The 71,099-nt window shown below is 42.4% G+C and overlaps 3 protein-coding genes across 5 annotated transcripts in view; 2 read left to right on the forward strand and 1 right to left on the reverse strand.

The window, feature by feature from the left end:
• Positions 1 to 9,531: 9,531 nt before the first annotated feature.
• On the reverse strand, positions 9,532 to 39,672 carry HSF2BP (heat shock transcription factor 2 binding protein). 3 transcript variants are annotated; one of them, XM_018084084.1, is made up of 8 exons: positions 39,607 to 39,672; positions 37,448 to 37,598; positions 32,963 to 33,066; positions 28,813 to 28,962; positions 24,819 to 24,957; positions 23,074 to 23,191; positions 18,884 to 18,987; positions 9,532 to 10,266 (listed from the first exon to the last, which is right to left on the reverse strand). In XM_018084084.1, exons 1-8 carry the CDS (start codon positions 39,640 to 39,642, stop codon positions 10,058 to 10,060), a joined length of 1,011 nt encoding a protein of 336 aa, XP_017939573.1. In that variant the 5' UTR covers positions 39,643 to 39,672; the 3' UTR covers positions 9,532 to 10,057. The 3 variants fall into 3 exon arrangements, with proteins under 3 accessions (XP_017939573.1, XP_017939574.1, XP_017939577.1); XM_018084085.1 differs by lacking the exon at positions 39,607 to 39,672 and adding an exon at positions 39,168 to 39,268; XM_018084088.2 differs by lacking the exon at positions 39,607 to 39,672 and adding an exon at positions 39,168 to 39,259 and having other exon boundaries at positions 37,448 to 37,595.
• Positions 39,673 to 41,080: 1,408 nt separating this feature from the next.
• On the forward strand, positions 41,081 to 65,559 carry RRP1B (ribosomal RNA processing 1B). The gene is made up of 16 exons (XM_018083913.2): positions 41,081 to 41,245; positions 46,038 to 46,121; positions 46,590 to 46,647; positions 47,699 to 47,784; positions 48,833 to 48,894; positions 51,399 to 51,528; positions 52,924 to 52,988; positions 53,513 to 53,679; positions 53,892 to 53,983; positions 54,759 to 54,856; positions 55,344 to 55,363; positions 55,788 to 55,916; positions 56,688 to 57,430; positions 60,136 to 60,282; positions 61,010 to 61,076; positions 62,177 to 65,559. The coding sequence occupies exons 1-16, from the start codon at positions 41,096 to 41,098 to the stop codon at positions 62,365 to 62,367; spliced, it is 2,289 nt and encodes a 762-aa protein (XP_017939402.2). The 5' UTR covers positions 41,081 to 41,095; the 3' UTR covers positions 62,368 to 65,559.
• A 4,702-nt stretch (positions 65,560 to 70,261) lies between these two features.
• PDXK (pyridoxal kinase) overlaps positions 70,262 to 71,099 on the forward strand; it is a 53,830-nt gene continuing 52,992 nt past the window's right edge. Inside the window, exon 1 of the mRNA XM_018083914.2 lies at positions 70,262 to 70,454. Coding sequence (XP_017939403.1) covers positions 70,262 to 70,454 — 193 coding nt within the window. The remainder of the gene's footprint in view (positions 70,455 to 71,099) is intronic.

Below are 71,099 nucleotides of genomic sequence, written 5' to 3' on the forward strand. Positions count from 1 at the left end.
TTTGGTGCTGTTAGTTTTGCTCTATATCATAAGTCTTAGCCCACAAAGGACAACAAAGAATAAAACCTAATCTGACTTTTTTTTCCACCCCAAACTTTCCACGTTGCTTTTCTCAAGAGAAAACCTGGGATGTTCAAAGAAACTCTCACCCTGTTGAGCACATACATTCAGTTAGCTGTCCAAATATTTTTGTAAGATAGAAAAGCCAAGCAGGAGGCAGAAAAGACCAGACCTGAGGGCACACATGCTTAGCAAGCTGAGTCACCCCCGAAACCCAGCCAGCTGCCTGCACACAGCTCCTCTGCTGCCCAACTGCAAATTAGTTCTGGCCTTGTGCAGAAAATTTGCTAAACAAGACATAATAGGTGCTAATTCTGTAGCATTTTATTGTCAGTGCTGTTGTCCCCATCTCCTGCCACTGTGGCACAGGAGCTGAAGCCCTGCAGTTGACAGTGTTATCTGCGTGATGCTGAGGGTGCTCTCTGCATGCCCATCACACAAGTCCAAATCAGATCAGCATCAGGTCTAGCACTGCTGACAAGAGACATCTCTATCCCAGCCAACACAGCAGTTTCCAGACTTTTTTCAATACAAAGGCCCAAACACATTTTCTAGTGCTTAATGGCCAGGAGAGGAAAGAGCAGAACAGAGGGAGGTGCCTGTCTTCACAGAAAGGAGTGAAAAGGGCAAGAAATGGAAAAAGATTCCCATCATCAGACAACTATGAGAACTTCTTCCCCATCCCTGTTGTTGCATCCTTGGCCTTGGCTGCTATTCTGAATTCAAGGACAGTGAGATTTTCAAGATAAAAAAACCCAAAGCATCCCCTGCAGGGCAGAGGAAGGAAGGGAACCACTGCGAACCCTCGGGACAGGGTCTGGATAAACAGAAACTCGCAGCACCTACCTGTCTGCCTGCCTTCCTCTCTGCAGGCTGTGGCCATGGGGCAGACAGAAGGCATCCTGCCACAGCTGGGCAGCTCCTGGTGCCCTGGCTCTGCTGCTCTAGACAGGCCAGGTAATTTTATGCAGCACTCGGGTCACTGCTGCTGCTGTTCTCCCTTCTCAGTTCTGCTCTATCCCCTGCTGCAATCCCACACTCACTGCTGATGTAGAGAAGCTGAAATATCAGTCTAGTGGGTTAAGACAGGATTTGCAGCCCCTGCAGTAGAGGGGAACATCACTGAAATTCCCCTGCTGTCAGTTTATCAGAAATACTGCCCAAAGGGACCAGCAGCTCAGAGGGATGGGGAGGCTGCTCCAAGACCTTGTGAAAGGAAGGAAGGGATTTTTTGAGACCCGACAGGGAGATGAGGGCTGCAGGGGTAGCACTAAAACATGCTGTGTTTGAAGGCTGCCTGGGAGATGTGCTGATCCAGAGGCAGAACAATACTGCAGACTCCAGCAGCTTCTCCAGGCTCCTGCAAGCAGCAGGAAGAAAATACATGGGACATTTTCCAGTTTCTAAGACACACTCCAAGTCTTAGGTTGCCTGCTCCCTGACCATACCTTTTGCTTTCCAAGGAAGTTGAGCTCCTCAAGAATGAACAGATTCAATATTCCAAAAGCATCCTGCCCTGACCCCTCCAAGCGAGGGAAGGGAGTCAGGTCTGCCTGTGCTGTGGTACAATCAAGTGGACACAAGGGCCTCCCCAAAGCCTGGCCCACAAATAGCAGGCAGTGCAGCCACAAACAGTGCTTCTGCTCTGGGAGAGAGCTCCCCAGGGAACAGACCAACCTCTTTGCCCTGCTCCAAAGGATGAGCTTTCCTTGACGAACTCCTGCTTCCTCCCCCCCTCACTTCCTTTCTCTCTTCCTCTGTAAATGGAATCTCCTTCTTTCTACGTCACTGTGCTTAAGGGTTGAATCCTTGAAGCAAGTTTCTTTTTTTCTCTTCCTCTTGGTGCCAGAATGCCCTTTGTCCTTTTGTCTTCCCTCAAGATATCCAGAAAGGATTGCTTCATGCTCATTTAGCATTTTACCTTCTCATTTAGGATCTTAAGATCCAATTCAATTTATGTGAGCTCTCCCAGGCTCACTCTCCTTTTGGCATCCACATAATGCTTTCATAGCGTGAGCCCAAGAGAGTTTACACAAATTCAGACTGCTGTGTGCAAGCTGGGCTGCAGATGGGCAGGAACAGCATGCCCAGGGCCTTCTTTTCCACTGAGTTCTCTGTAACCTGGCAGGAGCAACATCTCCTGGGCTGGAAAGGACTTGCAGAACCTTGCAAAGATGGGTCCTCTTGGAAGCTTTCACGGTTTTCCCTCAGTACCACGGGTGGACTATCAGGTCAGTACAGGCCATGTCACAGCTACACAACCAAATTCAGAGCCAGTGGGAGGCTGGGAGCAGGAGCTTAGGGATCCTCAATACCTCTGGCTCCTTCTTCTCCTTCCCTCTGACACCTAGTACTTGGAAAGCAGTTCTAGCCAAGCAAGATGAGAGCCTCCTCCTCTCTGCCAGACACTTTAGTCACTGATCACAAAGACTTTTGCAATCCAAATAAAAGCGGTCAGACTAAGGCAGGAAGGAGGAGAGTTATCAGGAAAAGAGAACCAAAGCAAAAATCTAATTTGGAGGACTGAACCTTCCAGCATACTCCCTCTGAAATCAGGAATGCTCCAACAGAAACTCAGCCCCTGAGTTCATGTGGCTTACCAGGGTACACAGGGAGTCTGTGACTACACAGGGAACTGAATCCACATCCCCTGAGTCCCAGACAAGCCCAGCAGCTATACCCTCATCCTGCGGGGCTGTATCTCCAGCCCCAGCAGGAACCATGGAGACAACATCTCCTGGCCACCAGTGGAGCACAAGCTGTATGATCCTGTGCCCACAGAAACTGAAAGGCAGGTCTAAGAAACTAAAATTTAGTAGCAGCAGAGTACTTCAGTGGAAATGCTTAGTTTGTGTAGTAATCATTGCTTTTTTGTGGCATTACAGCAGTGCCTTAGAAACATTTTCCTGCCCTTTCCTCTGTGCTTTTCTTGTGGCAGCGAAAACCTTTCATCAGTGAGAAGGTTGCCGGTGGGCCACCCCCTGCTGCAGACAGCCGGTACAGTAGCAGCTTCCTATCACTTCAGAACCCTCCATTATAATTAAAAATTAATGGCAAATGCACTTTCTCCCTTTCTCAGTCCTGAAAAATGTGAATCATTCCGGGGACAAAAGCTTGTGGGATACCAAACGCTTTCCGTTAGAGGCTCAGTGTGTCGCTCCGCGGCAGCTCCCACATCAGCGTCGCTGTGCTCTCATGCCTGTAATGTGCCCTTGAAACCTCCCCTCTCCCCACGCCACTGACAGCAGCACTATTGTTTTTAGCAGCCCAGCTTTTCAGCTGACTGCAGGATCCCCAGAGGCCATCCCCTTTTTCCTGACTGTGCTCCAGGTTGCCGTCTGTGCCGTTTGGTCCCTCGGCATTTACAGCCAAGAGGGCACCTCCTTTCCCTTGGCTTCCTCCCCTGAGATCTGTCTGCTGCCAGATGAGCTGCCTGGGCACTGGAGACGCTGGCTGTGCCTGACAAGCAATCTCTGAAGGTTTCCAGGGCAGTATTACACGCTGTCAGCTTTGTTAGAGCTGAAAGCTCGGCAGTGAATCAGGACTGCACAGGACACCATTGCTAGAGAGGCTTCCTGAAGGGGCTTCCTTACTGGAACACGGGTGAGTCACCACACTCAGCTGCTCTTGTCTCCAAGAAATTAAGCTGCTGCTGCACCAGGGTACTGGGGATGTTCATGAAAATCATCCTGAAGGAAAAAAAACAGTTACTGCAACACAAAGAAGAGAAAGGATGTTTGGGAAGAAGAGCCATTGCTGTCGGTGGCTTCTTGCTGCTGAACAATTTCAGAGTGCATGCAGAGCTCTGTGTCTCTTTGTGTCAGGCATGGGAAGTGTCCACTGCCTTTTCCAAAATCCTAGCACCACTTTCTGGCACAGGCAAGGCCCTGGTGCTTTTGGTCATCTCTCCAAAGTAAGGCAGCTCCGGACACTCATTCAGGTCTTGTATCCCAGTGCCCCCCAGCTGAGCAGAAACATGCTGCCCCACGGCTGAGCACTGCCCAAATCCCAACCATGTCTGTCCCCAGCCCTCCAGTCACATCCTCAGAGACTTCACTCCCTCTCACCACTGGCTCCCAGCCCACTCTCAGTCAGCAGGGGCCAGCCACAGCCTGGGGTCAGGAGTGCCTGGCTGCTGGCTGGGGCTTCCCAGGGCTCTGCTGGGTGATTATGGCTTGTCTAACCCTCTTCCATGGCCACTCATGCTGTGGAAGCAAGAGATGTTTGCCTTGAAAAGCTCCAGACAGCCCACACACGACACGGCCCTTTTGCCAGAAAACCTCCCTGATGTTTCCTCCCAGTGCCATCATCAGCTGCGTGGAGGAGCTGCCCCTGGTGTGCCAAAGCTGTCTGGCACCTGCTCAGCCCAGCCCTGGGGCACCTGCCCAGCCCAGTCACGTTTAAAAGCAGCTGAGGAGGCAGAAGAAGACAGAGTGAAGTCCTGTGGGTCCTTGAAGGCACACGTGACAGTTCCTTGCTGTCATCCCACAGCTCCCTCCAGGCCCAGCCTGCTGGGGCTCCCTCCCCCTCCACCAGTTCTGTGGAAACTCCCCTTTCAGCAGAAGCTGCCTTTCCACCCACCCAAAATCAGTCCCTTCCCCATTCACTGCACTCCTCATGCCAGGAAGCCCCACTGGGAGCTCCACAGCCCTGTGGGCAGGAAAGGCACTGCCTCGAGGGGCCCCAGTCCTGCCTGCCCTCAGCGCCCCAGAGCTCTGCTCCCTGCTTGGACTGGCCTGGGGACCCAGCTCCCATGTCTCTCTTCCCTTGCCATCACCATGGCATCACCTCATAGTTCTTCCTCCTCTAATCCAATGTTCTGGTACATGCCTTGGAGTACTGACACAGATCCAGACTCCCACCACGGGGACTTGGAGGACTTCTCACCCCATCAGGATGCCCAGACTCTCCCTGGGCTTTGGACGCCCACCATCCGCTCTTCCCCAAGCCAGCAGGTACCAGAAACCTACAGTCTGAAAAAGTGCTCCTGAAGACCTTGTGCTGCACTGAAGGCCCCACCCAGCCCTACAACAGCTGTGAAAACACCAGGAGCCACAACAGCATGTCCTCTGGTAATGCTGCAGCACACCGCTGAGCAGCCAGGGGCTGGTTGCATTCACTGGCTTTCACACACACCATGGCTAAGCCAAAATGCCCTTGTGGTTGCCCCATCCCTGGAAGTGTTCAAGACCAGGCTGGATGGGGCTCTGAGAAACCTGGTCTAGTGGAAAGTGTCCCTACCCATAGAAAGGGGCTTGGAACAAGATGATCTTTGAGGTCCCTTCCAACCCAAGCCATTCTGTTAACCTATGAAATTTATTCTGGACACCATAGACCCTGCTCAGGAGGAAGGGGTGCAGATCCAAGAACTGGGCTTTTTTTCCTACATTCTTCATTTCCTGTTCTATGCTAGCACAGGGTGGCTGCTGCACTTTATTTGACCCTGGCGGTGATACAACCACAGAATCAAGGAGGTATTATTTCTGCAGAGAGCTTCAAGCAGCTCACTTGCTCTCCCAACACCCAACCCATTCTCCTGCCTCAGTTCAAAGCAAGACTCAGGTGGCATGAAAGCTTCTTAGGCAGCTCAGTCAGACCTGACCTGCTCCATCCACCTGGCAGAACCCCTCCTCCAGGTCACTCAACACCTCACCCCACGCTGAGGCTCACACCAGCCTTGTCCTCAGGGATTGCTGCCTCTCCTGACTGCAGCCCAACAGCACAGAAAGTGAAAACCATGTGCATTCAGAGGAACTCAGCACCTGGCATTTGGAGTGCTTTAACTGCTGTCGCGCCCACAGTAAAAATTATAGTCCCATAAATTACACGTGTAACTACAGTTTGGTCAAAGTCTTTTCAAGGTTTCCGACCGAGCAAGTTATAGGTTGTAAAGGTCATCATAAAGCACTGGAGAAGTTAAAATCTGTATTACCACAGGAGTTCTCTAATGACTTTTTATCAGCTGTAACTTGTAGCTCACGTATACGAGAAGCAACCTGCAGTTGCCGAAGTTCCTGCACACAAACTAGGAAAATTACAGAACAACACAGGCATGGCCAGATGGAGCTGCAAATGAGATACTGTGAAGAGAAAGAAAAGGGGCAGCTGTGCTTTGCATATCTCTTAACTTGTAGTACAAGCCTTGGGCAGGGGTAACAGAGGAAACAGAGGTTCCCAGTAAAATTCCTTTCTCCTGCATCCTTGCAGGACTGGAGGCTGTAGGGGAGATGAATCATACAATATTGCAAGACTTGTAAAATCTTATCAATTCTGAAGTCCAATTTGTGCTAATCAGCGCATATCACAAGTGCAAATGATAACTCAAAGGAGCAGTTGAATGGTGCCACCAGCTGAAATTGAATCATCTGAAAAGTTCACTTGTGGCCACAGGACCAAATCACCACCGCTTTCCATTATTCCTCCCATTTTTCCTTAAGAGGGACTTACTTCCCTCTCTTCAACAACCATAACTGGGCAGCTGGTTGCTGTTCCCATCCAAAATCTCACAGTGCTCTTTGGAGATGCCAGGCCACTCATGCACAGGGCACAGAGCCACAGGGGGAGCTCTGCCTTCACACTGGGCCTTACTTTCTTCTGCTGAGCTTTTCCAGTTTCTTTTCAGCCGGCCAAACATTGACCTGAGACACCACACAAAGAACTGGTGGGGCAAAACATTACATAGTTAAATTTCTTAAGTTACAGGAAAAAAGTTTAGGGGATCCTAATTTATTTTCCTTTTGCATCTGATTTATTGCCAGCATCAAATGTGAAGAGCCAGGAGCATCAGCATGGACATCATTTCAGTGCTTTGTATATAGACTGAAAGGAGCCAAGGTCAATTTTAATCATGCAGATAAAACTGTGAGTAAACCCTTTCTTCTAAGAGTTTACAAAACAGGTTTTTCATCTTTTGAGATAGCTCAGCATGAGAGTCAAACTTTACTTTCAGTTATATGGGTATAAATCTGGAGTAACTCTGATAATCTCAAAGGAACACCAAACTCACGTTTTCTCCTTCACTGAAGGTCTGAGATTGTGCAACAGAGGAAACAGTAATGCTAGACTAACTCTGGACTTTGAACACAGCTACTGAAACCAGAGCTTTGCCAGTGTGAACCCCCTTCACTCCTATGAGATAGTAATGCAGTTAATCAATTACTACACAGAAGAATCCCAACTTTTCAACAGGATCTAGAAAAAGCAACACTCCAAAGCCGGTATTTCCCAAAGCACAGGCTGAAATCTTGATTTCAAATGGGTAAAACTTCCTAATGGTCCATAGTTTCAGACTGGAGCAAAGTAAAAGCTGAGATTTACACTGCATGTGTCGACCAGTCTTTAACTGCAGCAGCCCTTTGTAGTGTCATATTGTGTCCTGTGTGCCACCCATTGTTCAACTTCATACATAAAGCTTTGACATGCTCTGAGTTTTCAGAGCTTCTGTATCTAGAGACTTTCTTTTATTCATAACCTGTCAAAAAAAATTATGTCTTTCAGGGGAGAGGAAGATTCAAAGGAGATCCACAGCTATTTAACAGCCTAATTTCTAGCACTAACCACATGAAGACAAATTAAGCCTTTAAATACTCTTCTCCTCTGAACAGGGATTTCTTGAGCTTATCAGCACACAAGATAATGGCTCATGGTACAATCTGCCACTAGTAATATCCATCTTATTTCACTAAAACATTTAAATATGAGACACTTTGATGATATTTCAACATTCTGAAATGTTAAGGGTTAATTAAGGCTTATCCCTGACTTCTATCCACTCACCTTCAGCATAGTTTGACTCCAGTGACACTTTTCTTCTCCAACCCAAAAACTATTATGAATTTGCTTCCTTGTAATAACAAGTTGTCCTCCCCAAATGTTGTCTTTTTTCTTTTCCATAAACCCACATAAAGAATAAAAACTATAACATTAATTGTGAACTTTTTCTTATTTATCAGTCTTGCATAAGGATACACTTGGTACAGAAAAAAAGACTTTCTCAAGGTCAGTGGATCGTTTGACTCTGAAGAAAAAGTCCTGGCAAGCTACACCTGAAAATAAATTCACCTGGGAGACACTGAAAGACTCATCATCAGACCTCAGCAGCTTGCTGGGGAAAAACTGTGGTGTCTGAAATCACCTATTTCAGCACAGCTTTAAGTGCTGACCATGCAGTGGGCACACAATTAAAATGAACAGTCGTGATGGTTCTGTTTCCTGGTTTCACATGGAAATGAGGTGCAATTGCACTGCCAGTCCCTCTCATAACATTGGATTTGTCAGTGGCCCATCACCCCAGTTTACTAATCTGGCCATCCACACTGACCCTTGTGTGGACTTGGTTTCAGGTTGGGAAGGGCAGGGAAATTTTCAAGAAATATCTCAAGGCCACAGGACAAAAGGCTTCATCAGCTCTTCTGTTCACAGAATTACTTTTTTCTTTTTCTGTTATTTACTGGCTTCCAAAAGTTTGATGAAAGACCTTTGTGAGCAGATAGCAATTAAATGGAAAGTGGATGCCCTTCAGTGTTTCTTAAAATTGAACACTTTCATGAGTTGATATTCCAGGAAATTACCAATTATCATTTTGATCCCTTTAGGATTAAACTCTAGGAGGATTAACTAGGATAGCAAGATAAGAAAACAAATCCAAAGAAATCATGCTTTACAGAAGATTTAAAGCCTTCCAAAAACCTGCACTTGGTAAGTTCAATGTAGTGTTTAATCAGACACAGCAGAACCCCAAGCAACTCGCTCATGTGTGTGAGATCTCTATCTTAATCTTCATCTTACAGCCCCAAATCAGACTGCTACCATCTGTAGCATTTGAGCCAAGTAATTTTAAGCTGATTTGTTACATTTCTAACTCTGAACACTCATCATTCTGCAAACAGTCTAATAGGAGATGCCCTATACTTTAACTTACACATTTTACATTGGTCTTCCTCCAAAGCTGTCTGTCAGTCACAATATTTAAATCCTAAGTGTTTTCTGTGTACTTGAACTACACATTGTATTTTGTTAATACATTTGTTCCCAGTTGAGGTGCAATAACTTTAGTGTGGAAAAAGGTGCTACCTCAGCATTGCACTTCTCATTTGCTGTTCCCTTGAACAGCCTCACCTAACTGGTCCTCTTTTTGTCATCACAGAAATGGATGCTATTTTTTTCTTAAAAAATTGTGAATTCCACCAATGCCAAGTACACAAGTGTTTGCCTTTACCCCTGAGGCAAGAAAGCTCTACTCAGAGGCTCTAACAAACACCACGGTTGAGAGAGGAAGTGATGCTGCTCACAACAGAGCAGCAGTTCATTTCAGTCTCTTCTCAAAACACAACTACCATGGGCAACAGCAACTTATTTCCTTTCTCAGGACTTTTCTAAAAACAACAGCTCAGTTTCTAGCATGCCTGGCAGCCACAGACCTGGGCAACTTGCAGGTAAGAGTGGATCTGAATACAAATTTTGAAACCAGAATCCATTACATGCTACAGAATTTCAGTTTTCTTTTATTAGAATAGCAAAAGAGAGGTGAGAAATAACAACAATAAAACTGGAAGTGGGGCCCATTCTGACACAGAAGAGTTATGAAAGGCAGCAAAGTTTTCCTCCCAGTACAATAATTCTTCAGGATGGACTAAAAGGATTTTTATCACTGCCATAAACTATGTATTATCAGTGAATGAGAAGACTCTTTTACTCCCTCCAGACAGCAAATTGACAACATAACCTAGACCATTTTGGAAACCCATTATCAACAAAATCCTACTCAAAGAAATTAAGTCTGTCCCATCTCTACCAGATCCCCTAAGATTATATTTGGGCAGCTAAAACCCAACATGTTTTCTCAAGTGTTATTTCAGTTGGGTTACCTAATTTCCAAAAAGGATTTTGTCAGAGGAACTACAGGCAGTGGTCTCTTTTTCAGTCAAGCCCATCTCCAACAACTCTTGCAGCACAAAAATATAGGAGAGACGTTAGCAGTTGGTGTCACAAAGCCCTTCTACGCTTCGTACTCAAATATTTTAAGATCTTCAAGTAGTTCTTTTGCAAGTGCTTGCAGATCTGCATTGCGGCTCTTTGACAGGGCCAGGATGCGCTGGAATGGCAGAGTATCCCTCATCTCGGGAGCTGTCCTGGCCAAGACTTCTGGCTCCAGGATCACCGACTGCAGGAGCCTCAGAGCATGAAGGCAAACTTCTGTGTCCGGGTCTAAAAGCAGGAAACAAAAACATCCAGGGTTTGTTACGAGTCCAAAAAGGCAGCATTAAAGGTCTACAGTGCCATTCCTCGTGACCCACCAGGCGGACAGGGAATAACCCAAGGGTCATAATTCCCAGCTGGCATTTGGTGCTGGCTGGTTGGCTCTGAGAGCAACCTGAAAACAACATCTTGATCCTCTCTCAGCAGCCTCTGCTCAGCACTGTTTGGGAGGGAGAGATAACCAGGAACCTTTCCCTTGTTTTTCAAATGTTGAAAATACTATAAAGCAGGGAATTTATCTACTTGGATTTATCCAATCAGTACCCAGGATGTACTGTTGGATGGAATCCAATTTAAGAGCAGAACAAGCTACATCCCATGATTATTCAAACTTAAAAAACAAACAGACCAAGGAATCAAATCTGCAGTAAATCATCAGGCTTTTCTTTCATTCCTTTTTCTGCGAGCCTTCGGATTTCTTCAAAGCTCAATAAAATATTAATCTTCATAAAACTTTTTAGTAACCATGTATCAACCTTCCAAGTGTTTAATTCAGTCTACACAAAACTGAAATGGGTACTGGAGCTAAGCACTGCTGCTCAGGAATGCAAGCAAAGACCTTTGACTGACTTAAGCCAGGAAGACGTGCAATAACTCCACTGCTAAGAACACAGGATGCATTTTTAATTAACTGAAACATTAGGAGCATTATATTTTAATCATTCACAACAGTCCATTTGCATTTAGTGGTTTACAGCTTTATCAAAAGCACGTGGGAGAAAGACTTCTCTATTCTGTGTATTCCAAATGAAAATGCCTAATATATTTTTATGGCTGAAGTAGTTATTTGCCCCATGTGCCCTGCATTTTTAATGTGTTTTTCATTAGCATACCTAGTCTTCAGCACACTTTAGATAAAGCATTGTGCAGAAACACTGAGAAAATTAATTCAGATCCCTTTGTGCACAAAATCACCAGAGAGGCCAAAATCTCACTGAAGGAGCACAAATGCAGTACAGTGATAAACCACTCTGCACTGAGGGTGAAGGAAGCATTTGTTGGGCTGAGGTGAGTTCTTTCCTTTCCTGGCTTATTTAATACCTAACACTGGTGACCTGAAAAAGGACTGAGGAGAATTATTCATTAAAGCACAAGGGTTGAAAGCACCCAGGGGGCAGAGAACAGAATGTGATGGACAGTGAAGAAGACTATGGCTTTAAGCATGACTGCTAAGATGGGGATTTTTAAGTAATTCCCAGTAGCACGTGGCTGAAGTACAATATTAAAGATTGTGACATCTGATCTACACCCACAAGCCAGGCATTCTCTCTCTCTTCCCCCATTTTCCATCATAAACGCAAAAAAACAACCCCCTAAGAAAGGAATTCTACTTTCTTTTGGAAAACCATCAATAAAACCCCAATGATTAGTGCTGCACACCCCACAGAAGTGAGCACACCCATGGTACAGCCACTCCTATTGCTGACACCCAGGCTGAAGGCTCCAAGGAGTCTCTTTCCATCATCATCTCCAGCATGATGTGACTTTCTGAGTGATAAGCAGCCACAGCCCAGGGAGAAATGCTGCAGCTCAGCCTCAGAGACAGCAACACTTTATGTCCAATTTTCTGGGCAGCAACACTTCAGTGAATCCTTTTAAAAAAACACTTGGGTGTAAGTTTTGGCTTTCAGACTTATTCTGAACTAATCAAAATATGACTAAAAGCCTCAAATTCATTCTCTCATTCCTTCCATTTTTGTCTCCATACCTGTCACAGTTTTTTTCAGTTTTTAATGCCTATTTTTTTGCCACATATAATGTTCAAACTCTGCACACATTCACCTGCCCCCTTTTTCTGTACTTAGAATTCTAAGTTTATTCACCAGGAATAGCAGCCACAAACTAAAGTCCCAGAAGAAAGAAGCTTTGGGGAGTGAAATTTATGTAGTTCATTACAATGTTACTCCTTGTGACATTATTCCTCCACAAAATAAAGCCATTAATACTTGTAATGGTTTGCAGTACTGCTGGGAAGCTTCATATATGTAAGATGAAAAGAGCTTTTTTATTAATACTGTTACAGGCATCGATGTTACTGTAGAAAGTAAAGAATTGATCAGGGAAGAAGCGTTAGAAGGGGAGCCAACAAAAGTGAGGATTTGTAGGAGATCAGGAAATGATTTCCAGCTTGACAAGCAAGGACATTTTCCAGTAAGAGCAAAGAGGTTCTAGGAAGAACCTCCAGCAGCAGCCAGGGAAGCTCAATGGCTTGAGTCACTCAAATGAAGAACAGATCAGGCACGTGGGCACACAGCAAAGGAAGGAAATGATCGTGCACCAGAGGATGACTTAATACACATTTAACCTCAGATTGCCATTGTTTTGAATGTATTCTGAGATGTTCCCAGTTAAATAAATACATATGCCTTAAAATACACTCCCTTAGGATTACATGTGGTTTTGAGAATACTACTTATTACGGATAATCATGTTTCCTAAGAGGATTTTTTTAAAAAAAAAAAAAAAGCAAACCATAGAATCCTTTCGTTTGTCTCCAATATCATTAGGGACTTTTTCTAAAAGCCCTGTCTACAGAGCACTCAGGAAAATGCAAGGAATCTTCATTATTCAGCATTATATTTATCTCAATAGCTTCCAGATTTAGTCATTTCTACACTAGCTGAGTAACATTTTGTTTGTACAAGATCAAAAAAAAAAAAAATCCTTTTAGCTGTAATCACATCACTGCATCACATCCTCCCAACAACCAGCACACGCATCTCCAGTTAAAATTTCAAAACTATAGCCGTTATTTCTGGGGAAGAGGGGGAGAAATCAAGCTGCTTGCCTCAGCCAGGGATCACAAGCGTAGCACAAACCTGCCACCACCACAAGATGCTGATGTAATTTTACCAAGGTGTTGAAACTGCTGGAGTTTGCTGACGTCCTGCCAGCTCTACCCTTTGATGTCACTGGCTGTCACTCACTGACAAAAGTACCCGATGGCGTGGACAGATTTTAGTCACATCTGTCATTAGCGCCAAGCTCTCAGATGAACCGTTCCCCGCAGCAGGGTTTAGGTAATGGCATTACATCAGTGCTGAACAGCTTAACCACAGTTGCCTCTGAGCTGTGTGAACTCAATTTACACGTGGCCACACCACTCCCTGGCCACCTGAATGCAAGGTTTATTGCCAGCAGGCTGTTTACAGCTGTATCTGTGCACAAGAGCAGAGGAGTTCACAAGGCCAAGTGCAAGGTTCTGCACACGGGTCAGGGCAATTCCAGGCACAAATACAAGCAGGGGGATGAATGGATTGAGAGCAGCCCCGAGGAAAAGGACTTGGGGGTGCTGGTGGATGAGAGACTGGAAATGCCCCAGGCATGTGCACCAGCAGCCCAGAAACCAATGGTGTCCTGGGCTGCATCCAAAGCAGTGTGGGCAGCAGGTGAAGGGGGGATTCTGCCCCTCTGCTCTGTCCTCTGTCCTCGTGAGACCCCATCTGCAGCGCTGCATCCAGCTCTGGGATCCCCAAAATAAGGAGGACGTGGACCTGTTGAAGTGAGACCAGAGTAGGGACAAAAAGATGATCAGAAGGCTGGAGCACCTCTGCTATGAAGACAGGTTGAGCTGGAGCTGTTGAACCTGGAGAAGAAAAGGCTCTGTGGAGACCTCAGAGCCCCTTCCAGCACCTAAAGGGGCTACAAGAGAGCTGGACAAGGACCTTGTACAAGGGCATGTAGTGATAGGACAAGGGGCAATGGCTTTAAACTGGAAGAGGGTAGGGTTAGATTTAATATTAGGAAGAAATTCTTTGTGTGTGTTGTAAGGCACTGGCACAGTTTGCCCAGAGAAGTTGTGGCTGCCCCATCTCTGGAAGTGCTCAAAGCCAGGCTGGATGGGGCTCTGAGCAACCTGGTGTAGGTGGAAGGCGTCCCTGCCCATAGGAGGGGGGTTGGAACTGGATGTTAAGGTCCCTTCCAATTCAAACCATTCTCTGATTTTACAATTTCAAAAGCTTCCCACCACTGCTGTAGGTGTCATTCAACTCATTTACTGTCTGATTCCAGCAGGAAGGGGGGATCTGCCATTCAGCCTTTCTTTTTTATGAGCCTGTCACACTTATCTGTGTTCACAGAATATATCTAACACAGACAGCCAGGGCCACAGCTTCCCCCAGGTGAGATCCCTTTGCTTTGCCAATGCTGAAGCAGCACCTGCAGCAGCAGAGAGTTTCCCAGGCATTTTTGTACTGCTGATAGTTCTGAAGAGATAAGAAATGTTGCAGTAAAGATGCTCTGTGGGGAAGGAGCAGGGAGAAAAATAACAGGCTGAAACGTGGCAGAAAAATAACAGACTGAGCTTTGCTGCTGCGATTCCTACAGACACAAATGCCCTTTCTCTCTGCAAAATATTTGCCCCAGCTCCTGTGTGACAGCTGGGTTTCCTTCAGTCTCCTCCCTGGCCAGGTGCCTGCTCTCACGTGGAGCTCAGCTAACAAGAATTCCCCACTCTCCTGTAAGGACAGCCACGCTGCACCCAGCTGGAGTTCCATCCAGGCAAGTAGCAGAGTATGGAAAAGGACAAGCATTCAGCAAGACTCCCCCTGGCCTCTCCTCCAGCCTCTCAGCTCACTGTGGCTCGGGGCCTTCCTGCGTCAGAGCTGACATCTTCACATTTACAAAAAGGGATGTGATTTAAAGGGCAAGAAGGCAATCCCCTTCTTAAGATTCATTGCATAGTCCGAAGGGTATGAGAGTGTTGAGCACTTGAAAGACTGGAAACCTGAGGTTTTGATTTATGAAGGAAAATTTGTTTTAATACGGACATCAGTTTATAAATATGAGGGTTCTGTTTGTCCAGATGGCTTTTAAATAACATGCTGCCATGAAAATAACCCGAATTTTCAAAAACTCTCACAGCCATAATGAATTCAGGCAGAAGAGCAAGGCATTAGAAGCCTCCAGGGTTAGTCATGAAAAGCAAATATTGAAGGGTGCAGGCAGCAAAATAAGAATGTGCTTCATACAAGCATTTATAATAGAGACCATCATTTGCAGGGAATGTGGATAAACAAGGTTAGATTTCCATGTGGAACTGTGGTGGAGGAAACTCAAGGGCAAGATCTAAAATTAGTCATACTTCTCTTTTTGTCTTCTGTTTAATGAAGTACCTGGAGCAATTTCCCAACTATAGACCAGAAATGTCACCGACATAGTGACTCTGAATTCCACACTTTCTCACGTATCTGAAGATTTTTTAAACTGCATTCAAGGAAAAGGAAAGTGGGGAAAAGAAAACAAAATAAAGATGCACAACAATTAAAAAAATACAACTAACAAAAAACTGCACCCAAATGAACAAAGTAGAGAAGAGCCTAGACTCCTTTTCTCCAGCACTCATTTATTGGTAGATGTTCTGCATGATCACAAATGAAAAATCTGGTCTTTATTATTAATACGTGAGCTGACTGTGTCTTCTTCTTCTTCAAAAGATCCTTGGCAAAGTCCCAGTCTACCTCTTTGGGAATTACAGGACAGAAGTCTTATTGCATCTATAGATGGAAAGCACCAGAAAAAAACCCTGACAAATCCCAGGTGGATTTCTACCCAAAATGATAAAGCTTCTTTTTCTGCTGCCGAGAATGGGGTTTCTTTAAATCTGAAAGTTATGTGAAACCTTCAGTCAAGACATCAACACAGGGACAGCAGCTGATGGAGGAAACTAAAGCTGCCTGTTTTCTCCAAGATGGGAGCAGCTGCTCTGCAAACAAATGGTGCTCCATGAAAAGAGAACTCTGTTGATGCCACAAGCTGCTCCATGGACAGAAATCTGAGTCATCATTCGTGTGTTTTATGCTGGCACCAGGCTGGGAAGATGTAAGGAGTCATAGCTGATACCTACACAGAGGATATTCTTCAGTGATCAGTGTTGCTTATTAAAGGGTGCCCATCTTTTAGACAGTTTTTAAAAGGCAGAAAAAAACAGAAGAAAAAGATAGCCCACTTCATAAAGTGCTAAAACTACAGAGATCTGCATTACCTTCAAAAAGTGTGCAAAACATTTGGTTTTCTCCTGTGATCAGTACAGCCTCCAGCAGAAAGAGCTATTAAGAGTTCTTGTTAGTGAACATGAAGCCAGCTCATCCACATTTTCCAAAGACAGTAGGACAGTTTGCTGTTCACATTCTTACTCCACTAGAAGCCTTCATTAGATTTTTTTCTTCCTTTCTCTTCAGTCCATGTATTCAACGTCAAGGCATGTCTCTGTCTCTTCAAAAAGCCTGCAAGACAACTTGAATCAAATCCCTCTTTGCTTCAGACACAACAAGGGGAAATAAAGAATATCGAGTCAATTATTTGCTCTCTAAGCTCAGTGGGAAGGACATTCTTCTTGGGGGGACAAGGATGGGCAGTCTGAGAATTCCAAGAAGGAATTTGAGGGATTTATCAGCTGCGTACAAGGCAATGGGAGAAAAATGGGTCTGATGTATCTGCTGAGGTCACAGACACTTGTAGACCGATGATGGAAAAAGCAAACAGGATGATTCTCTGGAAATGAAAAAAAAAATTAAGCAAAGGATGATTTCTGGGACCTCTCTTAGTGGGAATGCTGATAAAAGCGTACAAAACTGTGGAAAGCTGAGTCATCTCATAAGCCTTAATCAAAACACTCTTTGAAGAAGCTTCCTGCAGGCAGGCAGCATGTACAGGATACTCTGCCAGCACAGTGTAGAGCTCTGCTCCTGCGTGGAAAAAACAAGATCTTATGCTCTGACAGCTCCAGGTGTTTATAAGCTGAATCATGGTCAGCAGAGGCTGAAGATGCTGGCCAGGGAAACAAGACTGGGAGGAAGCTACTGAATTTTGCAAGTTGAAACATTCAGAAACAGATTAATCCTAGAGAAAGCTACGGAGATCCCATGCAAAATGATGGGAACGAGGCTGGGTCTTGGATCTGACCTCTTATCTGATATACTAACTAATCACCTCTCTCTCCCTTGACAGTAAACAGACTTCCTCCAAAGTCAGGAATCTGAACCAGTAGAAGTGGTTTATCTGAGAATCTCCCTCCTTTGTTGTAACTGGAGAACTTTATTATCAGAAAGTGAAGGAATTAGCCATGCCTGTCTTTCCTTTCTACAACCCAGCCACACCTAATTAACACTTCCAAATTGCAGAGAAGCCTTTCCATTTCTTATTTGCATTAGGAGCTGCAAATTAATTACAACTGTGCCCCAATTTTCATCCTCTTGTGTGACCTAAGAGCCCTTTTCAGACAACTGACTGCATCAAATGATTATCTCGTTTCATCACAACATTTAGAAGGGCATCTTTAGGAACTCAGACAGGATTCTGGAGGGTGTTTTGGATTGGTATTTTTTGACAGAACAGCTTATGAATATATTAGCCAACATGAAGTAAAAGGAAAACCTGGACTAACTTATGTTAAATTTCTAAGCACAGCTGAACAAAGGACGACATATTTGATGTTCTCCGAGGATATAATTTTTCTCAAAATATATTTAAAAATTCTATAGAGCTGGTGTTTTCCCTTACAAGGATTACTTAATTTCCTGAGACCTCAGAAGAGAGAGCCTGTGGCATTCCACAGCAGGAAATTATTTGATGAAAAGCATGAGTAGCTACGTTTTCTGTAAAATAGTTACAAGAACTGTGAGCAATACAAGTAGCTTCCACTTTACCAACCCAAACCAAAGCTTCAGTATCAAAATAATTTCTTCAAACAGCAGAAGCAACCTCTCTCACTCCAGCTGCTGTTAGTATTTTACCAGTTGGATTTTAGCAGGGTTTTGCATTGCAGCACAGAGAGATAATTAACCTCCCCAGCCCTACGAACTGCACACCAAAATCTTCCCACAAAAACCTGAGAAAATCAAGACAGAGCAACTCCAGCAGCTGTTCCTAGGCAGGACAGTGTCACAGCTCTGTCCTCACTGCTGTCCTTGCTGTCCCTCATGAGCTGTGCACACACTGGCAACGTCAGTCTCTGCTGGCTCCTGCTCAGAGATTTCCAGCCTCCCAAAGAGCAGAGCCTGGATGTCACTCACGTACCTGACAGAGGCAACACGAGTCCTTGATGTCCTTCAAGTCCTGCACTGGTCAAAGACAGCTGGGAATAGCACTCAAGCCCTGCAAACCCAAATCCTATGAGAGCACAGGGCCTCTCCTCAGCTCCAAAAGGGTCACTTTTGCAATGGGTCAGTGTAATTACAGAGTTGGTTTCTTTCCCCAAAACGTGTACATTTTCCTTTGTTAAATGCTAGTGGACTGATACGTTGTTTCCCCTCAGGGTTCATTTCAAAGTTGGTATGTGAAGATACAGGTGGCTTTTTTTTTAATCCACTTCATCAAATTTCTCCATTCCCTATTTTTTAATTCTACCACCCACAAATTTTATATTAATGGAATGTTACATACAATGCCAAAAGTTTTGTGGGAAGTGCACACCTCCCTCCAGCTATTTGCCCTTTTTGTTTACTTTTAATCTGTCACAAGCTAATCAGGTTGCAGACATAAATTTCTGGTTTGTTATTTGCAACACCTATTGCAACTCTACGAAACTCAGAAAGCCACAATTCAAAAGGTTTTTAGAGCAACTTACCATTCAACAGCCACCAAAGCAAGGGAATAAAACCTGGACTTTCACTGATGTACTTCAAGCCTTTCAAGTTGATGCTCACATTGTAAAGTGACATTAGCATTAGCCTAGAATTGAAAGAAAAAAGATGTGAGGGCCTTTGATTTCTTTGCATGTTTTAGCATTTTTTGCCACTTGTGTCAGGCACGTACTGATGCAGAAGCCCGTGCTAATAATTTATATTTTGGTAAAGGAGAAAAGTTTCAAATCATATATAAGCAATGTTGTGCTTGTTTCTACTGTTTCTACTGCTAAATCATGTATTCCAAACACATGGAAAAATATGCTTTTCACACAGCCCCTGCAGGTCTTGGCTTCCAGAACACAAGCCCTGACAAAGGAGCACAGTCATAACTCCCTACAAGCAGGCAGACTGGAAATGCTCAATAAACCAGTATCTTATAATGGCAATGTTAACATTTCTTGAGAAGGTCTTTCACCCTTAATCTGTCTGACATTTGCAGTTAGAAATAAAGTGACGCAAAAAGGTACTGCTGTGTTTGTGTTTTTGTGTCACTTGTTTGCTTTGTGCAGACAAAAGGGACTGGTGGTGGTTTTCCAGGGAAGAGCTGAGGTTTTGGAGTGTTGGGAGACGACATAACCCACCTCACAAGCCAGTGCAGTAGCATATTAATATCTAATAGCATACCTAATCAAACACACTCTCCTGGGCACAACATAGAAGCATTTCCAGGCCCTTTATACCACCTTCATCTCTAGTACCTGCACATTTTAGTAAGTATTTTTGGCAATAATTATTGCAAAAGTGCTTATTGAAGCAAACCCAACACACATAATTATGGGATGAACAATACTTTCTGGTTTGGGTTTTTTTTTTAACATGGAGGGTGCCTTAATCATGCACTTCATAATCTTCCTATTTAGGCAAGCCAAATTTAATTAACATCTTGTACTACTGTATCTGTCAATCCTTTCTTTAAAATCTATAAAAGCACAGCTAAAGCCCCTTCTTGTCTGCCTAATACATGGGATTAGTACATAAAACGTGCTAATATCTACCAAAGTACATATTTCTTCTGGCTACTTTCAACAGCTACATAAGCAAAGTTAAATGTTCTTAACTATTTAATTATAGCAATGAATAATTACGTATATGTTTACTGACTAACATTTACAAATGTTGACCAAACCCTACAGCAATGAGAAGAAAACCTGAAGTCTTTCACATCCCTGCTATTTCAGAAAGGCAAGGACACCCATGAGATTCCAGTCCCAGCACTCATGTTGATGCCTTGGATGTATTTATTCCATACGACTACAATGGATATCATAGCAGTTTTGGAATAAATCATAGGTTCTCCATGTATTTTTTTTTATTTATATATTTGTACAAGTAAAACACAGGATTGCTAGAACTACATAAGAGAATTCCTCTTTATCAGCTTGCTCTGATACTACTGTGTGTAGAATTAGAGTCACAGTTTCCCCTGATTTGTCACACAGCAATGAAAAACATTTTTTTAAAATAAAAGCTAGAAAACAATTGTAAAACCTCAAAACTAAGCAAAGGCAAACCATATCCTTTAAAATAATAAGCCAAATATTCTCTTTAACTGATTAAATTACAAGGTGATGTCCTGCCATGTAACACCATGGTGTTTTTGAGAAAAATACATTGCATTTCCAAAATAATGAACATTTTCAGCTGTGAGGTGTAGTTTTAAAAATGTGCCTGTCTGTGTGTATATGTATATAAGTGTATGTGTAAACATTATTTATGATAATTCCAGAGTCCATCTTCACATAATTTAGAAATTGCACTACAATTTCTGGTAATTATCACATCCTTATCTCACAACTGTCCTTCATTTTGTCCTGCCTTATGTTCCTTATGGTAGGGAGAAAAGGGAGTTCTACTGACATATCTGCTTACGAAAATGCAGATTAAGGTTAATAAGCAGCTAAAGAAACTCAGAGGTAGAGAGCAATTTAAAAACAAATCAACCAATTCCCCAAACCCTTCTTTGCTGGGCTGGGAGACTGTAAAATTCCCCAAAAGGACAAGAAAAAAAATCCAGTGTTAGTAACAGGTTTTTAGAACTGAATAGTGACAAGACACACAGGGAGCTCACGGAAAAAAAGGAACCTGATCATGGACATGAAAGGCAAACACAGAGGAAACATTTTGCACCAAAAGATTTGAGCAAATTAGGCTCCCTTGTTCAATGACAAGGCCATGAAGAAACATCCTTTCTGGCATTTGCTCTAATGTTAGAATACAGCAATTTTCTTATCACATGACAAGTTCAGAGCAAGAAAAGAAAATGTTAGTTCCTTGGAATATCAGAAAACATTATCACTGCACTGAATTCAAGCTATTGTAACATATGCTTAACATTTCTCACTTATCAACTACCTTGTGCAACCTCTTTTCCAAGCTTCCCTCCATTTGTTAGCCTAAGAATCTGGCCTGTGTTGAATCCCTGGTCCCTGCTGAATCCCTCACAGGATTGTTTATGTTATGTATATTTTACCAGCAGTGCTGTATGGCAGCCAAGTTTATATCACCATGTGTAATTCTTCTGCAAGGCAGGCAGATTTTGAAATATAATTAAAACCAACCCAAAACATAAATTCAAAAGAAAGGATGTCAAAATCCAATTACATCATCCAATTACATTAATACAAACTGAAATGATAAAGAATAGTTTAACTGGACCCATATGCACATATTCACTTGAAATTGAGTGTGTGTTTGTGAGTGTGTGTAGGAATACTTTCCCTTCTCTCAAAGTCCTTTTTTTTTTTAATTTACAGGTTCTGAAACAGTATAGGTTCTCTTTTCATAGTTGGTTTATTGTTTGCTTTCTTCTGTTTCATTTTACACAAATTACCTTTTCTTTCTTAAGTGGAGGTTCTCATACAAATATTTCCATTGAGGCTTAAAAAAAACCCAACACCTACTGTTGACCTTCAAGCCCAACACTTGGGAAACACAGCAATTAACTGATCAAGCCACTACCTACAGCACAGGCTGTTCAGCTTTCCCCTCAATACCCAAAAGGGAAAGACAAACACCTCCAGAGGGCAACTTGGAGGTTGCCCCCCCCCCCACAAGAGCAATCACCTGACAGCACCATCTCCTTCCACTGACTGTGGGAAGAAGCCCAGGCAGTCAGCAGATGTTTGACATCTCCCTTTCTGATAGCTGGGGTTAGGCCAGATAAAACCTCTCCAGAGTGAAGACTGAGCCTGATTCCGTGCCTATCCCATACAACCTGCCTAAATGTGTGCAAGGACGTGGTCAGGTTACTGTGGCTGCTGTTTGTCAGCAGAGCTGTGACAGCTGGCTGGGGTATGAATTGTTTGTGCATGTGTGTGTGTGTGTGTGTGTGCCTCAGTTATGAAAAAACATCACAGTGGCTTAAACCACCTTCCTGACCAAATGAACCAGGTGTACAGGACCAGTGCCCACAGTTTAGCAGATGAGCCACTCATTAAGCCAAGGTAATTTGCTCAGTCAAGGCCATATACCCTCAGCTTGTAACATGTCTGTGGAAAAGGCAAAGAAAGTAATTTATTTAATCTCTTCACCAGCTGAAAACTACTTTCCAGGATCCGAACTGTGTTACACAGCCTTGCCTTTAATGCTGTATCATGAGGCCCCTTTAAAAGGAATTATCTAACTTTTAACAAACTTTAGTTTGTAACCCTTACAAACTAAAAGGTGTGGTGAGTCTGGCTACTGAGTAGCCTAAAATAATTTTATTTTTGCTCTTAGCAGATTCATAACTCACTTTCTTCACAAAGCAGATGTGGCATTTTACAGTCTTCATACTGGAAGGGAACAAATCTGAGTCCACATTTCCCACATATTCTGTTTTCAAATTCACATCTTCTTTATCTGACACTCAACTCACGACCCCCTCCCAAGGTAGAAGGGGCATCCCCGCTCATCTTTACAATATTACGGTGTTTAAGAAACTTCCAAAGAGACAAAAAAACTGGATAAAGCCTTGTAGCCAACCCTAGTATAGCTGCAAGGAATGCTACCAGGAAAAGAGCTTCCAAAAATTATGTTTCCTCTCCAGGAAGGGAATGATGGGAAAGTGGGAAAACTACTGTAATCACTGTGACCTACACTGCAAGATAATGCATTTCACTTGAAAGGGAAAAACAAGAAGTCATCATACACTTTAAATTTGTTACAGAGTCCTGGCTTCATGTCTCCCAGGAGGTGCATCATCGTGTCCAGTAATTCCTGACTTGAGCTAACCAAGAACTCACGGCCACACGCCAGCGCGGCCACATCTGTGAGAGAGCACAAAACAGCACCATAAAAACCACGTTTCAAACAAAGGTTTATGATAATTATCAGGACTGCTAAAAAGATATGCTGCTGTGAGGAATGAACTATGGCATTTATGTAAACTTCAAACTACATTCACATGTATAGCAAATACTGAAGCGGCAAGTTACACCGGTAGAGCTCCTTCCTAATTCTACTTTGGTAATTAAAACATTTATTCAGAATGGCCAGTGTCCTAATAGCAACACAGGGAATTATGAAACAAAAGGCTCTATTCACCTGCAAATAACGTGGAACTGAAGCAAAGCTGACCATTACAGGTTCCACTTCAAAGAAACGAGATTGCAGATTGTTTTACAATTGCTCGATTCAATATCCTCGGCACATTACACAACCAAAGCTCTTTTCCCACCTCTCTGCAATTGTGGCATTATTCTAGCACAAACCAGAAAACAAAATTATTTCCAACTACTGCTCCAAAGCAGACTTGCCATTGGTATTTTTCCCTTACACCTGCCCCATACTTTAGGGCATCCTTATGTGCAAGAGGTGTCTTCCAGCAGCCCGAGCTCCTTCGCGCTGTGCAATTGGCCAAACCTCCTCCAAAACCATGGAGCAGAAGTGTGAGTAACTAGTGACAGAACCTGGTAACCAGGTACCTGGTACAGCAGATTAAACAGGTTCCTGTTCCTGATTCCTCCTCAGATAGAACCCAAATTTCCCCTCCCCACCTCTCCCACTCAGCCTTTAAACATTTTCTTTTTTCAGACTTTACTTTTGCTATTCATTTTTTTTCTCCCCCCAGTGAAGCAGTTTGAGAGAATTGGATTCCTCCTCGGTACAGTGGCATAATGCATCACATATTGATTTTATCACAATCTTTAATGGCACGGCAACAGCTAAAAATCACACATTCAGAAAAGTTATTCATGCAAGATTCACTTATTTGTATAAATAACCACAGCTTCATCTATCTTGCATCATGCCATCAGTGGCATTTCGATGGTTACACAGTTCCACAAAAATGCAGATGATGCATCAACCCTATTTCTCACAGCCTTCCAAGCCAAGGGGCAGATTTGTGACAGATTTGTGGCTTTCTACTTATTTTTTGGCCCTAAAAACAAATACTTCGCACAAAAGTCAGGTTTATTACCTTTTACTTTTCTCAGGACAGCAAAGGTACGGTCCATCTGACAGCAACAAAATATTTAAGCAGTTTCAAAATACTTAGTCCATACCTTAAGCTGGGGCTGATCTACTCACATCATCTGCAATCCATACATCTTGAGGGTGTTGGCATTACTGGCAATTCAGAAAGCAAATTGCTTGACATTTACAAACAAAGGTGAGCATGCAAGACCAGCAGAATGGTCCTTGTTTCACTCCTGATTAAACAGATGTATTAGGTAATTTCAGAACTCAATGGCTCTTACCCACCTAATCCTTAACAACGTCACAGACAGCACAGAGCCTCACAGAAGTGGCAGTAACAAAACCTGCTAGAACTCTAAAAGAACACTGACTAAATACTTCACTTTGAAAAGCTCTATTTACAGCAGCTTCTTTGAGGCAATATAGATTCCCAGTACACGTGGATTGCTGTTCTGAGGGATAACACGAACTTACTTGTCACAATCCCTGCCAAGGCTAATACAAACTGATTTTCATCAGAATCCAAATCCTGCTGTTTCATGTCTTCACTTAATGACTTCACAAAGCTCTCCATGGTCTGGGCAGTGATTGTGAAAAACTTTCCTGCTTTACTCTGCAAGTACGGGGGAGAAACAAGGTTACACACACTACAGCAACTGTAATTATTAGATGCTACAGTAAAATCAGACCATCTTCCAAATTATTAACACATCCAGTTACTCAAAAAAACGACAAAAAATACCAGGTATTTTTATCAAACTAAATGATGTTTGATCCCCTAAATTTGAAACAATTACATCAGAAGAAAATAGGAAATGCAATGGTGCATTTACTTATAAAACTAAAGCACTGCATATTTACCTCCTAAACTTGCAATAATATATATCAACCAGCAGAATTAAAGCTTATTTTCAAAAGTGAGAATATATCTCTTGGCCTTGCAGTAGCTGCACCAGGTGTTTCACATTTACATGAGCTATTACAGCAGCTTTTGTCAAAACCAGCTGAAGATGGAGACTTAACATGAAATTCCTAAGAAAACCAACAAAGTACCCAGAGAAAAAGATAAGAAGTGAAAGGCAGAAGTGCTTTAAAAAGGGAAATGGAGGTCTCTCTTGGGTCACAGGTTGAATTCAAGCCACCAATGTCACGTGAGAAAGATAATCATCACAAACAGGAGCACACAAACAGGAGTACAGGCTGTAGTTGTGTTACAGTCTTTTCCTCTCAGCTAGAATACTGCTTCATTTCTATGTCTCAGGTGAGGAAGCAGCCACTTGGTACAAAGCTCATGGCAGGTCAAAGAGCTTGGCCAGAGGTGCAGACAGAGTCCAGAAAGAAGGATGAAAAGATCTGTTTCTGTTTATTGGTAATTCTGACCAGTAAAACATTGTTGGAACACTACTTCACACAGAGTATGAAGGTTTTCATAACCAAAACAGTGTAGTAGAGAGCCTATAATGCTGGGTTTCCCAGTGTCCTTATTAATTTTTCCATTTGTTTCATGAAACAGCTGAAACTCTTAGTCATTTCCAGCAGTGATCCAGTGGAACAGTTCAGGAAATGCCTGAACGTTTATTCCTTTTTCTAAAGCCAGTGAAAATTTTAATACCTTTTCAAAATTACTGCTTTCACAATACATGCAAAGCTACTGATAACATTTATTTATTCCTCCCCTGCTGCACATTCACCACATCAAAGACATTCAGTTGCTGTGGGGTGACTCCAGGAGGAACAGGGCACAAAAAGCAGGCTCAGCCAACACTCAGTATCTTCTGAAGTGATGCTGTGGTCCCAGAATAACAGCAATGAAGGGATCATGGGCAAAGAGGATGGAAACAACTGCATTTCTGCATGTGCTGGATGTAGTTTTTATACTTATATGGACACCACACCTCAAAGATGGTAATTTTAACACAAGCAGTGACCACAGTTCAATAAGCAGAAGGTGCAAGAGGAAATGAAGAGAGCCTACTATGAAAATACATATTCACACGGGAACATAAGAGAGTAGTAAGCACACTGAGTAGTTGTTATTTTGCACAGAAAACAAGGAAAACCTTCTCTGCTGATCTCCTGAGGTGCCACTGGTGTCGTCTCTGCTGAACCTCTTGTCCAAACAGCCATTACTTCACTAGTGCTGAGGTCCAAGGAGCTGCAGCACAGACCCATCAGGTTTATAAATAGCAAACGCTGCATACTCTGCACAGTGTCTTATTAGCTTGACAGTATTTTCATGAGACTGAAGAATGTCTCACCCACAGACATTGAGATAAGGGTGGTTCTGAGAGCAGCCATGAAGGTGCTTGAGCTCAGATGGTGCATGAACCCTTTGCTGTCCATGTAACTGCTGTGTGAAACCATCAGTTAATATGAGAAATTGCTACCATAAAGTCATTTGTCACCACAGCAGACAACTGAGGTAGCAGAACACCTTGTAGAATCCCAGATCTCTCAAGCTGAAGCAAGCCTTAGTGTCATTCTGAAATCAAACCTTCAGGCTGCATTTCCCTGCGAGAACCTCGTCATATCTGGTTGAAGCTTTTTGAATGACATCTAAAACAATGTCATGGGAATTAATTTACTACTTTTTTGGCACATGCAGGTAGGAAACCTTGAGAACTCTCTCTCATGCTGCTTCTCTGGATGTTTCTTCAAGTTCTCTCTAGGAACATTACACATGGGCAGAAACGGCCCCCAGTGCCTTGAAAACTTAGTTGTGTCACATTTCAAATCTGCTGCCTGAGTTTTGATTTTCCCAGCCCATATGGACACAAATGGTGTACTGATCACTGACACCATTTCAGTCCATTTGCATTACAGGACTGTAAGAAAGACCTACTTCTGTATTGCTCCAAATACCAAAAAAAAAAAGCTTGGGCATTGTTCCCTAAGGCATGAAATGATTCTGAACTGATGCCACCTTCCCGACGCACTTAAACATCAGCATCCATTTTAAAGCACTCTTGGTATTCTCATCCTTTTCTGTAGTTCATGGCACCTTCTCAGGGGAGGGGGAAGATGCTACAGGCTGTGAAACTTGTCCCAAAATAACCCAAATCAAAAACTCTGTATGACAAATTTCCCATCATCTTTTAACGACCTGACTCATTGCCAGTTATAATCTGTGGCTGACACAATGCCACACAATCCATTTATGTTTTCCTAGTAGTCTTGTTGCAAACCCAGGCACGTTTTTTACCACGTTATGTGCACCATCACAAGAAAACGAAACCCAGAAAAGGTTGCCATGAGCTTCACCAGAAATTCAGCAGTTCAACGAGCTCTAATGGTTGCTGGAACTGACTACAGGAGAACTATTTTGCATTTCAAACCAACCTAAACCCCAAAGTATTGCATCTTCAAAGTTATGCTTTTTATATTTATACAAATCTTCAGGTAACAGTTTTGTTTTTACCTAATTCTACTGAATATTAATACCTAAGAATGCTTTCAACAACCTGCCTTTTGTTGTAAAATTTATCTGCTTTATATAGTGTTTTAGGAGACTTTTTTTCCTTAGTTACTGCTGCTGCTTGGATCTTGACTCACCAGAAGTTATCACCAAAAGGCATCATTGTACAGCTTTCTAATGTCCAATATTGTTGTAATTGTATTTTGGTGCATCCAAACTAGAATACCTCTTACAAACACACTACTTTACAACTTACTATAATGAACTAATCCTATTCACTCAGCTGCTCACCATGCTACTGAAAAATCAGGCCAGAAGAAATTGTGGCTTCAGTTCACTCAGATTAAATACAGCAATTCCTTCTCATGTTGGCTGTGTCAGGAATGAAAATCGTATTTTTATCAGGCTTGTTCCTCTGATCCCTCCTAATTCCATCAGCTCCACTTGGCAGTGAAACTGTGTTAGTTGTAATATTACCACTGTCATCAACTGTTGTTGTTTTGGGGTTTGGGTTGGGTTTTTTTGTTTTTTTTAAATAATCTACCTGTCCAGATTTAACATTGAAGATTTAATCAGATCCCCTAGCAGCAAGGCTCTCTTAAATTTCCAAGAGTTATGCAAGTATTAAGGCAGCACAAACACTTAAAGTAAGTTGAGAATCGATGGATCTGTCTTCCTTCCATGGAAATAGCTCCTCAAGCTCCCTACAGGCATGGAAACTCCTGCATATGCCCAGGAATTATTTTCTCCTTCTGTTAGCTCGTGAAGATATTTACATTGTGCTGGCTGTAGCCTTGCTTCCAGTTTAACTGTGTGTGGTGGAAAACAGACAACCCTTGTTTGGAAATGTGAGAATTAATTACTGCATTTATTCATAACACTTCATAACTCCAAAAATTCTTAAATGAGAATGGATAAACATGCAAACCAGAAAACATTCTTGCTGTCCAAAGAGTTTCTGAAACATATCCTGAAAGTGTGACACCCAGCAAGGTCCTTATTTTAAAGGCCTGACAGCATTACCAGGGGTCAGCATTCACCTGCCATACTTACTCCTCCTAGAATGGTTTTCACAGCCTCCTCGTTGCTGGACACCCCCCACAGCAAGGTGCAAACAGCAGCCCCCATCTCTGTGCAATACTCTGCCTGCTGCAGGAGCTGCTGCTTGGCCTCGTTCAGCTGCTGCCGCAGGTCCAGTTTCTCCTGGAATAGCACAAGGAAATTTTGGTTGCACTTCCTATCAGCCACAAGTTTCCAGCCTAAGGGACAGAACAAGACATCATGGCCATATCTGAAATGGAGGGACACCCAGAGCAGTGGTAGACACGTACCTTCTCCCCTGAGCTGTGTCTAAGCAGCCAGGACATTGTGGAGGCTGACAGTAACCAGAAGCCTGTCCACAAGGTCAAACCAAGTGACCCCCTGAGACTGAGTGGCACCCAGAGAAGCCTGATAGGAGAGTCATCTCCTCCTGAGCAAACAGCTCCATGTCTCCTCAAGAGAGAGGGGATTTCAGCATCAGGGGACAGTCTTCCCTGATACCTTACAAGAGATACTGGAAACATCTGACAGGAAGGGAGGGTTGCTCTGTTTTTCAAAATTCCTTTAGCCAATATGGCTAGATATCTAGGACAAATACTGTTGTCTCCTCCAAATTTTTTCTATTGGCATATTCCTGATCAGCAAAGTAACACAGAGTCCCTGGAAAAACATATCTAAGGTTTGAAGTTTGGAGAGCCTTTCATATCAAGAAAGCTGAGGCACCACTGTGCATCCATCAGGTTGGATGGGGCTCTGAGCCACTGGTCTAGAGGAAGGTGTCCCTGCCCAAGGCAAGAGGACTGGAACTGAATGATCTTAAAGGTCCCTTGCAACCCAAACCATTCTGTGATTTTATGATTCTATCATCACCTAAGTGTTTCAATTTGGCAGTACTTTTTCCCAATCACATGAGAAGCTGGCTGGAAGAATATCCTGAGACCGGGTATGATTCCAGGTCTCACTGCCTTCCAACCAACTGCCACAGGGGTAGTGAAGCTGCTGCACTTCTCAGCTTAGAGCCAGCACAGACAGGGAGAGTCAGGCAGGGATTCTGCAGTCTGTGGTTTCTCAGGGTGGGTGGGAGCTCCCTGCTATCTCCAAGTAGGGTGGTATTAGACAGTACTGCATGGAAAGACAAAGGCCAGTCAAGAAAAATTATGCTAATTCACATATTAGAAGAGAGAAAGAAAGAAAGAGGGAGAGATTTGCAGATCACACAACATCAAAAGAACAGAAAGATCTTACTCTGCCCACTTTACAGACATGGGATTTTCAGATTCACCAGGGAAAACACCTTCCTCAGCCCAGCCTCCCCAGCGTGTTTGGATATCAGGATGTGAGAAATGAGAAGGAATCTTTTCTGTGTAGACTTTGAAAGCACCTAAACAAAACAAGACTTTCAACCATATATTGTCATCAAGATTTTAAAATCGTTGTCTTGTAATTTTGGGGGTTCACCTCAATGGTTTGTATGAGGGTTTGGAAAGAACAGAAAAGCAAACTCACCTGAAAATGTTTGTAATGTGATATCAACCAGCACAAAGCTGCCTGTTCTCTGTCTGTCAGCAATTACCTGCTGAGCCCCCTGATCACACCTGACAGCCTGATTTGTGCTGCTTTATCGTGCTGCTAATGGAACACGCAGGCGAGGATTTGTAAAGTTCAAATTAAATTTATCGAGTAGATTTCTGTGCATATTTACTCTCTGGAGTCCCTTTCACCTTACAGATTAACACATGCAAAAGACTGACACTTGCTGGTGATTTCAAAGGCACAGTCTCCCAGGAAAAGTCTCTTATTTCTTAATATTTTGATCGTTTTTAAGTAAATTGGCCAAATTCTGTCTTTTACATGACTCATTGCCAGGCCTATCAGCTTTTCTGCAACCATATGAATCAACAAAATGTCCACAGGCATCTTCCTATCTAATTCCTATATTCTCCCTGTCTTTCCCACACTGTCCTTTTCTTAGGAAAATGTATCTTTAATATATTTTATTTGCATTTGGATGCTAACAGTGAATAGTAAGACATAAAACCCAGTAAATACCAAAGCTAGATCCCCCAACAAGGACGTAAAGCCAGCACAAGAAATGCCAGAATTTTTAATAGATCAAAAACAGCAACAGAACAAAGATGTGAGGCAAGGGAAACAAAATAGTACATTCAAGAGCCAGGAAAATAAACGGAGCCTGCAAAAGCAAATAACCAACTGGAAGCAACACTCCTGAGAGTTCACAGCACAACCCAATCCCTGTGCTGTGCAACACCACCATCTTCAGGAAAGGGTCAAGGCACAAGAACACAGCAGTGCCCAAGTATGGAACTACAAAAGGACAGACAAAGAAGACATCACCCAAGAATAACATGTGCACTTCAAGTTTTGCTCAGGTTCAGAAAGCACAGCAACTCCCTGATCAGTGATCCAGCTCTGCACAGAGCTTTTGGAAGGCAAAAATGTTGATTTATGATGGTCTCAGAAAAGGACACTGCTCAACCAGAAAATGCATTTACTTTATGTTTGTTTCAGTGAATCATTTCCTTTTCCTTCAGAAGATAAATATTTAGCAAATAATTCAGAAACTTTATGGAAGGATGCCTATAGCAGAAAAGCAACCAAATGAAAAACACCAGGCAAGTGATTAACAGGACTAAAAATCACATATATACACACCATCTTCTTGTAACCTGAAGAGCTAAAGGACTTCACATCATAAGCACAATCTGCTCATACCTTCCTGGCATATAACAGAACCCATTGTCTAAATGCTATACTGCACAACAGCAAAGACATGAAGAGAAGAGCTTTGATCAGGAACACCAAAACAACTACTCTATCCATGCTTTAAGTAAAACTCATCCAAAAGAAAACACAAACCCAAACCACCTGCCGTTTATTTTGTAGTGTTAACAAGATTAATGGGTGGGACCCACTTCATTAATATCTAAAGCAGCAACAGTAAATCTTACAGGGATTTTGTCCTGGATGGTTACACAACTGAGGATGTGGGTGCACAGCAAAATTGTGTATCTATTGCTGAACTGCAACAGCTACCCCTGCTTTGAAGGAATATCCAGATAGACAACTATTCCATCATACCAAACTTCATTCCAGAATGGCTTGTCCATGCAGAAGTTCACTAAAACTATACATCCAAACTCTGCATTTATTCCTTTTCAAAAATGAAATAATTTCTGCAGATTCATCTATCTCTGTGCAATCTCAGCTGTAGAACTCCAACAACACCAGCTTCTGCTGAAGATGGCTCCAAGGAAATGAACTTTTGCAGCAAATAATCACCACTGATTCTCACAGACACCCATTTGAACCCCGATTGCTACAGAGAAGACCCACAATCAGAGAAGTCACTGTCTTTGTTATTCCTTCATTGTTCAGAATCTCCTCTCTCATAATCACTAAATACAATATTGACAGAGCAAAAGGAGCCCTGTAATTGCTCTTTGATTCGCAGATATACATGGCAATTGGATCAATATGTGCACTGAGAAAGACTACTAACACCAAAAAAAAGGTGCATAGCTCACAGAAAGACAAAGAGAGGCTGGTTTCATTCTGTACATTGCATTGCTTAAATTATCTTCTATTGTCCTCTTTGAAAATACGTTATAGTTACATTAAAGTCAAAAGAACTGATTCTGTGAAGTACATTTTCATACCAGCTATACCACAACCTTCCCAAATACCCAACATTTTACTTCGGCGTGTTCGTATAAACCAAATGCTTGGTTTTTAATGTCACATACACCAAAACAAACCCTGCCAAGAACCTGTGTTTTGACCCCATACAACCACACCCCACGTAGTATGGACTGTGAGAGACTCATGCAGGTACACAGGAGTTTTGTACCTCAGTGGTTCCTCTGTTTGTACACTTTGACTACTTTTTGGGACTGCATCCCACTGTATTTTGCCTAGGTACAATACTGACTCTTTTGCTTGGAAATACCAAAAGGGGAAAAAGCCATCAGCTATGAACTTTCAGGTTCATAATTTCCTCACCACCTGACTATATGGATAGAAATCCCAGACTGCTTTTCATGTTCATGTCACAGAATAAATCCTCAGTCTGAAGAGCAATCATTACCGCTTTTATCATTAAAACTCAAGCACAGAGATACCAATATTATGGCAGCAAATCTACCTTCTTCTCTCTCATGCAATCTGCCTGGGCCGTTTCCAGACGGGCTTTGAAGTGTTCACAATCCATTCTCAGCTGCTGAACTTCCTCCTCCTTTTTCTCCAGGTCTGTGACAGGATAAAATCAAGATAAACGAAGTGACACGTTATGACCAAGGGGGCTGCACTAAGGAAAAGAGAATCCACCAAGTGCAGCTTTCCCGAGGTGCTGTGGCTGTTTGCTTGTGCGAGATCACCTCCCCGTGGCTAAACCGGGACCTCACGATTTGCCACATCACAACACTTCTGAGCAAGTAAATGAACATGTTTCTGATATAAAACTGGGAAAGACTGAAAGAATCACATCCAGCTGTAAAATACAGCGTGCTGATAAGGTTTGTTAGAATTTACTAATTTTTCTGCTTTGCTTTAATGATGGTTTTCATGAAAATTCAGCGAGTGGAATTTCAATCAATTCAGTGAGTATACTGAAAACCTAAGAAAAATACCAAGATCATTCAAAAGTGTGTGTTTCAATATATAACATAAAACTTCTATAAACAGTAAGAATGAAATGCAACTCTTCGAAATATTTTAAATTAATGTTTATAAAGTATTATAAGTAACCTATTCTACTGAAAGATGTCCCTGCCCACAGCAGGGGGTTGGAACTGGATGATTTTTAAGATCCTTTCCAACACAAACTGTTCCATGATTTTATAAACTATTTAAACTTTATGTCAGTTATAAGCAGAATTTATGATTCCCTTAAAAAAGTTAATTTTTTACATAATCAGAAATACATTCCAATTTAGACACTTTATTTTAGTGAAGAGAAGTCAAGTTAAAAGTCTATTTCACCATCCTGGTGCCAGTTTTAAAAAAAATCACTTTGAGGGATATTTTTAACAATAATTGTGTATTGTATTTTACTTTAAATCCCATAGTCCTGGACGATTAGTATTTATACTGAAATAAAGGAAATATGCTTAAGCAGTTCCAAAAAGTAATGTCCAAACAGCACCTACTGTAATTTTGGTTAGCTTAAAAAAAAAAAGAACAAGTTACAGCACATTTTGATCACCATACACTTGATCTTGACAGTTTGGCCTATGGCTTAATGCTTCACATACTTCTCCTTACACGTGGTCAATATTTTTTAATGTAGTTACCAAAAATCATAAAAAGACAACATCACTAAAAAATTATCCAAAAAGTCAGTCCCATTCACCTCTGACTATTTGGGTGTGAGTCTTAAGTAGTTGACAGAAAGATGTCTTGAGCCTGAGTGAACCTGCTTATCAACAGCAGCCAAGAACCTGTTTATTCTGGTCAGGTACATCCAGTGAAAGTCTCTTGTCCCTTCAACGAAACAAGCTCTCCTGAAAAAGAAGAATCACTTCCAGCCTTTGAGAGGATGGAATCCAACCTGAATCCAGCCAGAAGACATACAAAGGTGCCACATCCTTCGCCGTCAGATTTAAAAGGTCCTGGAACAAAATCTGAGCCAGAAGGGGAACAATATTAACTACTGAGTGTTAACACAATGTAACCTTTATTTTTAAAAGTCCTTCAGATAAAAAAGGATGTGTCAACATCCTCTAAGGTATCATGATGTTTTATGTCGAAGGAAGAAAGAAGGATAATACTGGAAGCTGCTGAAAAGAGCCCTACTTGTCTGTGCCTCATTCCTGGAAACTCCCCTACTATGCCCAGTCAGCCCTCCCAGCTGCACCTTTGCTCTGAAGAGAAAGGAGCAGCTTTCACTATCAGCTTGGGTGAGCAAACAAATAAGAAATGGAATTCTTACACAAAGAGGAAATATGTAACTTTGCCATTGCAGTGGTAAATCAAGCTCTGGGAAGAAGTGGCATTTGCTCCTGAGACAGACAGAGACTCAACAGTAGAACAAGACATTGGGCACAAGAAAGAAGAGGAGGCCACATTTCAGGTGTGAAGTAGACTCATTCTCATCCATGCAAGAGATTTTCTGGACCAGAGATCGAATCTCAAAGCTCTGGGACGTGGAGAACATAGTACAATTAGGATGAATGCTGACAAGTGATGGAATTCCAATTCTTCTGATCCAAAAGCTGGATCTAGGTTAAATGCTATTTTTAACACTTCCCTGGTGGACTGAGTTCACAGAATCACAGAATAGTCAGGGTTGGAAGGTTCCTCAGGAGACCATCCAGCTTAATCCCCTGCCAAGGCAGGGTGACCTGGAGCAGGTGACACAGGAACATGTCCAGGTGCGTTTGGAATGTCTCCAGAGAGGGAGACTCCACCAGCTCCCTGGAAAACCTGTTCCAGTGCTCTGTGACACCCTCCAAAAAACTTCTTCCTCATGTTGAGGTAGAAACTTCTTGTGTTTTAGTTTATGGCCATTGCTCCTCACCCTGCCGCTGGGAACCACTGGAAAGACTTTGGCACCATCCTTATGTTCCACTAAACATAACAAAGAAAGATTTTTGGAACTGGTTTTTCTAAGTTTCCTGGAGCCAAACACTCTCCCTAAAGAGGGTAGCCAGAACAAAACACACCCTTTTTTTTTCTAAATGAACAATTACCCTGACAAAAGCCTTAATGAAGACCCTGACACCAGCCTGAAAAGTAGGTGTTGGCTGCACCAAGCACTGCCAGCTCAGATCTCAGACACCACTCAAGGGAAGCTCCGATAGGAAATGGGTATCCTACTGACCCAGACACACCAGTAAAACATGCAAAGATCTCAAGGTTTCTTCAAGCTATTCAAACTCCATCTGTGTCACAACCAAATGGGCCAGAGGTGTTGAAAGTCTCTGACTATAATCTGTAGTTCTTGAGGAACATCAGACTTTGCCAAGAAGAGGAGGAACTTTGTGTTCACAGTGCTTAGAAAACTGCAACAGCTGATCAAAATCTGTGGAGAGATGTACAAATCACACATTAGGCTTCTGCAAGAACAACATGAAAAACATCTCCAGGAGCTGCCAGGACTCCTGCAAGCTTCACATGCCACACCAAGAGACTGTAATAAACAGCACCATTCTGAGAGTGAAGGCTGCTTGTGTCCCTCTTATATCCAGCCTTTTGTGATCTGTATGCTCCAAAGCCTGCTTTTGTCTTATGGCATGATGCAGAGGTAGGAGCAGATTGGAGCAGCAAAAATCACCACTTGACTTGTCCAGCTGCAGGGGCAAACAATGGCCAGAGCCTGAACAAATATTAAATGACCTCATTAACTGCAAGAGAAAACTCTGCTGTGACAATATACTCTGTAGAGTTCAAAGGCTGACTCAGCCTCAGGTCCTCCCCCCGAGGACCCAGAGAATGCTGGCCAGACAGCAGAACATTTAAGGAAGTCTTAAAATCCCCATGTTGATTCCACAAACCTGCTGCTTGAAGACCCTGACAGTGTCTCCTTCATGTTTGGCACAAGGAGCGTAAGAAGGATCAGTGAGAGAAATAAGCAGTGAGAGAAAGAAGCATCTGACTTAGTTGAGGATCTTGAACACTTAATGCAACTGGAAACAAGGTCTTGATGCCTTGCAACAGCACAAAAAGAACATTTCCAGATCCTACATCTCTGCTTGTGACATGGATGACATGTCAACTAGCAGTAGGAGAGGTGGTACAGCCTTCCCATCTTTGTTAGGATTTGATGGCACGGAAGAATCTTTCCAAAATGTGGATCATTGAGACAGCTGGAAGCTCTGCCCCAATGTTACTTGGTCAGAAACAGGCCTGGGGGCTCTATCTTACTCTTTCCTAACTAGCTGTAGCAAACTAATTTTCCATTTATCACTTGATATTCTAGAAGAGACAACACTCCATGTAATCTGTCTCACTGCTTGTCCTGTGTCTTTTCAGGCAAAACCTGAAAAGCTCCTAGGACAAGAGCTGAACTGTACAGCTGCATGGAAGCCACAGGCCAGGGATGGAGCTGACTCCAATTTGGTCCTGATGGCATGTTAGGAATGGTGTAATTGTTAAAAAATTAATGCACAGAGAAACATAACACTGAGAAACTGCTTGTGCAGACAGCAGTAAAAACACTTTTATTATAGTCTTCAACTTTCTTTTTATTAATAATATGTATAGTAATAAAAATATGCACACTAAAAAACAAGATAGGTCAAATACAATGATGTTGTCTCTTCCTTTTTATCCACTGCTATTTACCATCATTTTAAGTTTTTATTTTTCTTTTTGAAAACTAGCATGCTTTCACCTTCTTTCAAACAGAAAACATTTTTTTCCTGATACAGCTCCCCTTACAGCCTCAACTAAGTATGTTTTTATCCACAATAAAATATTTTTAAAGATTAATTTGACATATCTGATTATTTCTAATGCAGTCTGTAATTTCCTTCACTACAAACACATTAATTTGCTGAAGCAGCCACTGGACAGCAGAGTTTAATCTGGAATAACTCCACAAACTCTACAACTATTTGTAGGGGCACAGCAGTTTGTTCTAAGTAGCTTGGGCAGAAACTATAAGAGATTGTAACATGGTACTACTCACTTGATTCAATAGCATCCAGTTTCTGGAGTGTCCCCAGGATATCTCCATTCACTATTTTGGGTAAGAAATCCCGCAATTGCATAACCTCAGTTGTCAGCCTTTCCAAATCCCTTCTTCTAACTTTAACAAATTCCTCTTTGGTCTCAGCCTTCTGAAACAAAACATCAAAACAAAACAAAAACAAAGAAACCGAGAACCAAACAGAGATGCTGTTACAGCCTTGCAGTGCTTTTCTGCTTGAATATTTTTTCTGTGACAAAAATATTCCTCTGTGTGACATAATTCAGAAATTCATAACCTTTTAAAAGAGAATAGTCCAGTAATTGAACCCCAAAGTCTTTGAGATGGACCCTTTGCTGTAATCTAATTTTTGCCATTCTGGCCTAAAGTAAGTCATATTACCTCTCTGTGTCTGTTTCTTCACCCAAAATGTGTGCAATGCACCCCAGAGTGCTGCAAAAATTAACACATAGACATTTTAAAACGTGAGCAGCCATGCATGTGCCAAGCTGTTGTTTCATGACTGTTGCAAAATATGATTACTCAGTTTTTTAATTAATTCAAATATATGCAAGATCCTCAGTCCTAAATTACAACAACTCTTTTGGAGGAAATTGTATTTTGTCAAATGAATTTAGCTTCTGTGAAGAGCAAAAATTATTTGCAACCCAATCCCACATAAATAATTTAAACCTGAGGCAAGACAGAAAATGTTTACTGGTTTCCTCTTCTGCCAAGCTATTGCTTTAAAATAATTTTAATTCCATATTCCGATGGAATGTGTGTTAATCTTAAAGTTACAGAGCAATTTTTGTACCAAAAAACTCCTAAATTCTAATTTCTGATGTACATGCACATGCACACTGCTGGATCTTAAAAAGGCTGCCACATACACTGACATAAAATAGGTCTTAACGTGTTTTGACTAAAACATCAATCACATAAGCTTTCACAAAGCAAGATTATAACATATCTTAGTACTGTTTTGTACTTGACTGAGAATTAGACAAACGGAGGTCATCCTTTCCAACCATTCCCTATAATTCTGTCTTTCTGCTTCCCTGCTTCCTGAGGTTAAACTTTTCCTTTCAGTTTTGCTTCCTACTCTATTTCTTTCCCAGCTCTCTTTCAAAGCCAGGCAGTTTTGGTTCAGAACAGGTCAGTCCCACCTTTCCTGATTCAGAGATATCAAAACTGCAATGAAAATATGGAAGATTTTGCTTTCAGCTGGAATGACATGCTCTAAGCTGCACTTAGGAGGTGCCTGTGGTAAAGTGAGTACGGTCAAGCACAACCACGTGACGTGACCCAAGAAAAATGCAACTCATTTATGTCTCATGAAAGCATGGAATAAGCACATGGCAACGGGACTTTATAGAGGAAAACCATCTGCATGTCAGCAACCAGGAAGGACAGAGAAAACTCAGAATTAGGGAGCACAATTTTGTGCTTAAAAGCATAGAAGTAGCTCTGTTCACTTGCAGAAGCTAAACTCAAACAAAATACATTGTGAAGTACTGGGATGGACATATGAAATATATGGCAAGGAGAATATTCTGATTTTCAGTTCCCACTGTAAGCAAACATCTTTGCAGTGCTGCAGCTACAATGGACAAGTTTTATTTTCTCTGCTTAAGCAGCTACTCAGCATCTCCCTGCACTACAAGTGCGTGTTAAAAGCAAACACAGACAACGGGAGAGTTTTGTGCCCAGTTCTTACAGTAACACCAGGTGCCTGGATGTAGATTTGACTCCAGTCCTCTCAGAGCTCTTCCACGAGGGCCAAGCCACCCAGTTACGCACCTGAGGTCACAACCTGCGTGGTGTGAATCTGGTGAAGGGAATCCCCCTTCCCTGTCTGGCAGTGGGATCTGAACAGGGAAGGGAATCCCCTTTCCCCACCAGGCAGTGGGATCTGAACAGATCCCAGCTGGCGATGGATACCCGGCATGGAATCGCTGCCAGCCCTTTCTCCACTCACCCCCCGCCACCCCAGGGTGCCACTGGCACCGCTCCACAGCCCTCACCGCGCTCCCCTCTCCCCGCGGCCCCTCAGGGCCCCGCAAGGCCCAGGACGCCACAAACCCCTCATCGGGACACCCCACAGCGAACTCCGGGCCGGGCTCAGCCCCATGCTCCGGGCGGGCCGCTCGCGATACCTGCGCGTCGCCAGCGAGGCCGGCGCAGCGCCACATCGCGACAGAGGCGACAGCGGGGACAGAGCGGCCTGCGGGGGGCGGGAGGGACTGAGGCGGAGGGACTGAGGGCGGGACGGGCCGCGCCGTGGCCACACCCCCTTCGCACTTAGTGGGCGGGGTCGGGGTGTGGGCTGGGCGTGGTCTCCAGCCAGGCTCCGCCCCCAGTCCCGGCCGGAGCGGCCCAGGGAAACACCGGGACAACGCCGGGATAACACCGGGAAGCCGGGAGCGGGAGCCCGGCCCTGCTGCGTTGTCGCTGTGTTGACGGCTCCAGCGGGTGACATTATCGAGCGTACCTGCAGTAAATTCGCGGAAGACACCGAGTTGAGCTTGTTGGGAGTGTTGGATCTGCTGGGTCTGCAGAGGGATCTGGACAGGCTGGATCGATGGACCGTGGACAGTGGTGTGAGGTTCAGCAAGGTGAAGTGCCGGGTCCTGCACTTGGGTTTCAACAACCCCCTGCAGTGCTACAGGCTGGGGGAAGAGAGGATGGAAAGCTGCTAGGTGGGAAAGGGCCTGGAGATGGTGGTCAACAGTCAGCAGAACATGAGCCAGCGTGTGTGCCCAGGTGGCCAAAAAGGCCAGTGGCATCCCGGCCTGTATAAGTGTGACCAGCAGGAGCAGCGCAGTGATTGTGCTCGGCAACAGTGAGGCCACACCTTGAGCTCTGTCCAATTCTGGGCCTCTCAATTCAGGAACGACACTGAGGAGCTGGAGCAAGTCCAGAGAAGGGCAACGGGAGCTGGTGAAGGGTCTGGAGAGCAGAAGTCTGATGAGGAGCGGCTGAGGGAGCTGGGGGTGTTTAACCTGGAGAAAAGGAGGCTCAGGGAGGACCTTGTGGCTCTCTACAACTCCCTGACAGGAGGGTGTAGCCAGGTGGGGGGTCGATCTCTTCTCCCAGTCAGCCAGCGACAGGATGAAAGGACACAGCCTTAAGCTGGACCAGGGAAAGCATAGGTTGGACATCAGGAAGAATTTTTTCACAGAAAAGGTGATTAAACATTGGAATGCGCTGCCCAGGGAGGTGCTGGAGTCACCGTCCTTGGAGGTGTTCAAGAAACGGCTGCACGTGGCTCTTCAGTGTCCGGCTGACAAGGTGTTGGATCAGTCACAGGTTGAACTCGATGACTTCAGAGGTCTCTTCCAACCTAAATGATCCTGGGGGGTCCCGGGAGCCCCAGGACCTCCCGTGTCCCCGCCCCGCTGAGCTCCCGCACCGACGGCGGTGTCCCTCCCACGGCGCTCCCGGGGCATTCCCGGCGCCCCATCCCGGCGCCTCCGCCTTCCCCGCGGTGACGGGCAGAGCGCGGTTTGGCCCAGTGACGGCATTCAGGCGGAGCCCGGCCGCGCGCGGGCAGGAACGGGCCCGGCCGGGACGGGCCGGACAGCCACGGGGACGAGGGCTGGGATAGGGACGGGACGGGGACAGGGACAGGGACACGGCCCGGCCATGGCTCCCGCCGCCGTGCAGCCGCCCGAGGTCCAGTTCGCGCAGCGCTTGGCCGCCAACGAGAAGCGCATCCGGGACCGCGCCCTCCGGACCGCGCCACCGTCAAAGGCCTGCGGGGCCTACATCGGAGTGCGGACCCAGCGCCCCGCCGTACGGCTCGGGGGGGACGGGACAGGATAAGGATCTGGGACAGGGGTCCTGGGAACCGGCCCCGGCGCCGTCTGGAAGGGCGGGAGCGGCGGCCGGCGGGCGGACGGGCATGGGTGAGGGTAACCCACGTGCGTGCGGAAGGGCCGAGACCCGCCTCCTGTGGGGTTCTTTTCGTTGTTATTCTCCCTTTTTTTTTTTTTTTTAAATTTATTATTTATTTATTTTTCCTTTTTTTTTTTTTTACTTTTACGCGTATATCTCATCAGTAAGAAGTATTCCCCCCCGCTGCTGCCGCAAGCTCCCCCAGCATCCCCCGGCTGCCCGTAGAGAAGCGGAACGACTCGTGTTTCCTCGCCCCCTGAAGTGTCTCCGGGCACTGGAGAGGCTGGAGGGCTCGGGGAAGATCCCCTTGGACCGCGGGAGGGTCTTGCTGGCAGCATTAATATTCCCGGGATGGGAGCGGGGTGGCTCATGTGCTCCCGTTCGCAGGAACAGGATGTAAATGCGCTGAACTGATCCAGGCTGGAAACAGCCCCGTATGTGCAGCATAAAGTTTTATTTTCGGTTATTTCTGTGAGGTAGGAGCTGCCTGCTTCCATGAGTCATGTTCAGGAGCATTGGAGGGAATTGAGGAAAGCTCAAGAGTATTTCAGCACTTGTATAATTGCTGTTGATTCTGTGTTACCCGTCTGGGTTACTCATTACCTCCACATTCATGGTATCGAAAGCTTTTTTTCCTAAGTTTTTCCAAAAATCCTACTTGGAGCTGTGTACTGGCACCTTAGATCCAAGAGTTCAGTGATGTCCCTGGAGACAGTTTGAATCTGGCAATGCAGTCTGAAGCTGCCTGCACCTGAAAGTGCCTCCTGTGCACTCTTTCCACATGGATGCAGGTTATTCCTATAACCTTATATTATATAATCTATCTATAAAAGTACATATAACATATATATAAATAAATAATTGTCATTTTCTATGTAAAATATATATTTATAAGCTATTTTATACATTATTAATTAATATATATATATTTAAATTATATATTACTACATAGTGTGTCTATATTTTATATATTGGTATATATTATACATATTATATTATTTATATAAGTATTTTATCTTTATATATATATTATACTTTCATATTTTATATTCATATATTTTATAAGCTTATGAGGTCAGTCATAGCACTGTGTGAAGTCATGGATCCAGCTCAGTAAACCTTCCTGTTGAAGTGATCAGGAGCACAGTGCAGAGATTTTCAAGGGATCTTGGGCATCTCCAGTGTTTCTGGACTGCTGTTTCCAGCACAATATGGTGTAAGCTGGACACGATGAGGAAGGGAAGCTGGTCATGAGCATTTTCAGAGCACTGAGTCTGACCTCATAACATTTCCTGCAGCATTTGGGAAACTTACAGAGGTTTATGCATCCACACCCCTTTGGCTTGGGGAATTAGCCTAGACCTGATCTTGTGATCTAAACTGCACCTGGAATGCTGGTTCAATTCCTTGAAAAGACACTGAGGAACAGATATTGTTTCTTCCCTACACAAATAGTATTTGACCCATTAGCCACAGAGGGAAGGGCACACAGAACAACCTTACAGGGTCAGGCCAGGGAGCCAAACAGCCCGTTATCCCATTTCTGACAGTTATCCAAGACCTAAGGATAGCCTGGGGACTAGTACAAGCAAGTGTACATCATATACCTCCCAAGTACTTTCTGACCCTCTAGCTGTTTTTAGCTCTGGAGACTTCCTAAGCTGTTCATGGCTTCTCTGTGTTCAGCAGTGCTCTGTGCATCCCACTGCAAAGTGCAGATTCCTTTGAGTTTGTGGAAGCAGCCACAGGATGGACAGGAATGCCCTAACTGAGGGAAGAGGCTGCAGGTGCAGCTACTCCCTTAAGACATTATGAACCCACCACTGGGAAACTGCTCAGTTGGGATGTGAACATTTTGCACGTTAAAATCAGCACACCATGACACGCAAATGAGTAGGAAACAAAGGTGACTTATTTCCAGAGCTCTTAGATTTACTTACTGTCAAGTACTAGTCAAACTCATAGTATTGAAGTAAAGGTTTACTTCTTTGGGCTTGGAGACAAAGCATGGTCAGGAGAGAGAATTTTTTAAAATTTATTTACTAATTAGCAGCCTTATATCCATCCAGCATTCTGAGAGGATGAGACTCACAGCCCAGGTAAGATGCCCTAACGTGAGGAGTTGAGAACGTGCTGAGTTTTGAGGGAAGTGCTGGAGTTCACCTGATGTTCACCTCAGTCAGGTGTTTCATAGGTAGGACTGCTCAGAGTGGTCTGTGCTGGGGAAGCTTCTCCAGAGAGCCAGAGCTCTTAATTTCCAGCGAGAAATTAAACTCTGTGGAATGCACAGAACTACTGAAGTCATCATGTGTGCAGGTGAGCTTGGATGAGCACATTATTCCTTGGAAGAGATCCTTTTTGGCTTTTCTTTTTCTTGTTAGCTACCTTGAAGGAGAAGAGCATGCTGTACTCTGCCACTAAAAATAGGAGGGTGTGTTTATAAAGGAATTGATGGAAGAATAGTAAAGGGAAATAACTTAGTAAAAGAGGAAAGATTGCTGGGTGGTTTTCTGTCTGATAGAGCTGCACTTACTTGGGCCCAGATCTAGAAGGCATTTACATAGTTTCCACTGAAATGTGACTGTGTGGATCTCATCCTTGGAGACTACCTAGAATAGGAAAAATTGCAATAATTTTAATGGTAGCAATGTCAAAGCAACCTAAATGCCAAACAGAAATGCTGACGAGGCTTGCATTAAAGTATCAGTGAGAGTAACATTACTAATCCAAACCCCCACACTGGGGGACAGAGTTACAATCATGCCCTAAATCCAAAATCTTTCTCAAAGTAGCTTTAAGGTAAAGAAGGCCTTCAGTTTTGTGCACTGTGGTTGCTAATAACAGTACATTCAGATTTAAAGTAACCTTGCTTGAATGATTATTGTTTTCCAGCTGTGGCTGGGGATGGCACATAAAGTTGAAAAACAGAAAACACAATCTTGAAACTACTTTTTGAGTGAGTAGGATAAGAAATTTGTTCTGAAACCTTTTGGCTAAAATCCTATGTCAAATGGACACAGGACTGCCCAGGACACTTTAAAAAGCCCTTTATGTATGAAAAGCAACCTCATGGAAAGTCTGTTTTCTTCACCAGAAGGTTTGTCCAGCCCTGGAACAGGCTGCCCAGGGCTGTGGTGGAGTCCCCCTCTCTGAAGGGATTTAAAAGATATGTAGATGTGGCACTGGGGGACATGGGGGCCTTGGCAGTGCTGGGTTAATGGTTGGACTTGATGATCTTAGAGGGCTTTTCCAACCTAAATGATCCTATGATTCAGTTCTATGAACTCCTGAGCCATCTCTATGGGCAGCAAATGACTGTCCCATGTCTCTGTAGGGTTAATGCTGCGTGTGAGGTTCAGCCTGCTTCTTACCAATATGTGTATAGCATATAATTCTGGTAAGAAATCTTCTTAATTTTATTATTTCAATATTTTGAAATATATTAAAATATTAATATTTCAAATTTTAACATTTCAATATTTAATTTTAATAAATAATGAACTAAATTGTTTCATATTTAATCTTACCATTACTGTCAAATCTAAGTTAAATTTATAATTAATGCTTAATATTACTGAACTTGTTGCTTCCTGCATAGCATTTTGCATATTTCCCTCTCTCAGCTCTACTTCCTTTCTTTTTAACTAAGCACAACTGCAGACAATTCAACTAATGTGTTTGTAGTTTTTTTTTGTCTAAGTGATGCAGTACTGATAATTGCTTTCAAATGAGTTGGTCCAAGGAGGAGGTGCACAATTTAGATCTAGCACTGGGTCTCAGGCTTTTTGATTGGGAGACCCCTGAAAGTTTGTCAAAAGTGACAGTGATCTTTTTGGAAGAGATTTGAGCTCACTGAAGATGATTACCTTTCTAAAGTGATTTTCTTGCAATTACTTGGGAGTACTTAATAGGTCATAGTTTGAAAATAGCTGTAGTAGGTCATTGTAGCTGGCTTGTAACAATATACTGTTATAATTTTACCTCTCAGGAACATAGTTGATGTCATGAAAGATCCAGTTTTTGAGCAGCTATTCCTGACAGTAGAATTTTATTTCCCATGTAATACTTTCCTTCTTTGATGTGGGAATTTAACTAGACTTTTTATACTGTCAATAGTGAAAATATTACTTGCTAAATATTGTTATTAAAATTCAAGTGTTACTGCATCTGAAGACTAACTGTATTGGAAGTATTTTCATTACAGTTGCTGAGGGTTTTTGATTTACAGTTTCATACAGAAATAAATGTGTTGATTGCTAGAAGTTTATTCTATCAGAACAGGCCCCTAGTAAGGAATAAAATTATTGGTAAAGTGGGAATTTACATAAAAAAAACCAAACAAACCAAAAAGCCATATCAGTTATGTTTGAGGATTTGCACCTCTCTTGCAAAAATAGTTATGATGCCCTCATTAAAAATGTCTTTTAGACTTGGTGCTAAAAACATACCAGAGAGATTTATCAGAATTATCTTGGTATTCATCTCACCTGTGGTTTCTTTGAAATCTTTTTTACTTTGGCACCAGGTGGAATCACAAGTTGCCTTCCAATTAGTGCGTTTACAGCAGCAACCAACATTTACCCAAGGGATACAACAAAACCAGAGAAGAAAGAAGGGGAACTGCATGAAAATGTTTTCGTGAAAATGGGGGGCTTTTTTTTCATTTCATTCCAACTTCTTCTGTACTGCAGGTGGCTTCAGCCAGGAGGAACTGCTGAAAATATGGAAGGGCCTCTTCTATTGTATGTGGATGCAGGATAAACCTCTGCTACAGGTATAGTAACTGTATATTTGCTTGAGTGTGTCTGGTTTTGGAGTCCCAGCTCTCAGTAACTCATCAGTTTTCAGATCACTTGTCCATCTGAACATTTATCTCACACACAGCACAGAACAGCTCCACAAAGACCTGTCTGAGAAGAGTGCCCCTAAAGTTTTATATCATTTGTTAATTCAAATACACGGGATTTTCCTCCTGCTAGTTTAATTTTGTCTGCTGTCAGAAAGATGATTTGTGCAGAGATCTGGTGAAATGGACAGGTTTTCATACCCCTGAAACTTCTCTTCCAACTGACCTAATCCCAGTGGAAGGGTAACTGCAGTACTAAAGCAGCTGTTGAGAGAATATTTTTCATTTTGAGGGATGTTTCATGAAATTTTTACTTCCTGTTTTTTCTAGTTGTGTCTTTAGTGAGGAGACCAAGCTCTGACATGTGCTACACTAACTATATTTATTTACTTTTAGGAGGAACTCGCAGCAAATATCTCACAGCTTATGCATGTGTTTCAAAATACAGAAGCTCGTAAGTACTATTTAATTATTTAATGCTTTATTAAGGTACTTTAATTTTTGGTGATTTTTTAGGCCACTACCACAGTGCCAGAATATAGTCAGAGAGATAGGGATGCTCTTTGGTTTTTTCCTTTCCTTTTTGTCCAGCTGGTGTGTGTGATTGCATTAAGGGAAGCATGAAATGCAGTTTGTTTGTGGCTGTTGCAGAGGAAGAGTTGTATCTCCAGTGTGATAAGGGGGAGACTTTGCAGGATGGATAGCAAAACAAACTTCTTCCCTTGCTTCTCCATTCTGCACAGACTGTTCTGTGTATTTCCTGCTCAAAACCAACCTTGTTTCACGATTGTTAAGCCTCTAATAATTCAAAATGCACTTGAAATACAGTGCTCAGTCAGTGCTAAAACTTGCATGGATAGAAAAGGGTGCAGAATGGATATTTTACTCTCACTTGTTTGATGTCATGAAAGATCCAGTTTTTTAGCAACTCTCACTGACAGTAAAATTTTATTTTCCATGAAATACTTTCCTTCTGTGATGTGTGAATTTGACCAGAATTTTTAAGCTGTTCATACTGAAAATATTATTTGCTAAATGTTTTTGTTAAAATTCAGGTATTACTACATCTCAAGACTAGCTGTATTGGAAGCATTTTCCTTATAGTTGCTGAGGGTTTTTGATTTACAGTTTCATGCAGAAATAAATGTGTTGGTTGCTAGAAGTTTATCCTATCAAAACAAGCCCCTAGTAAGGAATAAAACTATTGGGAAAGTGGAACTTTGCTTAAAAAAAAAAACAACAAAACACAAAATGGATACAAAGCAGTCCCATAATTAAACTTTATAAGTAGATGTGTGTCTTTTCTTGTGCTGCTCTCAGGTTTAATTGACTTCTTATACCAGTCTCAAGCATGTCTTTCCATAGCTCTGTCCCTGTCACTGGGCAATTCCCTAGGGAACTGCGTCCCTTTCTCACATGGAAGGGATTTCCTGAGATTCTTTCAGGTTAGCAGGATAACTTGTTGTGCCAGACATGCAGGTATTTTTCCCCTCACTCTCTCCCAGGACACCTGTTCCTGCAGACATTTTGGCAGACGATGAGCCGCGAGTGGACCGGGATAGACAGCCTGCGCCTCGACAAGTACTACATGGTAATAGCACAGCTAAAATATAAATCTGTGTTTTACCTAACAAGTTTTTCTCCCAGAAGAGATGTGGTGGTGGTGGTGGTGTGCTGGAAGGCAGCTTTGCCTGAATGTGCATTTATGTGTTTTGTAAGACAAGACAAGGGACCATCTTCATGACCCATTGCAAAAGATACTTGTTTTAAAGGCTGACACTCACCACTGCAAATCTAAAAGCCATTGCAGTTTATACAGTGCTCAAGTGCTTTCTTGTCTACCTTTATAACATAGTGATTATTCTCATAGTATTTATATTCCATATACAAATCAATCTCAATTATGTACCAACATAATTATTTAGATCAGACTGCTTAAAGACTTCTTTATGGCTCTGTATAAAGTAATTGTAACTAGAGCTTTAATTTTCTACCATTAAAGTATCCACTGTAGTACATTCAGCTGTCTGAATTCATTCTATAGGAAACAGTATATTAAAACAAGCAGTAAAATCAGTGAAAGAAGAATCTTAAAAGACCTACTTTTGTAAGGAACAAAATCCCATTAATCTTTGTCTTAGAAAAAAGTTAATTGCAGCACATTCACTGCTGATTTTTGTTTCACAGTGTTAGCAGATACCAGTTATTTCAGTAAGTGAAGTGTTTTGAGCCAGCTGAATGTAGGTATTTTACATATGACTGTCTCTTAGTGCAAGTTTCAAGTTAATTAAATTACTATTATTGTCATCTGTCCCATGTTGTTCCTTCAGTTGAAGCTGTGAGTTTTCTTAGATTTGGCAGCACTTAAGGAGAAATCAGTGATGGAGCAAGAGGAAGCTGATAGAGGAAATGGTCATGGATGTTTCTGTGCTTAGTATATGAAAATAGTTTGTTGACTTCTGAGCTTCACAGCATCCTTCTGTTGCTTTACATGATAGACCAGCCTCTCAAAATGTTCATGAGGCAGCTTCCACCTTCTTGCTACAAAGAAGTTTACTAAGAAGTCTGTTCTTGTTTCATTGACAGTGACTCCTTTGCCTGTTTTCATGAACGTGTATAACAAACTTTGTACTTTGCAGCTGATGCGTCTGATTTTGAGACAATCCTTTGAAGTGCTGAAAAGAAATGAATGGGATGAAAGGTAAGGAGATTCCTGAATGGAGTTGCATCATAAAGAAGTCACCCAATTTACCTTAAATCCAATATATTTTCATTTAAATAGATCCTTTGTTTCCATAGCTGGCTCTGTTACGGAGTCTTAACATTAAGGTTTATTTGTTCTTCAGATCACTTACGTAGTTTAGAAACAGTCAGGTGTTACATTTCTTCTTCTTCAACTTAGATACAGTATTTAGTGTATTTAATTTTCTGACTTAGCCAGAAGAACTGTCAATACAATATCATCTGCAGAGAGATTAGACAGGGAACCTTCATCCCAGAAAATATGGAAAAGGAATTTGTTCGTTTGTTTGTTTATGTTGTTTTTTCTGATTGATTGTGACTTTTTTTTTAATTTTTATTTTACTGTGTTTAATCATGGTGACTTCTCTTTTGATAAGGCAGAACTCCTTAACTGTAAACTATCTTCCTGTTTATTCTATACATCAGTGATTTGGATTGTATTATACTCTATCAAATAAAGGCAAATAATTGCAGTCACTTGCCCTATCTAGAGCTCTTGTGCCACTTCTAAGCCTTCTGTCTTTAAACTGATGGAGAGATTTAAGCCTTTTAATTGAAAGTGCTTGATAATCACTTGTTAAGGTTATCCTTTCTCTCTCTTGCCTTCTGAAATGTGGAATGCATCCAGGCATGTTTTTGTGGAAGAACAAAGGAATGCAAAGCTGAAGTGCCCCACATTCCTCCTGTTCCACCTTAATTTTGCATTGAGTAAATGCAAAAGGTTGAAGAGATGAAAATGTTCCTTGACAGGAGCAGAAGGTGTGGGAGGGGGTTTGATACAGCCAAAGCCTTTTCTTCCCACACAGAGACATGATCACCCAAACTGATCTCTGACAAGGTTTCTTATGGCTTTGGCTTCCATTTTTCCAGTACCACTGGAAGGATGGCCTGAAGGCTGTTTACCACCAGTGCAGGCAGTGTGGGAAGAGAATCTCATGATTCCTTTCTTTGCAGAGTGAGGGAGCTCAAGAACTGCCTTTCCCTCCTAAATGGAGCCTAGAAGCTGCCTGGCATGTCTTTCATTTCTCTTTTCTTTTAAAATGCTTTTGAAAGAAGGTGTATTAAACTGAAATAATCTTTGTGGATTTGGATGCTTTGAATTCTCTTTGGGACTGGAAACGTTTGTTCTGGGCAAAATTGTAGGAAGCGCCAAAGAACGCCACGGGAGAAATCTTGGAATATAAATAGCTTCACTCTCCTGAAAGATAGCAATGATAGGCCTTGGGGAAAAGAAAAGAAAAAAAAAACACAAAAGAAATGGGAAAAAGTCACAATTGCTGCTCAGCTGCAGCAATGAGAGCATGTCTCTGAGCAATGTCACTCCAGCAGTATTTGTTGGTACCCAGAAGTGAATAACTGAGCCACAGAGCTACTCATACACATCTCAGTCAGTTCTGGCTTGAACTATTGGAATGGTGACTTTTTTATGCCTAGTTTAGCTCTCACTCTGTTCTTCAGTGTAACTGTTTTGCTCTAAGGGACAGTGAATAACATGATTTAACAAAAGCAAAGTCTGCACAGTTTAAATGAGTTTGAGAAGGTTCAGTATTAAATTTAGTCCTTGGGTGTTGACCAAAATGGAGATTGTCTCATGGACTTCTCTTCCTTTCCTATCATCATGTCTAACTGTAAAGGAAAATTACTGGCATCTCTGGCTATGTAGAAGACCTGTATCTAGAAACTGGGTCTCATTTGTGCCTCTATAGGTAGATTCTAGAAAAAAGGAAAGTGGAGGCATGTTACTTTGAATTTTACTGCACTGACTGTAGCATCCTTCCCCTCACAGACCCAAGTGAATGAATTCTCTTTATTGTTATTTCCTTCTTTCTTTTATTCACTTCCCTCTATTTACCACCACTGGCAACTTCTATCTGAACAAGTTATGTTCTTTCACGTTCTCTTCCCTTTCTTTCCAGATACCCTTTCTCTTCCCTTATCTATGTTCACCTCAACTTCCCACCTACAACTTTCTCTTATTCGTCATTAACAAGGGCAATTTTAATTATTCACAATAATGCCAGACCCAGCTTTAGCAGTGGCACAGTTCCATCTTCAAATGGAAGGGTACAAGGTGCTGCCCATCAAGGATGGATGCATGTGACAGCTGCTCAAATGGCAGAATTCCTCCTCCTATCCATCAATAACATGGCATAATAACCTTCAGCCAAAATTAAGGTGTGAATTCTAAACCAGTGATTTTCATTGTAGCAAACTGAGTTGAGTGGATTGTCTGATGCTGCAAAATCATCTCAATTGTGAGGAGTTCTGATCTTTTTCAAAGTTTGCTTTAAGATGTGAAAATTGACCTCTGGATTTATTTCTCATGAATGTTGGATATCTGTCCAGAACTGTAAAGAGCTGGTAAAACTGTGAATGACTAGAGTTTGTTTTCAAGGCAAATAAAGCATGAGCAATTGAATATGAATATCTTCTTTTTTTTCTCTTTTCTTTTTTTTTTTTTAGTCTAGTTGAACCATTGCTGCAGCTACTAATGAAAGAAGTTATGGACCCAGACAGCAATTCTCCCACTGGGATAAAGTTACATTTCATTGATATCTATCTGGATGAATTGGCTAAAGTTGGTGCAAAGGAGGTTAGAAAATATGTTGTCATTTTCTTCCTGGTTAATGTTAACCACAGCATGCAACATTTTAGAAGAAACGTCATTTTTGCATCATGTATTTTTTAACAGTTTTAATTGTAACCCAGACACATTGAGTAAGCATGAAGAAAGTGACTTACTACAAGTTATGCTTTTACTTTTATTCATGTCTTTGACAGTGAGGATATGGTAGTTTCTCTCAAGTTCCTGAGTACTGCAATGCTGCTCCAAATTGAGGTTGGAAATAGCAATAGAAAAGTTAGACCAGTCTCATTTGTTTGTTTCAACAGAAGGGACTTAGTGTCTTCTCCCTTGTGTGAACATATTTTCCAGTCTTTGCTTTTGCAAAACCCGACATCAAGCCTGCTCTTGGCTCATTGTGTAACACTTAAATAGAGGAAGAAAGTGAGCTTTCAAAGCTGTCTGATATTTCCTTACTGTTGCCTGTGCATTGTGCAGTTTACCCTCCACATCCAGTTGTTGGGTTTGCTGGTGACAATCTGTCTTGTTCTGCTGTATGTTGCTGTTGCAGTTGCCCTTAATTTTGGCTGATGTTCCAGTTTTGCAGCAACTGGAAGCCTGTTACTGCAGCTGTTGCTGCTGAACGTCTTCCAAAGAGCATTTCTCCTGTCCCTGCACTCTGCCTGCAGCCCCACACTCATCCCAGACTCCTGCTCAGTTACCTTCCCTTGTCTCTGGCCTCTGATATTTCTCCTAGCAATGGGCAAAGCTGTTAGCAATTTTCCATTTGTATTCCTTGCAGCATTGCAAGCAATCCTGCCTGCAGCTTTTGTGCTTCTGGGTTGTGGAGCGTGAGAGAAAAGATCTCTGCAACAGAGAAGTGCCTGTACTTGGAGCCCAAATCATTTCTGCAGCTCCACAGACACAAAACTGTAGCTAAGCCTCAGGAGTTAGTCCCCTCGACCATTTGAAACCACAGATGATGCTCATGAATTGAATTCAGGGAAGGATATTTATCTTTAGCACTACTGGAGCTGACAGGGTTTTGGTCCAAGGAGTCCAGTTAAGAGACATCCAGATCTTATTCTTGTCTGCTACAGACCTTCTTTGTGAAAGTGCATGAAATTATTCAAGCTCTCTCTGCTTTATGTTTCCATAATTAAAATAAGAAGCTTTGTTTTATTTTTGTACTCAGCAGAATAAAATCTGCAGGACAGTCACTGTTTTTATAATACTTCCAGGGAATATCTGGGAGTTAATAGTAGCAGTGGTAACAAAAAGTCCCTAAATACTCCTGTCAGTTGGACTTTGTATACTGAAAGACTTTGTTAAAGAAGATCCCCCAAACACCAAATATTCAGGGAATTTGGGTGTACACAGACAATATTTATTGTACTCACTACTTTTTTCTTTCTCATCATGCAGCTCACAGCAGACCAGAATCTCAAGTTCATTGAACCTTTCTGCAGACTTGCTGCCAAATCAAAGGAGTAAGTTTAATGAAAAGACAAATATTTTTTAAGAATTTAGAAAATCTGCATTTACCACTCCACATGGTAATAAATGGATTGAAGAAGAGTCTTAACCTCAGAATGTAGAGAAAGAAGGTTATTTTAGCAGCCATGTGCACAGTCATTTGAAGATAACTTGTGTTTATCAAAGGTGTAGGTAATCATGGATTTATAATGACTATAACCAACCTCTGTTGGTTAATATATCTAGTTATTTTATTTTTTAACATGCATAGAGCAGCTGAGCTGGTTGTCTTCTTTGTTGTTGCAATGTATTATAGAGAAACATATAAGCAGTGAAAATTAAGAGAGGGACATCAGCATCCTGTTTGGACTGAAGGACTTCTGTTTAAGGAGTCACATGTTCAGTTCCCTCATCTGAAGAGCTAGGTGTTCTTCCACTTCTTTCTCTGTGTCCCTCAAGTTTCCACTCTTTTAATGTGAGAGGGGAGGGTGTTTACACTCCTGCCTTTCAGCTCTGTCCCTGCTCTCTCCTCACACAGTCGGTGTTTGCTGCACGCTGTCGCCACCGGAATCTTTGAGCTGATTGTGGATCAGTCCCCCTTTGCCATCGAGGACCTGATGAAAGAACTGGGCAGCAACAGTGATGACGAGGAGGATGTTTCTGAAGAAGACAAACAGGAAAAGGAGGAGGTGCCTAAAACCAAAGGTGAGGAGGAGGTTCTAAGTTGCCCTGGTAAGACTTGATAGGATTGAAAAATCTGCTTCTGAAAAATACATTTCTGCTCTGTTCAGGGTGTTGTAAGGATAATTGTGTTTTCCTGTCTTCCCTCCAAATGTACTTAACAAAGCTTGCACTTTTGGATTTATTATCTCAAACAAACTAAGCATTAATACTCAGTCTTTTTTCTATAATTGCAGACAGATGTTTTTCAAGAAAATCAGTGCAGAGCTCTGAAAAAACAAAACATATTAATAAAAAGGCTGATAATGGGATTGGGACTGTTCTTCAGGTTTGTGGCTTCTTTGCTCTGTTATTGATACTCCTCTCTCTTCTTTTTTCCCATCCCTTTCAAAAGGTACAAAAATAAAGGGCATTAATGGATAAATATTACAAAATTTTAATTCCCTTCTGATTTAATGTAAGGTGATGTTAATGTAATGTGTACTCTGTGAGTTGTAGTAAAATAAATCCAAGTCTAAATTCTAAATAATTCTTTCCTCTCTCCCATGCCTTCTGTTTTCTGCCTCTCCCTGTTTCAAGAGTTAAATGCCAAGTCACTGTGGGTGGTGAAGCAATCAGCTCTAAGTTTCATTGACAATAAGGGCAAAAGTAATGGATGATGGGACACATAGGAGCGAGAGTAGTATGCTACAATTTGGGTTTTCTAGACCCAGTGCAGTGTAGTGTTTTTGACAGATCCACCCATCAAACACACATGCAGGTAGATACACTTCGTGCTTCTGTGGCTTTCAAGCAAGAATTAGGACATGACACACTTTAAATCTGACATTTAGCTAAATATTTATGGGAGTTTTGAAGTAGGTTGAGCAAGAAATAAGGTTAAGAACATCTGAGACAGTGATACTGAGTTCAGCTGTTCTGTTAATGAAGCAACAATCTGGAAAAGTCAGTATATATGTGCTAAGGGGGCATAAACTTCAACAGAGAAAAATATTTTGGGTTTAAAAGAAGTGGCTGAACTCAATACTTGAGGTGTTGGTAACATGAGTTGCATTGGGTTATCTTGCATGAATAAACTTGCTGTTGTACTTCCCTTCTGACAGTTTGATTACAAGGCTGTTGCTGACAAACTCTTTGAATTGGCGAGCAAGAAAAACACACCTTCCCGGAACAGAAAGCGTCTGTACAAGCTGGTCAAAAAGTGAGTTCTGTGGAAATACACCTTGCATGTGCCACCCTATCCTAAACAACTGTCACTTTGCTTTCTGTCCACCCTCAGTTGTCCCAGTGACAATGTCACGAGAGCAGGTCACAGTCCTGGATGATGTGCATGAGCTGCCTGAAGCCTTTGCTGCTGTTCCTCACTGGTGCAGCTGCAGCCAGCTGAGGTTTTGTCTGCACAGGGTGGGTTTGTGCTGCAGGATGTGACATCAGGTTGTGTGTGATGCAAGGCACAGATACAGAAGTGTTAAGTTGCTGTTTTCTCAGTGCTTTCGGTGGTTTGGTTTGAGTTTGGGGATTTCTGAGGCAGGTCTCTTCTGAATGGGCTCTTCCTGTGCAGAATATGTTGTTCCTGTTTTGACAAAATCATAGTAAGTCCAGTGATACTGTTCTGCTACTGTTATTATTGGTACTAAACCAGTAATACTGATTTGTTTTTTCTTTTCTCCCTCCCTCCCCACCTTCAGGTTCCAGGACTTAGCAGAAGGTAAGGACAGAGACAGTAATTAAACACCAGACAGAGACAGTAGTTTCTTTCCATTAAAGGATATATAATGTTCCCATACCATGTGTATTGGAAATATTTTTCTTTTTTTTTAATATGTATTTCAAGAATATTATTTTAGGGGGTTGTGTTTTTTTTTTAAATCTCTTTAAGATACATTACATGTTTTTGGTGAGATGGTCAAATCCCCCTCACAATTCGAGCAACCCCATACTTTGTCCTTAAATGAAAGATGATTATTTTTACTTAAACAAATAGGAATCCGTCGAGTGATTTTTCCTTCAGGTTGAGTGGTGAAAAAGGAGTTGTTTTTTTCTTTCTGTGGGAGTTCTGCTGTGTATGAACAGCACAGCTGTTCACAGAAATAAAACTATTAGTTTTCTGATACCTTATCCTTCCTCAACAGGAATCTTCCCCCAAGATATTCCTGAAGATGTTTCTACAGATGAAGACGACGATGACGAATTCAGCAGGCGAAGGCGAAAGAAAAAAGCTGTCAAGCCTTGGAAGAAAAGCGAGTTGGAAAAAGTAAAAGGTAAGGCAAGATCAACATTTGGAAGAGAGACAATCTGCAGTGTCTTGAGCAGTTTGGCCAAGTGTCAGATACAAGCTGTTCTGAAGAAGGCAACACTTGTTCAGAATGTGCTGATTTGTATCCTGTTGCGATGAAGGTTAAATGTGAAAATAAGTTCTCTTTGAAAGTGGTGGGAATTCTCTGACCAATTTTGAGGCAAGCATTACCTCAAAAATTTCTATCAAAAGCAGAACTGGAAGCAGTTGTTTGCATTGCTCCTTTGAGCAGTTGCATTTAATGCAGGAAAACAGAAACATGTCAGTCTTAAAACAGGATGACTTAGAATATAAGAATTTGGGGGTGTTTCTTGAAAGGTGAAGAGGGTTAGTGAGAACTAGGTGCAAGTATCTGTAGCATCATGGCTTGTACTGATGTGACACATGCCCAGCCATGCCCAAAAATATCCAACCAAACTATTGAACCCCTGAGTTGCCCTTCTGATGGGCTGGACAGGTGGGTAATAACAACTCTTTCTAGAAATACTGCTATAAAAAATAGGGTTGCCACAGGGAATGATTGGCAGAATGTTAATTAGGACAGATGTCAGTGGACTGCAGTGTCCTGACAAGGCATAACAGTAAAACAGATTGATATGTGGATTGATAGCAGGAAAATGGTACACCTGTTTCAAAAGAAAAGAAAAAGAGCAAAAACAGGATAGAATTAACTTGTTGTAAGTACCTTTGTGTTTCACATCTGTGTTATATGGTATTCTTTTTGTGATGGATTTAGAGGATAAAGAAGAGCTGTCAAGTGTGAAGATGCCATCAGTTCCCCAGAAGAAGAGGAAAAAAAGGAAGAAGAGGGACAGCCCAAATGCTGATCCTGGAACAGCCGATGGAAATTGTGAGAAGGGAATAGCTGAAACATCTGGATCTAATGTTTCTGGCCAGGAAAAGGTGCCAGAAAATATCAAGGAGAGGAAGAAAAAGAAATTGCTACTAAATGAGGCCAATGAGACCACAAATGTAGCAACTGACACCAGAGAAAATCACAGTATCTCTGCACAGAACAGTCCGACCCATGGAGAACGGAGTAAAAAGAGTCAGCTGAAGAAAATGAATCCAAAAGCACAGAACGTTCCTGTGAAACCAGCGTGTCAGAATGGACCAGCTAATGCCAGTGCAGCAGAGGGTGTCAGCCCATCTGTCACACCCTTAACTCCTAAGGCTGTGAAGAAGAAACAGAAGGCAGGGGCTGTCCTGGTGAATGGGGATCCCCTCCTGCAGCAAAGTGACAGGAAACCCAACAAGGAGGGATTGCTGGGGACCCTGCCAAGAAATGCAGGGTCTGAATCTGTGCCCTCTGGGAAGGTCACGTTGAAGACAAAGACAAAGCTCGTTGGCTTGGAAGGGATGAAAGTCTCCAGTCAGAATGCAGCAACCTTGAAAAAGAAGAGAAAAGTGAAAGAGGTGCTAAACTCTGTCGAAGCCAACGGGATTCTGGAGACTGCGTGCAAGAAAAGCAGGAAGGGGGTACGTACATCTCATTCTTTTCTCTGCCTTCTTCGTGAGCTGCCAGGCTCAATTTCAAATGTGGCTTTAGCTTTCTGAGTGTGGGGCTCAATGGGCTGAATGCTGATGTCATCATGCATTGTCACCAAAAAGAGCTCAATTCCCTAGAAATCCACAGTCTCATGCCCTCCTGTGCAATGACACTAAAACCTGTGCCAGATACTCAGCCTGAAGAACCCATCTAGCTGAAATTTGGGATGTTACAGGATGGAGTTGTTTTCTTTTTCTTTTTTTTTTGTCTTTTGGTTGGTTTTTTTTTTGGTCCCTGGGTTAATTATTCTTTTGCATTGTGTCTCTGGTTGGTCTCACAGCATGTTCACGAAGGGCATATTTTGGCAAAACAATGAGAAATTGGAAGGTGGAGCATCCTTTTTGCAGCAGCAGCACACACTTAGATTAGTATAAACTCCTTGTGAAATTGCCCACAGCAATTCCAGGAGTGGCTTCTTTTGCTCACTCACTTCCCCATCTTAAACAAACTGATAGGGCTGTCTGGGGAAGGCATTTGGGGAAAGATGGAACAGAGGATGTGATCCTATGACCTTTAATGTCATCACTGCCTGTATGATCATATTCATGAGCAGTCCAGTTTCTTATAAAGACAATGTTTTTTTCATTAGGAAGGTCTGATTGTAGTCTGGTTCAAAAATGTATTCATTGCAGTTTGGAAACAACCTATTTTTCTCCCCTGCCTCTACCTCCCACCCCTGTTTTCTTCTTGGCGATAAGTAGAATAAGGTTGATTTTTCTCAGTGATTTGAGAGTCAAAAAGCACTTTTCACTGTATATTTTTGATAGTGTGGCTAAAAGAGAGAGTGCAGGGGTTGTCCCCTCCCCTGCCACTGAAGCTCTTTTTAACTGCTCACTTTCCATGTGCATATTCACCCTAACACTTTTAGGGGTTCAGTTACATTCCTGGAAGTCTTGCTGGCAGTCTCACTTTGGTGGAAAGAAGATTAATAAAACATAAATGAGATTCTGAATACAAAGCAACTCCATCTTCCTCTGACTTAAGTGCATGTTTCTAGCCCATCAGCTCACCTCTGACTTAAAGCTGTAGGATTAGTTAAGTAATGCAGCCTGGCAAATGAAGTTGGTATAACTCCTCAGCCCTTCAAGGGAGAAAAAGTGCGTCTTGAAACATTGTTTAAATAGTAATAAAATAGCTTTGGCATTTTCTGGTTTTTGATAGTAAAGTACTGAGCAGGAAGAACCAAAAACATCCCCACTGTGCAAACTGCATTTCTTTCACTGCAGGGCTTCCAAAGCAGGAACCATTGGCTTTGTCTCCTGTGGTCTAAATATTCTATGTTGCATACCTTGTCTTTGTCTATAAAAATGTGATTTCTAAGAAAATATGATTATGCCACCCCCATCTATTTCCATAAAACTTTACTGCAACTGACCAACAGGCTCCAAGACCTGAAATAGATTCAAGACAAAAAGTTCCTGGAAACTTCAAGGAAATGAGTTGTTGGCACAAATTAACGTAGGCACTGAGGGGAAAAGCAGCAGCACAACCCCAGTCCAGGTGGTTGTGTGTGTTGAGTGGGAGCGAGGGAGGTGGAGAGTAGGAGAAATGTTTGGGAGTCAGGAAGAGAGTGAGAGTATTGGGATAAAAAACAGGAGGGCAGGGTAAAGCTAAAATGCACAAATGTGGAGGAAATAAAGCTTTGCTAATTTTGCTTTCGTTGCTTGAGAAATAACATGTTGGTTTATTTCCTGGTTTTAGTTACATAATCCTGGCCTTGTGCCCAGTAATGAGGGGCATGTTTTGATTCTCGATTTCAAGGGCAACACACACCTCCAAAGAATTAGCTTCAAATCCTGAGAGAGAGGAGGAGGAGGAGAAGGGGAAAAAACAGACAAGATCAGCATTATTTCACAGGTGTATCCAGATTTCAGGAAGCTAAAAGTCTTGTGATTTTTCACTTTATTGAAAGCACAAGTGATCTTCAAATCAAAAGAGGCCATATCCCCTGGACACTTTCCACAGCTTGTCAGTGAACTGCTTTTGGAATTTCACATCTGTAGGTTGATGTAAAGCATAACTGTGGACTGTAGTCCACAGGTATCTGACTGGTCCACAGTCTGCAGACAGCAGGTTAGAAAGCTCTGCCAGTACAGGCCCTAAGAATTACCTTCTGCTGGAGGGAAGAATTACTTTAAATGCCACAAGGGTATGAATTTGAGGCAACAAACTAGAAGCAATACACAATAGCTGGATTTCTGAGAGTGTAAAGACTTCATACTCCGCTTTATTTTTTTCTCCAGAGTCTCCATCTTAGCCCAAAGCTGGGTTTGTCCATTGGTTGTGTATCTTATGCATCTAGAGGTACCACAGAATAGTTTTTGCTTCTGCTCAAGGGAAGAAAATCACTTGTGTACAGGAGAGCTGGATCAATTATAAGGCAGCCTCATCCACATGGAGAAAACCTTGTTTGTTTGCACTCTGATGGGCCTGGCAAATCTGTTACTAGTTCTTCCGTCTGTGCTTTGCACTGAGAGTTTCCTATTTCTGTACAGAGCTTGCCTTAAATTTCTGCTTTCAGTCGTGCTAATTGCAAAATTTTGTCTTAAGAGTTGACCATGATGATGAGCCAATGTGCTAGGTGTAGTTAATTGCAGTACTGTTGTACTGAAGCATTTTTCCCTTTCCCTCACAGGAAAGCAGTGATGCTCTGTCACCATTAAAGAAAAAGAAAGCAAAACCAGGAAGTGATTTTGTAAAATTTGAGAAAACAACTTTAGCAAAGGGAGTGTTCTTCAGGAAGGCCAGAAGCGCCATCTCTTCCACCAGGACATCCTTGCAGGTGAGGTGATCTCACAGAGGGACAGGCACAAGTCTCTTGCCAAGAGACCTGCCCCACCAAAGGGTGTGACCTCACTTGTGCTGTCTTTTCCACTCTTACCATGAGCAGATAAAACTGGAAATGCTGTTGCATTTTCCTGTAGACAGAGTCACATATGGCTCCAGAGTTTCAGAAAATGAGTTGTAGGCACCTCTAAAACCTCTTCTTCCCTCCCCTCTGCTTTTAAAAGTACCTTCTTGTTGAACACCCACCATTCTGAGTCTGCTCATTTTGCAAGAAAGCAAAAGCATAAACTGACTTTCAGTCTTGCAGAGGGACTTTGAGCCTCCATTTCTTCCCATTTGTGGAGATTTTAACAGCACAGGGCTTCAAAAGACTGCCCTCTTTTCTGAACCTTTTTAACATGTAATATCTTTTAAAGGCCTCTCAGCACTTTGAGGCCTGAGTGCAGTGGGGCCACTCTATTTAATACACAAATATGTTCTTATTTGTTGTTGAATTATGTAATGACATTAAGGAGAGTATGTTATTTCTCCACAAATGGAGTATGTTTGCTTTTGGCTAGAAAAACAGTGCTATCTCAGCAGGGTCAGTGCAAGAGGATTGGGGCAGTTCCAAACCAGATGAAGGAAGTAGGCTGCTTTACACTGGTGGGATGCAGGTAAAAGAACTCATAGCATTGCCTCAGAAATCTTATTTTATTTCATGTCTCCATTTTGTTTTATAGCTGAACAAGCTGCAGTCACCCAGCTGCAAAAAAGTCACATTTGGCTTGAATAAAAACATGACTGCTGGTGAGTCTGATATATCTGTGGGTGTCCACAGTCTCTCTTGTGGCTGAGGGAGGGGGGAAGCTTCATGCACTCACACACACACCTAGAGAACACCTCTAGAACAGGATGATTCTGATCCCTTTTTTGTTGCAATAATTGTCTATAGTTTACAAACCCTCCTCAAGTTCCTTTTCAGAGGAGATGGGAAAGTTTAGGACATTCAGCCCAACAGCTAGACTTGAACAATTCCAGGGTGCTGCATTACTGACCTGCAGAAGGAGCCTCATAAAAGAAAACTGCAGCAGAGTGATGGAGTCGCCTTCCTGAGCTGCCTGTTTGCAGGGCACCTCTGAGGGAAACACGTGGGTTTCACAGCTTTCATTGCTCACTTGTTTCCCAGGACAAAGGGTGCTGATATGCTGATAAGATCAGACTTGAACATGGCAAAGTTTCCTTTTTATCTTGGCTGCCTGTGGTTTATTGATGGTCACGAGTAGATAAATGTCACTTCCCTTCTGTAAGCAGTGTTTTCCCTGTTTAATAAATGTCTTGCTCCATAGCATAGAATTGTATTCCATGTATTCATTTAGCTAATTTTCAACTCACTGAGGTGTGCAGTAAATCAAGTTTAAATTGAGAACAGTATATTTAAATATATGTCTTTATGTTAATACAACACAGCTGCACAAAATGAAAGATAAGTGCCTCTCTGCTGGCAGAAGGGATGACCTTGAGACACTAGAGCAGTGCTGTTCAGCAGTCAGAGCAGAGACATTTCTTAGCCATCATCATATTTTAAACTCAGGAGTAGTGTTCTTCAGGATAGCTGGAACACTTGTGTCTCAGGAGTAGGCCCAGGGTCTCTGGTGGTCTGTGGAACCATGGGAATGGTTCACAGCCTCTCAGTGGATTGCAGCAGACCCTGTTCTCCAAGGGACTCTGCTAAGAGATGTGCTTCACCACCATCTCTTTGTTTCCTCTGCAGCCTTAGGCTTCTGATCCTTAGTGGAATTAAGGCTCTAGGGCAGACTTAAAGGGCTGGGCAGTTTCACAGTTGTTTGACGGGCCCGGTTATTCCAGGAGCTGCATTTCTTCTAACTTGTTGGCTTGTTTCTCAACAGAATTTAAAAAGACTGACAAAAGTATATTAGTGAGCCCAGAAGGACCCTCCCGTGTGGCTTTCAATCCTGAACAGAAACCTCGTCATGGGGTGCTGAAGTCACCCACAGTTACCCCAGCAAGAGAACCCCAGATGAAGAAACCATTTACTATGTCAGCTAAGAAGAGACCAACTGCTGTGGACTTCTTTTAAACCAACAGATGTGGCCTACTTTTGTACAGGACATTTTGCTAAGCTAGAATGTTCTCTGGAGGTATTTTGAACTTCTTTATTTTTTTAAGTTAAATACAAATTGTATATACAAAATTCTGATTGTGACCTGGGTCATTGCTATTTTGAAACCACTTCAGCTGTATCTTGAAATACTTGTTTTGTCTATTTGCATAAAAGAAGCAAAATCCAGTCTCTGCTCAGGTTTGGTCTACAAAAAGTATGGTCTCTGCCCATGTCATTCCCAAGAGACTTGTCCATTTAATTAAGGAATGTTCAGGGTTTGATTGTTCCAGTGATTTTTTATTTTTTTGAGCCAGTGTAAGACAACTTGCACTTCATGCTGTTAAACTGTCTTTCATTGGATAGGGCTTAAAAAGGAAAAAGGCAATGTAGATTTTAAGCCTACGTGTGTTCATTATTTTAAAATTTTACTCTGTCATTTTTCGTGTGTCACCCTTGGCATCCTGTTAATTCTTCTGGAAATAATGATTACCTCATGTCTCTGTTTCATAACAGCTGGACTTGAGTAGCTTTACAGGTAGCAAGCAAGCTTTCCCTGGGATAAGAAATGCCTCGCTGCTCAAGTGGTCACTGCTGCAAGTAAACCTTCACAGCTGGTTGCCTGCTGAGTTGGGGACAGCCACCACATTATTTTCAGTAACACAAGTGCCAAAGCTGGCTTGTGCCCGTCACATTGTAAGCTGGCTTCTTCCCTCCACTGTAACTGAAATCGTGCTCTTGCACAGGAGAAATCTTTGATATTTCCAGGTCTTTCCCCCCACCCCCACTGTTGCCTTTCCCGAAGGTCTGACAGGACTCCTGCTTTTCTGCTTTAGCAGCTGGTGTGTCACCACATGGTGCCAGAACTCAGATCTCATTCAGTGAATGAGCCTCTGGTTGTACTGAAGCGAGCTAGATCCGTGCAGTGCATCTTTGGGTAGGGACACACGTCTCTCTGAAATCTTTGGTGCTTCTCAGTACAGGTGAAACTTTAAAGCCCAGGCAGCTTAGTTTTGGTTTTGATGTAGAACCAGAAGAACTCTGTCTGCAGCGTTTCCTGGCGTTAAGTTTTTATTCGGGTATTTTATCACTACCCTGCATGTTTTGTTTTTTTTCTTTGCTTCTTTGGTAAAGAATGAGGTGCCTTTCCATGAGAGACCATTAATGTTCTCTTTGGGGGAACAGTGAGGAAAGGGAGAGCAAATGGAAAATAAAAACTCTTTTGATATGATTGGAAGACTTGAAATTTTTTTTGGAAGTTTTGCTAATGCAAATGAGACAAAGGCTTTGCAGCAGATCTCTACATTAGAGCTCAGCTTGAAAGCACAACCTGGTGCCAGAGCAAAGCTGTTTCTGAAGCTTCCCCCCAGTTACTTCTGGAATTCTGTAAGAGAGAGGGTGGACCTGCTTCATTACCTTGTCATATAGTAACTGGATTATCAGTTAAATAAACTGATAAATGTTTATTTAGCTATTTCAGCCAGCAGAATTACATTTTGTGTCATATTTGCATACTTCAATACTGTTTTTTACCAGTCCTTGGTGTTGACTGTCCTCTGCCAGACAACTCCTCTTAAGCAACTGGATTGAAACTGTTCTTTTGTAGCTTATCTAGAATTGCTTCAAAATACTGGTGTACTTGCAGATTGCTGGTTGGTCTCAGCTGCTCAATTCTTATCCATCCCAGTTCTTGCACTAAGTTTGCAACAGTCCATGGTTTGTGGTACTGCCAGAAAGTCACTTTGCTCTTATCTTTTCTCATTTACAGTGAAGGACTGAATTTCATTTGGTTTTGGTTTTGTTTTAGGCTATATTTGTTTGACTGATCAATAAAGAACTCTGGAGAATACACTGATAAAATTAATGATACTTGTTTGAGCAAGTATTGCTCATTTATGTTTTAAAAAATTCTCATTGTATATTAGCATAATGGATTTGGTTTTTTTTTAACAAGGTGATGGTAAGTAGGGTGTGACAACCTGTTCAATATCTTGTACTGTTATTTTGTACTGTGGGTGAAAAGTCTATTGTGGAATATGCATAAAAGCATTTGTATGTGCATGGTTGTTAATGCCTTAGGTTGAAGATGCCACATTCCTCCAAGGATACAGATGCAAACAATCAGTCGGTGGGTCTGGTGTGCACAGAACAATCCAGGATCAGGACACACTGGGGTTTGGTTTAGGTTTGTCTGGTTTTGGTTTGGTTTTAATACATATAACTTATTATGCAAATGTATTTAATGGTTGTCTGGATCTTTTTCTGTTGATCCATTGAACCTGTTGCTTGTACAAATATTTCGTTGCCCACGGTGTTAAATGGAGAGGCCAGAATTGGCAGTCAGATTTTGATCTATAATTTTAGTGATGTGATTGCTTGTTGGGATTCATCTTTAATCCATCTGTGCCATGAAACTGGTGGAATGTTTTGTAAATATTACATATATAGTGTGCATTGTCTTCAGTGGTGTCTGGAATTTCATTCAGTACAACTTTACCAACAAAACTCACTGTCAGTGCCGTTTGATTGGGTTAAATTGAATACAGATAACCCAAAATATTTGGATAGTGACAATTCCAATAAACACTGAAGACAAAAACAAATGTGAAAGAAATGTAACATCTGGGATATCCACTGCACAGACACAATGGTACTGTAAGGAGAGATGTATTGATGGGAAAAAAGAAAGGAAAAACTCATCTGATCTGTTTGATGTTGCTTCATAGAGTTTTTTTTCATAGTGTTATTCCATCTTTCCAGCTACCAGCTATGCTCTGAGTCACAACTAATGTGACATAACTTTTAAAGGACAGTATTTTGTAATGATTGTCTCTGCATTTTGTTACGAATCTGATCAACTTTCTCAAACTCTTAATAGTTGATAATTCTTTATAGCTTCGAGAGAACTCAAAAGCACAAAATGAATTCAGCAAGGCAAAAAGTTGAAGTTGTATTTAAATTATTGGATATGCAAGGTCTTTTATAGTCTATGAAAGCTATGAGACTTGGAAAGCATCAAACGCCTTTTGTCATTTATTACCTGTGCTTAGATTTAATTATAGGCAGAAAAATATCATTTTGTGTACCTCTGCAAGAGCATTGTTAATACAAATACAGTGTCTAAGCATTGACATCATTTAATCTAGACCAATAAACCATATTTTTTGTGGACATTGTATGTTGGCTAAATCTGTAAATTTGGGAAATGGGAGGATAGCATCTGAGGGGCCACTTGAAAGTACAAAAAAAGTTCTTCTTTCCCGTGTGCACCTGCTCCCTCTCTTTTTATTTTATTTTTATGGTGTAAAAAACCAAAATTGATGAAGACTCAGACACATTAGGAGTAGGTTTGCAGTAGGATATACCTGTTCATACACCTTGAACTGCTCCCCATAGAGAGCAGCACCTAAAAGATTGCTCAGGAGAGGCAAGTAGATCACACACTGTCATTGCTTGACGATAAAAATTGGTAATTGGAGTGATAACATGGCAAGATGTGTACTGCAGAGGGCCAAAGCAGGTAAGAGATGGACACTCTGAAAGCTGTTGGCCTGTTTGTTACCATCAGCATGCCCCATGGAGTTATGTATAGAGAGGAATCCCACAGAGAGCTGCATCCCCACCTCAGGTGCTGACAGGTTCTGCACCTGCTCAGGATCAATTACAAAAATTAATCGGGTCTCCTGACAGGCACAGAATTTTCAGAAATGCAGAAATAATTATTCAGACAAAGAAAACTGATCTATCCACACCGGTGGCACTAGTGAAGTTAAAAAACTTAAACCTCCAGATAAAATGGGAACAGATTTCCTTCAGAACACAGTCCTGTAAAAGAGGCTGGCCTGGAGCCTGTGCAGAGTCCTGAGGGAGCGACAGGGTGTGGCTTCATCCATGGACATGTTAATAAAAGATGCTGATTTTCTAATCATGGTCATCTCTGCCTGATCCATCTTGGGAGGAAGGCGCCAGAAATTTGAAACCCGATGGCTGCACAGTTGCTGTGGCCAAGTCTGTGTCACTGGTAAAGACATTCCAGAGCCCTGGTCCCAAGGCCGAGCCCTGAGGGACACCCCTCATCCATGGCCTCCCCCTGGACAAGGAGCCACTGGCTACAACTCTGGCTGCATCCCTGCATCCAATTGCTCATCCCTCGAGTAGCCCACCCTCCAAACCCACAGCTCTCCATGTGGAGATCAGGATGTCGTGTGGGACCGTGTCAAAAGCCTCCCAGGGGTCTGGGCACACCAGGGCCTGCAGGTCTGGTGGCTGGTCTGGAGGACCACGGGCAGTCTCTGCAAGAGGAGCATCATGCACCTCTCACTCCCAAGGCACAAGAGTCAGTACAGGCAGCAGCTTCTCCTGCCTTGTGGGAGCGGGTGAAGGCAGCAGGGGCAGAGAGCCCCGGGCCCTGCCCCACACAGCCCCTGCTGCCCCCTCAGCCCATGGCCTTGACCCCTGGAAGCCCTCAGGGCTCGGTGGGAGGGAGCAGTGATGGAGGGCAGTGCTGCCAGTGCCAGAGACTTAGGAGGAGCCTTGGTCTAGGAGAAGGAAGACGTGTGGAAATGCTACATGGACCAAGAGCTTTCCCAGTGGGAAGATGAGAGATTGGGGCTAGCACGCTGGTGAATGTAATACTCAGCACAAAAATATGCATGCGGGGTCAGAAAGATAAAGAATTAAACTGAACTGATGAAAAGAGTTCAAGATCTTCTTAATGACAAAAAGCCAGACTTCTCTAAATCCAACAATATTTCTTAGAATTTCCTTCTGCTGTTGAATGTTTAAGTTCAATGAAGGCTTGATCAGGCTCCAGCCTGGACCCTTCCCTGTGATCTTGCTTAAAGGAGGATACAATACTAAATTAGCTCTCTGTGAGGAAATGTTGCTCTTTACTAAGTAATGGGGATGTGGAGAGAATCCCTGATTAAATCCTACCTTGTTGAGACAGATCTGTGAAAAAACCTGGACGTGCCAACAGTTAGGCTCTTCAGGGAGGTGAATTCCAGTCTCAGTTTAGGGAGCAGATCTTATTCCAGTCTTGACCCATCTTTTCACAGGCTTTGCCACTGTGGTAAGCATCTTGGAGACATCTGCTATAAAATGAAGGCTGAAACTGTAAACACTTGTACAATCCAATAATGTGTACTTGCCTCTGCAGAATATTGTCAAGTGCTCAAGCCTTTCCCTGCCATTAATCCCTTTGAAAGAAAGGACAGGAATCATTCAAGATGTCTGCACTGCCTTCCAATAGCCCGTCAGAGAGCAGAGAGTGCCCACTGTTTCTTCCTTAGAAATCCGCTCAGGAACCCTTTATGGCAAGAGAGGAAGAAATTGCTCTTTGTTGTTCACAAGCTGCAAAATTGGCCACTGAGGGCCTGAGCTCCACGGAGTTGCTTGCCAAGAGTAGAAAACATTGTGTTGCACTGTAAAGCCAGACACAGGAATTTGCAGTTGGCCACTGGCATGTTCAGGGCTTGCACATGATACAGAAATTTTTGCTGATTATTTCTAACCAGCTGTGGACAATGATGTCAACTGCCCAAGGAACTTACAACTGCTGCTGATAGTATTGCACAGCTCAAGTATCTGCCAGGACCAGATGGCTACTTTTTAATTTTTGCCCATTTATCTCACGCAATCTTCACATCTTTTTTTATCAGTTTCCTTCATTTAATTATAGAGATTGTTAGTTATCCTGGAGAAAAATCTTGTTCCTAAAGAAGAATCTCTAGTGTTTTTCACTATGTTGTGCCAGTAATTTTTCTGTAAAAAGTTCTTTCTTCTTCAATCCCAGAATACCAAATTTACAAAGATGAAAAGTCCTCATAAGAAATAATCTTGCGTGAAGCATCTTGCATTAATTTAGGTGGGGGACTGAGTCCAAAAAAATGTTCTGGTTTCTGGCCCTCCCTTTCCAGAAGTGTAAATTCAGATTCTATTTCACGCACGCAACTGTTTTGCTCACGTTATGGTAATGGTCTGTAGTTGGGTTCTCATTTTATCCCTCTTGCTTTTCCTAGAGTTTTGGGGGACTTCCTTTGGATTCCTGCTGTTTGCTGAGAGGATCTTAACCTGGGTTCCAGAAAGGAACTGATCATTACTCACACTCCAAGAATGGAACCTCATGATTGGTGTTCATCCAAATTTTTGCAACTTTGGCTATTTGTGTGAATTACAGTTCTCTGTATGTGTGTGTATGTGTGTGTGTGTGTGCGTGCTTTTAGGCTTCTCTTTTCTCTATTTTTTTTAGAGACCTTTTGGGTGCTAAACCAATGCTGTACCAGTAAATGGTAAATCTAGCAAACTCAGGATCACTTTGAAACTCCTGATGAAATTTTGAAAGTCTGGTATGAAATCTTGGTCCCACTAATGTCTGCTAACTTCATCCTACCGTTATGTTTTTGTACTAAGGAGGAAAATCCAGGAGACTTTCAGAACTACATAGGTTAGACTTCGCTACTGGTCACAATGGTCAAAACTACAGGAGGGAGGAGAATTGTCCTCTAATAACAAAGAAAAGCAAGAGCAAATTAGAAAGGAATTTCCACCCTGGGACAGAACTAGCCCCTCTCAGACTCCTGAAATCTGTCCTCTATTATTACTGCTATTTTGCTTATTAGGGAAGTTAGAATAACTGGAAAAATTAAGTAGCTCATTTCTGAACTTAGTGTATTTCATTCAGGTTTTCAATTCAAAGCTTAATTTAAAGTAGAAAATGTTTTTGTAGCCACTGAAGGAAAAAACCAAAATGAAATCACCATTGCCCAGGTAACAGGACTAGAAAAAGACATGGTATTAGTCTTAGCATGTACACCCTGCAGCTTGAACTCAAATGCAAATCTGTTCTGTTTCCAGCACAGCAGTGGCCTGGCTTCCCACTGCTTTGTGTGCACATTTCCCCAGGGAATGAGGGAATAAGCTATGTAGTTTTGCCAAGCCGTTATCCCTGAGCAGTGGGAGCTGAAGCAAGTGACTCATGACTGCAAGACGACGGCATGTGATGCAAGACACGCACAGGACAAACTGCTGAGAGATGCAGTTCATGGCTGAGAGGTTTATTCCCACTGCCAGGAAGGGCCTTGCTCTTTTCCAGCTGTTATCATGTTTTATAAAAAAAAATATGCAGTGTGTGGCGTTTCTGACCCAAAATCTTAAGTCAAACAATTTTCAAGGTTAAATATCAAAAACCAGGTATGAAGTGTCCATGAAATTGAATTATTAAAAAATAGGGAAATATCACCAATTTCTTCACACTTTCCCCAAAGATGCCTTAAAAACAAAGCAAAACAAAAACATTTATATTAATTTTTCTAAAGCTGTTATCATGACACATGTTGTACTGTATTGCCCTGTAACTCCATCTCCCATGCCTTTGTTTGCATCTCCTATCCCCTCTGGTCTGCTGCTGGAAATAAACTGGTTGGCAAACAGATAGTTGCACTTACTCTGATATCCTTTAATGCTGGTGAATGGTTATTCAAGGACAAACAGGGTTAAATGGCATTAAACTACTAAACTAATGAGTTGCTTTTCTCCAATATTACGTAGTGGATACTAAGTGCAATAGAACTGCATCCTGGGGGTGCAAACACGAGTATTCAGGACAAAACTGCAAGCTGATCTGAAGTAGTTCAGCTCCCTTAGCCAAAAAAAGGAGGCCTCCTGGCTTTCTTTAGCTTAAATAATTCTGTTAAATGGACGCTGGAACCTAAACATGCACCAGACATCAGCACCGGCCAAAATATTTGTGTGTAGTCAGTGGGAATTGTACCAGCATAAGGAGTGCTTTAGCTTAGAATTATCTTCACAGCAGAGTGGTCTTGCATGTTTTTTATAAAAAGGTGTGTTTTAGGTTGAGGATGTATTTCAGGCGATGAGGATCAAGAATGCCATGCTATACAGTGCTGTTCAGCTGCAGCAACTTGTGACAGCAATATGGCATTTTAAACAGAACTTTGTTATCACTGGCCTGTCTCTCAGCTTGACACCCAGCCCCTTGGATGACACCCCAGAAGCACTTCCAACAATGGACGTGAGGATTGCAAGACTGGGCCTGATATTTGGAGGTAAAAATGCTCAAAATATATGGGGATTTGTCAAATAAGTGAAAGAGAACAGGTTCGAGTCAGAGGTGTAAGTGAATAGATAGCCCACTTGATCCTCTGATCATCCCTTAATTTTGACAATTCCTGACAAAGTTAATCATTTTAATACAGGCCAAGTGAAAATTTGGCACAAAACAAGGACAACGGTCCCCTCCTACATCAAATGTTGCAAACAGCTTATGGTTACTATCACAGTCATAAATTGGTGCTTTACAATCTGTCTTAGCAAACATTGAACTGACAAGCAAAAATCAGTGTCTTAAAATACAGATGGTCTTCTGATCGAGGAATGCACAATTGGATGTTGTCTAGATGTTAGCAAAGCCTTTGACACTGTTTCCTACAGAATTCTTCTGGAAAAACTGGCTGGTCATGGCTTGAACAGGTGTACTCTTCAGTGGTGCTGGGGAAGGGGCTGGAGCACAAGTCTGGTGAGGAGCAGCTGAGGGAGCTGGGGGTGTTTAGCCTGGAGAAAAAGAGTCTCGGGCGAGACCTCACTGACCTCTGCAACTACCTGAAAGGAGTCTGTGGCCAGGTGGGGAGTCAGTCTCTTCTCCCAAGTAACAAGCAACAGGACAAGAGGAAACGGCCTCAATTTGTGACAGG

This window comes from Manacus vitellinus, unplaced genomic scaffold (assembly GCF_001715985.3).
Source record: "Manacus vitellinus isolate BGI_N305 unplaced genomic scaffold, ASM171598v3 scaffold_7_pilon, whole genome shotgun sequence".
Lineage (NCBI taxonomy): Eukaryota > Metazoa > Chordata > Aves > Passeriformes > Pipridae > Manacus > Manacus vitellinus.

Coding starts and splice junctions, on each gene's coding strand:
- HSF2BP (XM_018084084.1), bottom strand. CDS start 39,642: ATGTGGCGCTGCGCCGGCCTCGCTGGCGACGCGCAG. Junction 33,067..37,447: donor ACTGGATGCTATTGAATCAA/GTGAGTAGTACC, acceptor ATCCTGTCACAG/ACCTGGAGAAAAAGGAGGAG. Junction 23,192..24,818: donor CTTGGCAGGGATTGTGACAA/GTAAGTTCGTGT, acceptor GCTCTCTCACAG/ATGTGGCCGCGCTGGCGTGT.
- RRP1B (XM_018083913.2), top strand. CDS start 41,096: ATGGCTCCCGCCGCCGTGCAGCCGCCCGAGGTCCAGTTCGCGCAGCGC. Junction 55,917..56,687: donor CGAGTTGGAAAAAGTAAAAG/GTAAGGCAAGAT, acceptor TGATGGATTTAG/AGGATAAAGAAGAGCTGTCA. Junction 60,283..61,009: donor CCACCAGGACATCCTTGCAG/GTGAGGTGATCT, acceptor TTTGTTTTATAG/CTGAACAAGCTGCAGTCACC.